The following is a 72,089-nucleotide window of genomic DNA, read 5'->3' on the forward strand; positions in this document are numbered from 1 at the left end:
TATAAGAGATTCTTATAGTTTAGTATTAAAATACATTATCATATATGCAATCTTGAAAAAAATAGAAAAAGTGATATTGAATGGCCTAGTAAAATTTTAAATTGTAAAAGCCTAAAACAAAAAAACAATGCTAAACTAATGGGTTGACTATGCTTGTCTGATAGAACACAAATCCTTTAGAATTTTCACGCATCAATTGCTTATGTAGATCGTGTATTAACATTTTTGTGCAAGAGAAATGTGGCATAGGCCTCAACCACATTCCAATGTATTATCCTACTTTTGCTCATTTTTCAAAAGTTAATCTTTTTCTATTGGATAACTCCGTTGTATCTTTCAAGTGCCATTGAAACTCATGTTTTCCTCTCGTGGCCTTCAATTTTTTTATATGGTGCTAAAAAAATAAGCTTTGAACTGTTGAGGAAGTCATTAGAATGTATTGAGAAAAAGCGATAAGTTGAGAAAGAGAGTTGTTGAACTTTTGTGAAAATGTGTTCTCATGATAGGGAAATTTTTTCCACATAACCTTGTTACTCCTACATCCTTACAAATAACCTTAATATACAGGTGTATACATAAAAGTTTCCCTTTCAAGGAACTTGCTCAACTTAAATGACTTCCATGTAACTTTGTTTTTCTCTCATTTTCTTAAATCCTTTATATTTTGTGGAAAAGCAAATATGTCAAGGAATAGTTCACTTTGAAATTTCCACTACTTTTCTCTTTGTACTTCTGGTAGGTTTACAAGATTATTGAGGTAGGAAGGAAATATTACATTATTGTCCTTCCTTTTTCTTTTTCACATTTCACAAGCTTAGAATTGCAAGATTGTGGAATGATTGAGTATTCACATCCATCTTCCCACTTCTCTTGTTCAGTATGATTTTTCACACGCCATATTTTCACAAAGGCTTCACACTTCATTTTGTGGAACTTCCAGATTTCTATGGAAGTGAGTTCATCATTCAACTTAGTTTCTTGCAAACCCCAAATAATGAAATGCTTGCATGTGTGAATATAGCTTTTATAAAGCTCATATATTTAAGCCATCTTCGCATTCACAAATGCATTTCAACTCTATAAAAACACCTTTGGATTTGGCAACTAGCTTTCAAAAATTGTAATAACCTTATCATCATTGATCAATATTTCTGGTGTTCGCCTTTCATTAAGTATCAAACTTTTGAGCCCATTTATTTGCAAGTCATTTAAAGTGCATAGTCCAAGTTATCCTGGTTATTCTTCAAATTTTAGGTATTCCACAATTATCCTATTTGATTATTTCAATTACCAAAGATATGTAATGATGTTAATTTTGCTTTCTCTATGAGATTTTTGTATCTATCATTTAAGGTTTCCAATGATCTCATTTGAGTTTATTGTTTATGCCCCAACACTAAACCATATAATCTACCATTAAAATACAAAAGCACTTGTCTTATGCCCTATAAAATATTTGCAAGTGCATATTGGTGAATTTCACCCAATCACAACCATACTTCTCCAACCTTAAGTTCCCATTTGTGCTTGTTTGTAAAATCTTGATTCTTGTCCAGCATAAATTCCCTTTTCCTTATGCCTTTCTTGTTCCTATATTTCCATAATAAATCTAGATTTGGGCATTTAAAAAACATTTGTTTGGCAATCAAAATATTTTAATTTTCTCCACCTATACATATTTTATGACTTCACACAAGTCAAAAGAGATGAAGTACAAGTTTGAAGGAGTGACTTCTCCCTCCAAAATTGCATCTATACTCAACAAAAAGTTTAACATTGATTTATGGTATGCAAACATAGATGGCTTCTTGGCAAGGATATACAAAGATGAAAAAATAACATAAGAAAGGTACATTACTAATAGTGGACTAGTACAAGGTGCGTGTTTCCCTATACTTTAGTCCCCTTTGCTTATTATGGCATGTGCTCAGATATATGATTCCTAAAGAAAAAATATCATAAGGATTGCAGATGAAGTGCTTCTTGATATCACCTTGAAAGTATTGTAGTGACATTATAGATTTCTAATCACAAAGAGATCATAACCTAAATCCTTAGAAAGGACCCCCTCTCAATCTATGCCCATTTCTCCAATAATACAAATTAAAGAACAACTTAAGAAAAAAAAGGTGAGGATGGTGCTTGACAATGAAGAAAAAAAAAGTTAGGATACGGGATAAATATTGTAAAACACATAAAAGAGTATAGAGCAAGAAGGTGGATAAATGAAATATGCCAAACAAACTTTAGAAAACATAGAACAAATGGTTTACGGGGGTTCAAGTCAGGGGAAAATTCTCAGTAGGATGATTCTACACTAGCCACATTTATCACTTGGGTGGATATTACAATTAAAGAGAGGAAAACGGTTGCTTCTATTTATTCAATGGTGAATAAACCTCCTCCTAGCACAAAAACTAGGTTTTTTGATTCCATTTTTATTGATTATCAAGGTTCAAAAATTGCTAAGATTGCCACCCCTATGGTTGATAAAGATGAAAGAGAACCACCATTATCAAAATATCAATTCTTAAGGATCAAACCAAGGATACAAAGATTGATGAAATGCAATCAATTGTTACTACTTTTGTTTCTAGAATAGAAAAATATCATAAGAATGAAAATATGTTGAAAGAATAAGTAAGGTGTTTGATTGTCTACATGAAACATATAATTAGTGTTGGAATGCACTGATACCGACAGTAATCTGAGAGGAGTGGGGGGGGGGGGGTGAATTAGTTTACTAACAAGTACAACAATTAGTTCAATTATAAATTTTATACCGGAACACAACAAAATGAAATATATAACATGAAAGCACAACACACATAACACCAATATTTTGACGTGGAAAACTTGGAAAGGGAAAAACCACAGTGGGAAACCCTACCCACAATCAGATGAATACTTTGCAGTAGTATTATGAATAATTACAATGGGGTCTGCACTTGTAGAAAGGCCAACAACCTAGAGCACTCTTCTCATCACAAAGGGAAGTCTCACTGACTTACATAAACATCAGACTACAATCTGGAAAGAAGTGATATGTGAAAGTAGCATCTTCTAATGCCTGATACAGTTTCGGTTAAGCACCAATGTCTGATCTGCAACACAAAACCTTCGCTGAATGATATAACCTTGTTCGCTCATAAACCACTCTCTGATAATGTAGACATAACTGTTAGGCCCAATATGGAAAGCTAATGTACTGAGAGGGGAGGGGTGAATCAGTACTCCAAAACTTTTCTTTAATAATAACCTTACTGTTATGCATAAACAGAATAGTGCAGTAACATAAAATAAAGTTAAAACAAACAGATAACATTCATACATGATTCACTCCATAACACATATATTTTGGTTACGCAGAAACTCTTGGTTAGAGAGAAAAACTGCGGTGGGGATGGCACCCACAACTTCACTACTGCAATAATAAAGATGCTCGGTTAGAGCTACATGTTTAGCTATTTTTGATAGCTTACCCTATTAGGAGTAACAAGATCTATTAGATCTACCTTGCTAAAGGATTTCACAACATTTATTCTGAATGCTGCACCTGGTTAGAGGCTTTACAATTTATAGACTTGGTTAGAGTCTTTTACCCTGTTAAAGGTTTCTCTTTCAACTTCACAATATTACAATAAAATCATTACAAACATCTGCAACTTTACATCTGAAATGTTATAACAGATTCTATGTGCTTAGAATAAGATTACCTTGCTTATAGCATACCTCGGTAACCCATATAGTAACTCGGTAAACCCTTCTGTTTACTCTGTTCTTCGACTGTTCTCTGAAAACCTTCTCGGTGACCTCTGTGTCTCTGTAACAGTCTTCCTTCATACATATATGCACACACCTTGCTCTTAATTCATGCTGTATAAATAGATCTCTTAAAATGGTGATCCAATTCATTGCTTCGTTCTTACAAACAAGATTCCTCGAATGAATAACTAAACAAAATACTTCATTGGTTAGATTGACCTTGTAATCATACACAATCTTCTAGTGCAATTTCCAATGTAATAACGGTTAGATGTGCCTCGATTCTTGTAACACGTTTTCATATGCTTGTCCAAGTTCAATGTATCTGGTAACATGTTTCACTCGGTGAATATCAACTCAGTGTGTTAACTTTACTGCTCGGTAGCCATAAAAAAATACTCGGTAGACAACTTCGGTGTATACTGTGTTCTGTGATTGCTTTCTTCTGTAACTGACTAGACTGTGCATACCGACTTCTCTGTTTATACCGACTGCATGATTCAGTAGTGCTAACTGACTAGAATATATAGTATGACTTTGAATATAAAAACTAATGGCAACTTGATAAGTAGTAACAATAACCATTGACACCAAAATTACATGAATAGGTCACCTATAAATACAAATCATCAACCTTATCGACAAGGTCGACTAAACCCTAAACCTATAAATCCATAATTACAAAAATTACATCACACGATACCGCCAGATCAATATTATGATTTACATTACATAGCATGGACCTAAATCAAATATCCAAACAATTATATTTGCCGAAAATTCTGCTAAGACCAAAATCCAACACGCTTCACCAACCGGTAGAAACCCTCAATGAAATAATAGAAAGTTTAACCAGATTCAAATAGGACCATCATAACAACACGCCATCCAATGCAAAGTCACCAAAAGCTCAAGATACGATCATGAAGTACCAACAACATGATAGAAACCGGTTCCATAAGCAGGACCCAAAATCCACTGACCAAGTCACCAAATATTGCATATCGGTAAAGCTAACCGGGAACACTAGGCAAGTCGGTAAAGCCAAAAGCTAGTCGGGTACCAGTAGATACCAAAAGCGATAACCAAATCATGAACCACCAGAATATAGAAAGCATATAACCATCCAGAATAAGCATCCAAAACTGATTCCAGAGATATGATCATACTGGATCAAAATCACAACCAAAACCAAGATGATCACCAAGACTAACCGGGATAGTCTCCAACCAGGATACAGTGTTGATATCAATGACAACACTTAACCAAATATAACATATTGCCAACAATCTCCCCCTTTGGCATTGATGGAAACACTGAATGTGAAAAACATCCAAGTGCCAAGGAATACCAACAATCTCCAAGAGCTGAACTGAAATATATCTCCCCCTTTGATTAAAAGTTTTTCACATTAATACCTCTACCCCTTTGACATCAATGACAAAGGATGGATACCAAACCAAGAATACTAAACCAAACAACTGACTACTTCCCCGAGTAGTAGCACCATCTTCATCAACCCAGATTAGAAAAATATGTCTGATAAGCTCACCAGATTGATGCATCCCTGCATCTCTAAGTCTCTTCCAGAGGTTTGGTAACCCCCAACTGATCTCTAAGATATTCAAAAGTTTCTTTAGGCAATGGTTTTGTTAGAATATCTGCAATCTGTTCCTTAGTAGGCACATAAACCAATCCGACTTCCTTTGCTTCAACCTTTTCTTTCAAGAAATTATACCTTATAGAAATGTGTTTAGATTTTGAATGAAATACCAAATTCTTTGACATATCAATAGAAACAATATTATCACAATGAATAACAATAGGCTCATCATAACTTACCCTTATATCCTTTAAAATTTGTTTCATCCAAAGAAATTGAGTAAGGTTGGTAGCAGCTGCAACATATTCTTCTTCAGCAGTAGACAATGAAGTGCATGATTGTTTCTTACTAAGCCACGAAACCAACCTCTTCCCAAGAAAGAATGCACTGCCAGTAGTTCTCTTTCGGTCATCCACATCTCCTGCCCAATCAAAATTTATATATGCACATAATGTGAAGTTATCATCCTTAGGATACCATAACCCAAAGTTTGTTGTACCTGCCAAATATCTGAATATCCTCTTGACAACAATATCATGAGTTTCTCTAGGATTTGCCTAAAATCTAGAAGCAATAAAAATAACATTCATTATATTAGGTCTTGTCTGAGTTAGGTACACCAAACCACCAATCATTGATTTGTATTTGCTCGGATTCACTTTAGGGGATTCATCATCCTTTAACAATTTGCAACCAGTCATCATAGGAGTACCAACAGGTTTAGAATTCTCAAGTCCAAATTTCTTAAGTTACTCCTTCACATACTTAGTTTGACAAATGAAAATACCCTTATCAGTCTAAGTAATCTGCAATCCTAAGAAAAATTTCATCTCACCAATCATAGACATTTCAAATTCATTCTTCATATCATCAACAAATTTCATGCATAGACATTCTTCTCCTCCAAAAATGATATCATCCACAAAGACTTCAATAATCAATATATCATCATGTTCAATTTTGTAATATAAGTTACTATCAACATTACCTTTACTGAAACCAAGCTTTGAAAGATACTTATCCAATCTAGCATACCATGCTTTAGGGGCCTATTTTAGTCCATATAAAGCTTTCTTCAATCTGCAAACCATGTCCTTGTCTTCTGATAAAGAAAATCCATCAGGTTGCTCAATGTAAACTTCCTCTTCAAGTTCTCAATTCAGAAATGCATATTTAACATCCATCTGCTATACTTTGTAGTTCTTGTGAGCAACATAAGCAAGAAAAAGTCTTACCACTTCAATTCTAGCAACTGGGGCATAAGTCTCTCCATAATCAATTCCTTCTTCATGTGAATAAACTCTGCAAACCAATCTAGCCTTGTTCCTTACAAATTGACCTTCCTCATTCAATTTATTCCTAAAAACCCATTTAGTTCCAATAATGTTCTTGTCTTTAGGTCTAGGTACTAGTTCCCATGTCTTACTCTTTTCAATATGATCTAATTCCTCTTCCATTGCTTTTATCCAATTTTCATCCTTACTTGCTTCAAAAAATGATTCCGGTTCAATTTGAGAAATTAAACATACCTCTTTAGCAACTAACCTTCTCCTAGTCATCACACCTTTCCTTTTATCTCCAATAATTTGATCTTCAGAGTGATTTAGTTTTACATACTTGTGAGTCTTTGAATTTTCTTGATTTGCTGACTCATTTTGCTGTTCTTCTGTCACTGTTGAATTTTATGATGCTACCGGTGTCACTAGTTCACTGTTCTGAACTGGTTCTTGCATTACCGGTTCCAGTCTGATAAATTCATCTTCCGGTCCATAATCAAATGATCTGATTTGATTACTGCCATGCTCATCCACCTTGACATTTATGCTTTCCATTATCCTATTCAATCTTTTGTTATAACATCTATATGCTTTGCTCTTCGTAGAATAACCCAAAAATATTCCTTCATCACTTCTAGGATCAAAATTTCCTAATGCATCATCTCTTCTAATGTAACATTTGCTTCCAAATTTTTTGAAATATTTGACAGTAGGAGTATGACCAAACCATAATTCATAAGGAGTCTTACTGGTATTGCCTTTGATGTGTACTCTGTTGAAAGTGTAAACAACTGTATTGACAACTTCCTTCCAATAGATATGAAGCAATCTAGCTTTTGTCATCATAGTCCTTGCTGCATCCAATATTGTTTTGTTATTCCTTTCCACCAATTCATTCTGCTGTAGAGTCCTAGGTGCAAAAAATTGCCTCCTAATACCATTCCTTTTACAGAAGTTGTTGAAGTCACCGGATGTAAACTCACCGCCATGATCTGATCTCAAGCACTTTATCTTCAGTCCCATCTCAGTCTCAACCATAGCTTTAAAGATTTTGAATTTCTCAAAAGCTTCATATTTTTCCTTAAAAAATGCTACCCACACCATTCTAGAATAGTCATCAATAAGTAACATAAAATATCTATCACCTTGAAAACTTTTAGTCCTTGTCGGTCCACACAAATTAGTATGAATAAGATCAAAAACTTCATTAGATTTATCATGTATACTTCTGAAAAAATTTCTAACTTGTTTACCCATTTGACATTCTCTACATACCGGATTACGAGGTTTAACAATTTTGGGAAAATCTCTGGCAACCGATATTGAACTGATCTTCATTATGCAGTCAATATTTACATGACACATCATCTTATGCCATAACCAACTTTCGTCAATCTGAGCAATCAAGCAATCCTTCTCACTAGAGTTCAAATGAAAGATATTACCTTTGGTTCGAGTTCCGGAAGCAATCTCTAATTTAGATCTATTGATGATCTTACATTTTCCATCTTTGAATTGCAAATGAAATCCTCTATCCATCATCTGACCTACACTTAAAAGATTATGCTTTAAGCCTTGAACATAATAAACATTATCAGTATTAGTCTTATCATCCAATGATATTGTTCCTTTGCCTTTGATCCTACATGCCTCGTTGTCTCCAAATCTGACCAATCCACCATCAAATTCTTGTAATGTTAAAAACTTTCTCTTGTCACCAGTTATGTGATGTGAGCAACCACTGTCTATAACCCATTCATCCTTCTCTACAATTTTTGTAGCTAAAGCCTTTTCTTCAGTATAAGTTGTTTCCATGACAGATTTTGAAAAATCATCCTTAATAGCAATAAAGACCCAATCTTTTCCGAATGAGGTTCCATTACCAGATCCACTCACAGGTTCATCATCATCATCATCAGTAATACCAAAATCATCATCACCAACATAATAACATGATTTATCCTTATTTTTTCCGAATCTAGGTTTGCTCTGATATTCAAGGTTAGGCTTATAATTCTTCACAAATTTTTAATGATTCCTAGCAACTCTTTTAGGACATCTAGATGCAAAATGACCAATCTTATTGCATAAAAAACATTTAAAAGGGATTTTTCCTTCATACTTACTTCCAGTTGGTCCTTTAGGAATTCTTCTAGCAATCAGGACTTCTAGCTCTTCAAGTTCTCTTTCTTCTCTCTCAATTTCCTCCATATCCTTAGCATACATCTCTTTCCAATCTCTCTTCTTCTTACTGGAGGTAGAAGCTTTAAATGCAGTCTCAGTTTTAGCAGCACTCTGATCTCCAAGTTCTTCAAGTTCAAAAGCAGTCAATTTCTTAAGTAATGTATCTATGGTCATAGGGGTACTTGACATTGTCCAGAGTTCATTGATAGCAGTAGCCTTCATCTTGTAAGGCAGAGGTAGAACTCTTAGAACTTTTGACACTATCTCATCCTCATTGACTGATCCGCCGCAACATTTGATACCCATGACAATCTCGTTGACTCTATCCATGAAATAACTTATCTTCTCATCTTCTTCCATCTTCAAAGTTTCATACCTTACTTGGAAACCTTCAAGTTTAGCAATCTTTACTTCCTGGTCACCTTCATAAAGAGTTTCAAGCTTCAACCAGATCTGCTTATCATTCTCCAATTCTATAACATTCAATAACTTTTCATCTAATAGAGCGCTTAACAATGCTTCTTGTTGTCTCACATAATTTTCAGTTCTCTTCTGTTCATCAACAGGTACCAGTATTCCAGAATTAGGATCATGAGGTATATACCCTTTCTCCACTATCTCCCAAACTTCAGTTTCAAGACATCTGAGATGAATCTCATTTGCTCCTTCCATATTTTGTAGTTAGTACCATCAAATTTGGGACTCTCCTTCTGGTAGGGATTGAATGTAGAACTAGATGCTAATGCCATCAGATCTCCTCAAGAGATTAAGCTTCTGCAGAGAGGACCTTTCTCTGATACCAATTGTTGGAATGCACTGATACCGATAGTAAACTGAGAGCGGGGGGGGGGGGGGGGTGAATCAGTTTACTAACCAGTACAACAATTACTTCAATTGTAAACCTTATACCAGAGCACAACACAATGAAATATATTACATGAAAGCACAACACACATAACACCAATATTTTGACGTGGAAAACCCGGAAAGGGAAAAACCACGATGGGAAACCCTACCCACAATTAGATGAATACTCTGCAGTAGTATTATGAATAATTACAATGGGGTCTGTACTTGCAAAAAGGCCAATAGCCTAGAGCACACTACTCATCACAAAGGGAAGTCTCACTGACTTACATAAACATCGGACTACAATCCAAAAAGAAGTGAACTGTGAAAGTGGCATCTACTAATGCATGATACAGTTCCGGTTAAGCACTGATGCCTGCTCCGCAACACAAAACCTTCCTCAAACCTTCGCTGAATGATATAACCTTGTTCGCTCATAAACCACTCTCTGATAATGCAGACATAACCATCAACACCAAAATTACATGAATAGGTCACCTATAAATACAGATCATCAACCTTATTGACAAGGTCGGTTAAACCCTAAACTCATAAACCCATAATTATAAAAAATACATCACACAATACCACCAAACCAATATTACGATTTACATTGCATAGCATGGACCTAAATCAAATATCCAAATAATTATATCCATTAGAAATTCCACTAAGACCAAGATCCAACATGCTTCACCAACCAGTAGAAACCCTCAGTGAAATAACAAAAAGTTTAACCGGATCCAAATAGGACCATCATAACATCACGCCATCCAATGCAAAGTCGCCAAAAGCTCAGGATATGATCTTGAAGCACCAACAACATGATAGAAACCGATTCCATAAGCCGGACCCAAAATTCACTGACCAAGTCACCAAATACTGTATACCGGTAAAGCTAACCGGGAACACTAGGCAAGCCAGTAAAGCCAAAAGCTAGCCGGGTACCGGTAGATACCAAAAGCGATAACCAAATCACGAACCACCAAAATATAGAAAGTATATAACCATCCAGAATGAGCATCCAAAACCAATTCCAGAGATCTGATCATACTAGATCAGAATCACAACCAAAACCAAGATGATCACCAAGACTAACCGAGATAGTCTCCAACCAGGATACAATGTTGACATCAATGACAACACTTAACCAAATCCAACATATTGCCAACAGTTAGACCTCTTCAATTCTCCATAGATCATTGCTCTAGCCATAGTTTCCCAAAATGATGCCTCGATAATAGAGAAAGTCAAATATATTTCAAGCTCCACTAGTCAATGGTTAAATGATTTACTTGCATATGGATGAAGAATTTGACAAGGCCATGGATTTACATACCATACAGAAAGAATATTTTGACCTCAACAAAGACTTATTTAACAAAATTAAAGGGGAATTGTCATTTTATTTAAATATTCTTCCACAATTTAATGCGACAATGAAACTCAATTTTGATATATGTTAATGAACGTGTCTTGGATAGGTTTGATACTTCATTACTTGAAGAATGGAAATAAATCATGAAGTTAAGGACAAACTTACTAGAAGAGGGTATTGATGAAATGTTGGTTGTTCATGGAGAAGTTGATATATAATGGATGCACACACGAACTTATTATCGTTTAAGGGCACTATTGCCATGCAAATCAAATTATTAATGATATTGATACACATGATCTTGTTATAGACTATAGGGCACTATTACCATGAAGAAAAAGTATTAACGATGTTGGTATTCTTAAGCAACATTAGGTGAAATGATTAATCAAGGATTTAATCAACCTTTTAGATTCAATTCATCTTCCTTAGATAGATTGGTTTGAATGAAGTTTTCTAGAGAATTTGGAAGACAAGTAACCAAAAGGTAGGTGGAAGCTCATCCAATTTCAAGCATCTATATTTGTTATTAAATTCATTTTAGGTATGTTGAGGGCTCAAATATGGATGTCATCAATGAAAAATTAAAAATTATTAAAGATTATCAACACATAGAAAAGGCCATTCATAATATTGTTATCATTGAAGACATCAACAATGATTAATGAGACACTAGCAAAGACATTCATTTTCATGAGAGATGGGTTCTTGTGAACTGCTACTCATGAAACATGGGTCAATGAGTTTGACTCGAAAAATTACATAATTGAATTATGATAGCAATATCATAATGTGAACTCTTGTAACACTTGCTAAGCTATTAAGTTTGAGCTTAGATGTAGTAATCAATTATTCCTATCTTTTATAATATTTAGACTTTAATATCTCCAAGGACTTCACTTTCACGGTTATTATTAAAATTATATTTATATTTCTTGTAACCACTCATCGGTTACACAATGAGGCTATAAATATGCAATTTTGGTAATGGTAAAGGGTTGGAACTTTGAGCAACTTTTTTATGGCAAATTATCACATCTTTTCTAATGTTAGATGCAATTATGAGAGAATCTTTCTCATATTGGATGCAAATTTTCTTGTACAATTTCCCTCCACCTTTTTTGAAACATTTATTATGAGTTATTCCAATTAAATTGATTGCTACATCATTGCATGGTTGCTTAAATTTATCAAACCTTGCCTTTCCACTTGGTAAATTTGCACATTTTACTGTCAATAGAGACTTATTTGTACACATTATTACCAAATGCTATACTCTATCTACATTATTCAATATTTTTACTTGGATTTAAAATCCCTAAAATCCTTAAAAATCAGCTTTGAAATATAGAATATTTTTCTTACTACATGCAATTTTTAATCTGGAATAAAGGCACCCTCACTATCCTCAGGAGGGCTTTTTGCCCATAACTATTGTGATTTTCTAGAGAAAATTCATTTACCAACATATTGCACGAGAGAGCTGAGGCTAAAAGTGATTCTTGATTATAGCCTTGATGCAATTAATAACAATTATATGACCAAAAATTTTCAAGAGGTTTTGAATACAATCTTTGCCATGTTTTGACTCCTTATCAGCTTTCTACAATTATTTCTAATGTATTGGAAACAATATATTATATTATTTAGAAGGTTGGAAAAACTTGAGATGCTTTATACATTAGAATCAATAACTTAAAAATAAATATGTGTACTTCAATAAAAACTAATATACTTTAATAATTATCTTAATATAATCTATTAAGATGATTATAACTACATCAATTTACCTGCATTTTATTTTATATTTCTAAAAACTATAATAAACAAATAACAATATTCTCACAAAATATATTATATACACTTTACAACATTACATCCAATAATTCCACCTACTTCGCTAAATTTTAAAAAAAAATTACCATAATTATTTTATGCAACCCAACCACCACTATTGTCCACTCCAAATCCATAGTAATATTGTGACTATAATAAAACATAATTGTCAATGTTCATACTTCTTTGCTCAACTCTATATTTTGGATTCTTTAAGGTCAAATTTTATATGGGTAGAATAGTTTATGTTTGTAGGGGTGCTGCAAATATAGCATTTTAATATATCGTTTTCTAATTTATTTATATTAGAATTGAAGTATGATTAAAAAATAATAATTAATTAATGATAAACTGATCATATTTTTTTAGTTAAATAATTTTGATGATAAGAATAAATGTTTTAAGATATTTTTTTGTGATGAAATGTATTATATTATTTTTTTGTAATATATATTATAAAAATATAATTTTATATTAAATATATGTAAAATTCTATATTCTATTAATTTTTTGGGATGGGGAATAAATATCTGTAAAATAGTTTTTTGAGAAGCTATTTTCAAAGGGACGACAATTCAAAAAATAGATATAATATAAGAAATTTCAAATATTCATCATAGACATTATAGAACCTTATTATATAATGTTAGAATTGAATCAAAATTTCATATGAAATTTGATGCACAAATTAACAAATCATTGCTTTTATTATGAATGCTTATATATATTATATAAAAGTTATAACAAATCGCCTAACCCTCTTGCTGCATCAAATTAACAAATCATTGCTTTTATTATGAATGCTTATATATATTATATAAAAGTTATAACAAATCGCTTAACCCTCTTGTTGAACCACTCAACGTGCGTCCGATTTGGGTTTAACTTGCAAATCTTCCCCTTCAATTTTGGGAGCATTCTTGCTATGAGGCCATTGGTAACTCTATTGGCCGCTTCTTTCTTGAAGGTTGACGATGCCATGTCTTCAATGGGCCACTCCACCTTTTCTTGCATCTTAGTCGATATTGACATCTCTTTACCTCTCCCGGGGGATGTGGTTCTTATGGTTGGGGATAGGCCTTGGAATCAACCATTGGATTTTGAGGGCCTCCCCTTCCACTGTCAGAAGTGCTTCTCTACAGGTCATTTGGCTTCAGATTGCACTATTCTACGTCACAAGGGTGATGCTACTTGGTGGAAGGATGCTATAGCTGATCATTTGACTATCTTTGCTTCTGATTCCGATTCTTATTCGGTTGGCTCCTCTCAAGAGGATGAGATCTCCCGCCGACATGAAGTGCCTCTTACTGCTGCTGTTGATGCCATTGTTGTGGCCTCTTCTGTCCCTATGGATTCAACTTTCATTGCTCCTGTTTTTCTGCCTCGTTCTTCTCCTATTGATGTTGTTGTTGTTTTTGCTCCTGATGTTGTCCCTCTACCACAACCTGTTGCGGTTTTGCAGCAACCTGTTGCTATTTTGTAGCGGCACTCTACTGGCACTACTGATTGTAACCCTATAGGGTCCTCCGCATTGCACCTTTCTCTTGATGGTCCTAATGATAGTATCGCCTGGACTATGGTTTGTTGCAGGTGGAAGGGGAAGTTATCCCCCCTCCCCCAAACCCCTCCTTGTCAAGGCTTGGGTGTCTCCCACTTCCTTGAGGTGGGTTTGGGTAGTTGCTGGTTTGACAAGTTTTTTGCTTTTTTGCTTGTTCAACCTCGTGTTTTCAGGGCTTGCTCCCTTATTTTGTTGTATATCTTACTCCCTGAGGGCTTTTGTATTAAGGGTCAACACCCTTGTTCATGCTACTTTCTTAATAAAAAAAAATCACTTAAAAAATGTTGCCATCAATGCCAAAGGGGGAGAGATTTTTGGCTTGATGATGATGATATAGTTGTAATAGGTTGTTTGATGACTTTATTTGTGTTGTCATTGATGGAAATCATGTTTTTTTAGTCATCTAGGTCATCTAGACCAACCGATATAGCCTAACCGGTAGTGGAATCAGTTAGATTGTAAAACTGCTAAGTTGCTGTAAACCGGTAAACAGGAACATAGCAATGATCAAGCGATTGGTACGAACGATTGGAGAAGAGTTAGACGTTGTGGCTTTACAAGAGTGTTGGAGACAGGAACAAGCACCTATGTTCCAAGCTGCATCAATAGATTCAATGTATTGAGCGAGTTATGATTGATTTGCCAGTCACAGTTAGGAAGAACAGAGAACCGGTATAACAAAGTTAGTTTGATCGGCAACCAATAGACTTATTGTTATTTTTTTAAGTTATGAATTGTTTTGACGACAAGAGAAAAGTGTAATGAGCGAGAAAATGTAAAAGGTGACTAGATTCAATGAACCTAGGGAATTGTTCCAAGGTTCTTAACTGACTTAACATAGTTCTTTATAAGGTGATGTAAATTGTCTGATTTCATGTATCAAGAGTGAGAATTTGATCATGCAGTTGAAAGAGAAGTTAGGTTTTGATGTCTAGTCTGTGATAGAAGTTGAGCATAAGCGAATCTAATCAGGCACAGAGGTGCTAACTTCATATCAGTTGAACTTGTTGTCTTCCTAACAGTTGCAACAAGAAAATCCTCTAGCAAGGTCACTCCTAACGGGGTGCAATAAGATCCTAGCAGGTCCGAAGGTGAAATCTTCTAACCAGGTGACACATTAGCTTGTGTTTGTAAATCCCAGTAATGTGGATAGCTCCTAATAGGGCTGGGTCCTAACAGGCCTTATTGTATAGCTCTTAACCGGGCTAAAATACTCTTAATCGGGTGTGCCCCTAACAGGGTGGTTGTATGACCTTAACCGGTCAGATCTCTATGCTACAGTTAGAAGATCCTTGTGGGTACTCATTCCCATGGTGGTTTTTCCCATTTGGATTTCCACGTGAAAAATCATTGTGTTATGGTTTTCATGCTTTGTTGGATGTTTGCTTATGTGGTTATATTTGTTGCACACTTATTGATTTTCAAGTTGGTGAAAGTAGTTATCAGTTTATTAAGTTTTTGCTTGCACTGATTCAACCCCCCCTCTCAGCTCCTTATAAGTTTATCAGCACCTAACTCATCCCCTTTTCACAACACATCATCCACTAAAGTAAATTTCATAGCACTTTCTTTACAAGCTATAAACCCCAAATTGATTTAATAAGCCCTTATATTAACAAATTGAATTGAAGCACTTAATTTATCATATCAAATATTTTTATGGGAAAAATCAAAACCAAGGAAACCACATGAATAAAAAAGGTTTGCATTAATCAAAGGGAGATATGAACAAAAATAGGCAATGCAATAGCAAACTTTGTAGAACTATTATTTTCTAATAATGAATTGGTTGCATGTCTCATTCAACCCTGACCATTGTATTTTTCTATGGTTATTAGGTGTAGGCAACAACCGAGTTACCATCATTGATAGTTTGGTCCACAACCAACCAATTCACCACCTTCTTTTCATAACCAAGGAATATGGCTAAGAAGTTAATGGAAGGAATACCATATCACTTAATTGACCAACATATGAGGGAACATGTTCAATTGATCAAAATAATTTGATTAAACATGCTCAATCAAAGTTAAGCCTTTCATCACTTATAAAAACCTAGCCTACTAACAAAATGAAGGGTCAAATGAGAGTAGAAAACCCAAATCCTTGAACAAACAAAGAAGAGAGGTAGTGCACAACTAACCTTCTCTCCTCTCCAATTGACTAAACAAGGCAAGATGATTTTTGAATTTTGTTTCCTTGTGTATAGCATCAAGTTGAATTATATAGGTGACACGTGATGGTTGTTGACTACAACTCTCAAATCACTTATTGCATATTAAATCATGTAATACATAAATAATAATAACTAATGGAATTGATGTTGAGCTTGAACCTATTCAATGTGTTTAATGTGCATCATGTTGGATTTATTACATCTTTTATGTAGTCTATATTATATAGGTCAAATAAATATTAAACACATGTTAATTAGTTGGTAAATAAATAAATAAGTTGTGGGAATTTTATATTCTCATAGGTAAGTTAATGTGATTTTATGAGAAAATGAAAGGGTTTATAAGCCATAGAAAATCAATGCAAAATCAATTTGAGTGAATGTAATCTTTAGTTGAATAATATATTATTTTTATCTGCAACAATGGCGTGGTATGTGTATTTCATTTGTCCACCATTTCAATATGATATCAAAGCAATCTTATCTTATGCTTTATGAAGCTATTCTTTATTTCAAACCATTGCTATCTCATTCCAAATCGGCAGAGGTGTTCATACTGTTGTGCTTGGTGCTCAAATCATTTTTGGGTATTCAAATTTTTATTTTATAATTGACATTTTTTTAATAGTTTAGTGTAGTCTCAATAAGACTAGTATCTTTCCCATTTCTCAACAAAATTTAGAAATTCAAATGTTCTAGAAGGACCATGAAAAATTAATAGCTTAATAATATTTTGTAGATATTGTTAATATTTGATGAGCAATTTGATTAGAAGATAATAGTGTGATATTTTATCTTTAAACACCATTACAAATGCATTTAAAGATTGTCCCTTTCTAGATTTTTTTATTGCTGTGCACATGTGCATGAGAGCACAACTTGCATCCATTTCTTTTTAATCCAAACATGTAGAAAATAATGGTGTTGCAATGCTATATGATGATGTTGCCACCATAAACATTGATTGTTGAATATATGCCATATATCAAAGTTGCATGAACATGGATACAGATTCAGATACAAATATAGATACAATATACAACATTCATAAAAAACACATACACACATTTACTGAAAGAGATGATTTTGATGTTGTTCCTATCAAAGGGTTAGCTACGGTGTTGTGCTCTTGTAACTCAATTGTATGACGATGCAAGTTATCTTTTTATTGAACATTTTAGCAATCATGTTGTTTATTTAAAGAGATGTTTTTGATCTTGTTCCTATCAAGGGGTTACCCACAGTGTAGTGCTCTTGTAACGCAATCGTACGACGACCTAAGGTATTTATCAATACTATTAAAATCTTTTCAAGTATTTCAATAAAACAACATTAGATTCACTCACAATAATTATCTTCTGCCATTCTTGATAATCAAGTACAATTACATCTAGCATTCTAGGTTGATTTATGTTGAAGTGTATACATTTTATTGGATTGGCATAGATTAAGCTTAGCAAAAGATTTATCTCCCTTACATTTGGTCAAAATGTGATCGAACATAACCAACTCAATTTCAAGGGTTTTAGAAAATTAATTTAAGGATCTCTTTCAAATATTATTTATTATCCACAGAGGGTTGTATTTTCAGACTTATGGTTTAAGGCTATTACCATATACCAGAGTTGCCTTATCATACATGAAACCAATATATCTGTTTAGATGATCCTTACTGCTTCTGCTCAGAGAATATTGTTTTATTTTTCTGCTTTTCTTGTCAAGGTTGTATAGTCATTGATAACTAATTTAGGGATTGAAACAAAATTGTCTTTGCCAGGTGCCTTACTTTTATTAGAACCAACTAGTGTATGTACTATTGTGCGCGAATACATTTTTTCTTTTTGTTTGAAGGTTTTGTGGATCTTAAGGCATTTGTCAAGAATCAAATACCTTGTTACTGTTTTACGAAAAAAAATCGAAGAGTATTGCAACATAACAAACAATATTGATTGCAGTCAACATTGATTGAACACCATCTATTACTGTAGTGCCCCTGCCTCTTTTGGCTTGTCAGACCTTGTGATTGTGTTTTGTGTGGTTCGACCCTTATTTTGGTGTTGGTCGATTTTGGTTTTGGAGTGTGAGGATTGTTTATGCTTCCTGGATTTCTATATGATTATGATGTTTCATGTTATGTGGATAGTTAGAATAATGGTGTATTTGATGTTTCTTCGCTCTGTGTGTATGCTAGATGATTATAGATAGGATATTCTTGTAATAATAGAGTATTATCTTGATGATCTTAGGTGTATAACTGCTTGATCTTACATTTCTTATTATCCCTGATGTGGTTATGAGGCTGCGATTAATAATTGTATGGCATTGCCTTCGATGGAAACATATGATGTAGTTTATGATGTGATTATTAGATGTTGTTCATATATGATATTTCATTATTGGATTAGTTTATTAACGAGTTTTTTTATATTTATCGATGTATATTGACTTGATTTACATTGCTTCCATGTTTGGTGTGCTTGGATGAGAGGGAAAAGTGCCACACTACTCTCTACGGGCAAGCTATGTCACTTCCATTCCCTACTCACGGTATGTATTTTGTGGATTATATATATATGTATGTTCGACAGTTTGTTTATGCAACTGCAGGTACCAAGCATCGACTCCACCTGAATCTTCAAGTCTGAGCGTGCTCTCTAACCCAATGGTAAAGTGGACAAGGATATATCAGTCAGACCCCTGTCAGGCACCCTGGTTCCTTGTTGGTCAGGTCTTGTTAGTCATCACCCTCTGTTAGTACTCTGTGTTTTGAGTTGTCGTAAAATTGCTGCTCTTACTTATAGTTAGTAATATTGTGAAATGATTATTGTTTTACCCCCTCTCAGTATTTCAGATGTAGTTAATTAATTATTTAATTAATTAATAAGTTGGAATTGGTGGAATTTTAAGATTTAAATTATTTAATTAATCCGATAATAATATTTGTGTTTTTAGAAATTAATTAATTATAGTTCTTCATTTGACTTATTTATTAAGTAATTTGAAGTTATTATTTAATTTAAAATATTTGCATGAGTGGGAGTTACAAATTAATAAATAAAATAATTAATGATTTTTAGGTGGAGGAATCTACATGTCCAGAGTTACATTTTGAAAAGGTATTTTATTTTGGCTTTTCAGACTTTTTTGGGGCGAGCAAGAAAAAACTTTGCCATGAATTTTCCCGTGCTCTCAAATTCGTGTTGCTTGGCTTTTGGGGGTTTTTAAAAATAATTTCCCCGCTTTTGGGCAAATGAAAATTGAAAGGGATTGTTCGAATCTCCCAAATTGGAGCTCTTGGATTGGTATCTCGTGCATACAGCTTCTGCCTATGTTCTCTTTTCCAAAAAGCGAGAAAACCAGATTGTCTCAAGTTTTGGGGTTTCAAAGAAAATGGGAATTAGATTAGATTTGTTCATAGTTTTTTTTACGGTTTGAAATTTCTCATTTCAAAAGAAGTAATTTGTGGCTCTGAATCTGAAAAGTTTTCTTTTATCTATCTGGATTTATGAGATTGGTAATTTCACCTCAGAAAATCTTATTGATTCTTGTCTCTGGTAAACTTTTTAACGTGATCGACGACGTTGGCAGACACGCCTTCCGGCTCCACGTGAAACACTTTTGACTCAGAGTTATCCACAACCAGGGGACTTCATCCCCACACTTCATTTGTTCAAACCCGCGAGCACAGTGACTCAACGAAGACACAAGGCCTGCGAGCACAATGGCCCAACAGGAGTTTGAAGTGGCCGCTTCACCAACGAAGTGTTTTAACCGCGACACTACATGTCCGAAGACAATATTGATACTGTTAATTTTATTTTGGAAATTTTCTCTAGAATTTGATATTGACACTGTTAATTTTATTCTTGAAATTTTCTCTTAATGTTTCAGTTATATATATATATATATATATATATATATATATATATATATACACCCCTGCATACTGTTCTTGATAGCGTGGGGCTTAATTATCCTTTTATCGACTATCGACGATGGGTTTTAATTAAAATTGTTTGCAATGTCGTGTGGAGAGCCACCCACGCAGTGTGTGGGTTCACCCCACAGTCATGGGGAGGCCCTCCCCACTGCCGTGAGGTGGGTGTTTAACCCACAGACCACGACACCCCCCCTGTTATGTGTCGTTAACTGTTCAATATCTGCGGTTTGTTTTCAGTGCATAGTCTGTTATGCCGAATTTGTAATTTGTTAATGTTTAGTGATATTGAGTGCGTGCGTGTGTTCAAAAGAGATTTGGTCGATCTCTGAGATTTTGGCAGAATTTGAGTTTTGATGTGATTGAATATATATATATATGTAAAAATTCTTTTCATTTATGTTTCTATTATGGGAAATTTGGATCCATCATTTTGTGTATTTATTTGTTTATTAATTTAAAATTTGTGTGCATTTTCTATTATGGTATAAACATACGAGTAATATGAATAAGTTTCAGTGTCGTTATTTTGTTGTGATTTTCAGATATGTATATATACGTGTATATTTCTTTCGTGAATTATGAATCTTATCCTTCCTTAAGTTTGTTATTGATTAAATCATTTTGTTGTTGGAATTAATGAATTTTATAATCGTAAATGATTGTTTCACGAAATGTTAGTTTTTGGTACTAATAGGACTAAAATGAAATATGAGGATTAAATTGAGCTATTGGATATTCTATGTTAAATATGAATTAATGAGATTTTTGATGTTAGTTTGAATTTCTCGATGAATGGTAGGCTAGAGCTCTTTGTTTGGCTTTAAGAGTTCGTGGTATTAGATTGCAAAATGGTAATAATATATATGTCATTTTCGTTATTGGATGAAAATGAAATGATTGCATTATCATACTAAGATAGAGTAAATGGTTAAGATTTGATTTTGGATTTATATGTATTAAAGTTAAATTATGGACGTAATCAGTGTATAAGAATAAATTTGGTCTCTTTGGTTTAATTGTAAGACTAGATTTTCTTGACTTATTGAGACTACAAGATTCTTGGAACATGTTTATGTTTGTGGGTTGTTTAGTCATGTTGTGTAATGTTTTAAACTCCAGAGTCGAGGATAATGTATGATCTCCATTTGTGCCTTTCTAAGACCCTTGAATGTTATGTGGTTGGCACCATGTATGACTCCTTTGATACTCGAGTCTCCCTTGTAGAGCATTGTTGTAGAACGTCTTCTGATGTTTTTGGATCAATGGACTTTAGTGTGCTAGATGTACCTTCCTAGCCTATTGTTGTACTTTGTTTGGAATCTTTTCTAGCATGCGAATTTAAGCCACACTATGGTTGGAGTCCTGTCATCTTGTGTTTTAGATATCATGGCCTTGAGTATATTTTGAATCCTAGGTGCAAGTAGGGGGAGTGGCTTCTATTGGGGGCTAGAACCAAAAGTGGTCGCCAGGGTAATCCAATGGAAGTTTTGTAATCAAGTGATAACCTAATTAATGAATTTGGGAGGGTAGTCGGTACACATTAATCAAGATAATTCTTTAATGCCTCCTTGTCCGCAAACGCTCATATAGGTTTGGGGTAAGTGGAGAAAGGTCTGGAATGGCTTCCATCAACCTTGTCTCCTCGAGAGGTTGGAGTGGTCCACTAGAGCATGTATGGGGGCCGAGGGTCGAGAGAGGTCACCAGGGTAACCCAGGATGGGGGGTCGGGACCTAATGAAGACCTACCAGGGTAACCCATGACATCCTAGTGATGACACTCTTCCCTTGCTACCTAGTGGTAACCCAGATTTCTTTATCCTTCCGTGTTGTGTTGGGTTTTTTGATGTGGTTGGTTTTCTCATGCTTGTTGCCTTTTTGTGCATATGTCCGAGCCTCTGATGCTTGGTTGTTATGTTGTGGTATGTGGTGTTCTCTTGTGAGCCTCTTACATGTCTAGTTTAATTGATTCATTAATAGTATTGTTATGTTGTTTCTCTGGTGAGTCATGTTGGTACCCTTGTATATCCTGCTTCCGCCTAGTGGGTCTAACTGGTACCTCCTAGCACGGGGGGTGGACCTATTTTGGTGCCACATGGTTGGGTGGAGTGCTTTTCGCACCCATTGGACTCTTTCAGCTTCATGTTCGTGTTGGGCTCAGAGAAGATTTGAAGACTATCATTGATGTACCAGATTCATGTATGCTTCCCTACATGTGACTTTTGGAGATTTGTATACTGAGGATCTATCATTTTGTATATGTAATTCTTATGTAAATTCTCGAGCATTGTAATGAAAATCTTGTATCCATGTATTATTCTGTAATGTAATTTATAACAGTTCCTTGTAATTATTTGAGATGATGTATAACCTTGTGTAGCATCGTTATGGGGCCTTGAGGAAATTTGTAAGTTGATTCTTTATGTATTTTGTTTATCTGTATTTTAGCATTTGTATTTGTTATATTAATTAATTTAAAAAAAAAAAAAAACTCACATTTTCATGGTCTTGGATGTTATGTCCTCTCGGCCTCATAGCGGGGCATGCCAATTGCAGTCATGTTAGACACGCCTACCTTACTAATCTCATATCCAGTTCTGTGCACAAAATATGGATTGCAAGTTATCCGTGCTCTACAATATTATGCTATTCACTAGTTGAAATTTGTCACACAGCTGACCTGATCAAGAGAAAGAAAGTGGTTTGACTGCCCTTAAAAACGAGCCAGATTGTCTCTTCTTTATATGTGTCTTAGTTATTACCTTCAATTATCATTGCCACTCCAAAATGAACCAGATTGTCTCCTTTATATGGGTTTTAGTTATTACCTTCAATTATCATTGCCAAAGGTTGGTTTTCATCAACATTCATGTCAAAAGCGTGGTTATATCACAACATGATTTCTATTCATCATTCCCACCCCTTATACAGGATAATTATAGGTGCGTGTCCAAGTAGGGTCTGCCTGTAACTGTTACCAATATTTATAAGAAAAATAGGTATTGATGTAATAACTGCTTATTGATGTCATCTTGAGATGACTAGAAATTTACAGTCCAAATCCCACAATAATAAAAAATCTAACATTTATCAAATTAAAACATAATGTAGGCATAATCAAAGCCGTATTGTCGCGACAGTTGTATTTTTTGAAGATTAATGTAAAATGATTTAAACAAAGTAGCTGGAGTATCTGAAACGGATATGGATACGATACGACCGGGATACACGTCAGACACTGTATCCAAGGGTGCCCAAAAAATTTCGATTTTCCAACCATGCCAGATACTGTGTGATTTGATTTTTTTAAATATTGACGTAAATCTTCTTAAACTTAATTTGAAAAACTTCAATCATGCTATTTTTTTTATTTTTTCGGTATAAAAAAACCTACAGCAAATAAGGAAGACAAATGAAATGTTTTTCTATTTCAGTGACCCATTTTTTTGGGTTATCTTCCCATGCAACTCTAACAATTTTTGCATATTGTAAATTGATAAATCAGCTTATAATTATTTATGTAGCAAATAAATGTCTATATTGCTTTTAAAGCAATGAATATCTGCTCTAATAACTTGGAAAATTGTGTTAAATATGTGTGTGTGTTTTTTATGAATGTCGTATCCAGTCATATCCGTATTGGGGGTCTTATAGAACGGCCGTATCCGTATCTGTATCTGTATTTGTGTCCATGCAACTTTGAATTTGAATTTATAAGAAAAATTCAAAATTTGCAAAAAAAAGTTAACTGATCATTCAATTCTTAGTTACCATAAATCCAGAATACAACATTTCACAAGGATCAATAATCAGGGAAGTGCAGAAATTACACAATGGAAAAGAAAAACCCAGGCAAATTTAGCATACTTATAACTCAGTATGCCTCGTTTCTGGACATTCATTTATGTGGTCGCTATGCTTGCCAAGATAACTTTCTGCAATAGCAGTATGCAAGGCTGCTCCTATAGGAAGTACATCTTCATCCAGAAAGAACATTGGGGAGTGTGGAGAATGGACTGATCCAATGCTTTCATTTCTAATTCCAATGAGAAACATTACACCTGGAATGCTTTGTAGATAGAATGAAAAATCTTCACCTCCCATTAGTGGAAATGCAATTTTTACATTATTTGAACCAAGCAGGGTTGCTCCAACGTCCATTATATGATTATGCAAGTTTTCATCATTTTCTATAGCTGGGAACATTTTGTAGCGATCTTCCAAAAAATCTACAGAAGCCACGCATCTGTGAACAACAGCTTGACTTTCGATTACCTACAAGCAATCCAATAAATGAATTTATTTCCTCAATAAGGTTTCTTGCTTTTCTAAAAAGGGTTTAATATAAACTAAATATTAAACCAAATTAATTTCAACTGTTTACATCCAAGCAGTAGGAACTAACCTCCTTTACTCTTTTCTTAAGATTGATGAGACCTTTTGTTGTAAAGCTTCTCAAAGTGCCTCCAAATTTGACAGTGGTAGGAATAACATTATGCCCCTCACCACCATTGATAAACCCAATGGATAGCACCTTATTTGTAAAGAAACCAATGCATCAGTCCATCTTTTCCCAGTGGCTGCAAAATATATAATTTTCATTCTACCCAGAAAAAGCTACTAATCTTTAACACATGCTAGGCTATGAATAAACCATCCTTGTACTTGTGAAAGCCATCTCACGAACATTTCACTTTGATGTTCAGGTATACATTAAAATCTTAGCTATTACGATAAGGGCTTGCTTATCATTTACATTTTTTATCTTTTAAATCTTCTTTCGGAATGTGCCATGCTCTGGATCTGAGAAGAATTAGTTGCTTGTAAAATTATTTTTTAAGAGAATATAAAAGATACCGTGGTTACAACATTACTGAATCCTGATTAAGGCATAAAAGAAATAGATGCACATGGTACATATAGATTTAAGAAAGAACACAGACTTCTTTGCAAGAGTAAGCTAATTCATGAGAAATTTCACCTTATTATTCCATATCCAATGCTGTGCACTCTTTCAACTAATGCTTAAGGCTATTAACTGTTTTGTTGTTTTTAGAGGGGTTTTCTTTTGTGAAAAAATCCATCTTTTATAGCAAGCATGCTGATTGTACAAAATCTTGGTTCGTAAAAGTAGTAGGCCTTGAAATGTGCTTGACTATGTTGAACGTAACTCTTGGACGCAGATGTGGAATCCAGTGTATTTTAGGCATAGGTTGTTGAGCATGCAAACCCCAAAATTGTGGCCGTTACAAACAACGTTGCCCTATATGAGTGAAACATGAAAATAATTTTAAACACAGACTATAAACTTTCAGGCATTCATTTGGATGGCACTTTTAAAGGGTGTCTATGACTCCTTCCCAACATTACATTCTGAAATATTAGATAGTACTGGAATGTTTCTTGGTACATCTGCAATAAATCCAATGTAATAACTTGTTTGAGCTTCCTATTTTATTCTATCAAAAATCTACCAGATCCATAACAGTCATAGTTACCTGAACTCTTCCATCTACATTGCCTGAGGAAATAAACCTCTCTCAAACTGTTCTACTTTCTGAATGATCACAAGGAACACAATCTTCTAAGAAACTTCCCTCAAGCCATCCTATGAGATTACCTTGAATGTTTATAGAGATAAAATTCTTTCAAACTTACGATTGTTTTTTAGGCATTGGAAGTAGAATCTTGAAACTGTACCTCCTCTATTATCCAGTTTGTGATGTTTAATACTTCTCTAGAAATAGGGAAATTAATAAGGCTACCCTTTTACATGATGAATATTGAACTGCAATTGCTTAGAAACTTATGAACATTCAAACCGATCATTGAAATGGTCCTATTTGTCTGCAAATAGCCAGCCAAATGAATGTACAATAACACAAAAGTGCAAAATGAAAACAATAGATAACTATTCAAAGACAAACATATTTTCAAAATTTGCACAGGATATGGTTATAACTTACAGCTTTTATAGATGGCCATGAATTTGACAAGCTGCACTACTATAAATCACATTATGATGATACAAACTCTTCGGATGCATAAAATTCCAATCTGCTAAGGTAGATTAACAACCTTAATCTACAATAGGAACATTCCCGTAACAAGAAACTTGAACCTTGCCTCGCCATTAATTTGACAAGCTGCACTACTATAAAACACATTATGATGATACAAACTCTTCAGATGCATAAAACTCCAATCTGCTAAGGTAGATTAACAACCTTAATCTACAATAGGAACATTCCCGTAACAAGAAACTTGAATCTTGCCTCACAAAATCTATTTAAGGATAAAAATAACAGTAGAAAATTAGTAAATGAAAAAATAAAGACCTCATTTATATCATGCCCTGACTCACCTTAAAAAATATCACACACACTGACCTATGGCCTGATGCTTAATTTCTCTACTAATCAGAAGGGGAAGAACCCTTTAAACCCCAAAAAAGGGTTCATACACATGAAATTACTAAACATGGAACAATAAAAATGATACATCTGAGACACTAAAAAAGTTACATTGCAATAAATTTAAAACTTGCCAGTGAATTAAACTCTTCTAAGAAATTCCTATAGAGATAAACCCTTTCAACCTTAGAAAATATTAAAAAATAAAAATTTGAGGAACAATAAGGTAAAATATTTTGTATCTTTTGATTTTGATATATCAACTTCCAATTTTGGCTCCCATAATAATGGAAGCAAAATTAGTAAAGCAGTGAACATCAAGCTATATAGAGCGGCACATGTTTTCAATCATTCTTCACCATTTGGGGCTTTACGCCTAAGGCTTTTTCTGATTCAAATTTTGGAGGTGGGTTAGGAGATGCATATATAGTGTTATTGTTAATGGTTTTTATAACGTGTTTAACACAATTATGAAGCATTTAAAAATAAGGCCACCAATTCTTTAAGCTTCTAGATTGAAGGATCCAAACCTTTATACTTTATGTAAATCGGGAGACTGTTAATTTCTTGGTTGTAAACTTGTAAGTACACTCACCAAATACTGAATGCTTGGAACGGAACTGTGTACAGTATTGTGGAGACTAATGTGTGGAAAGGAAATTCTTTTCTAACTGAGAAAATTGTATACCAAGGAGAAAAGACTTATGCTCAAAACATTTTTGAAGATTGAAATCTGGTCAGTGGAATTCAGAGAGACACTATAATGCCAGCGAGACTAAAATCTGGACAATAAAATTCAGTAACAAGGCTCTAATGCCAGCTAATTTGTGCCAATGATATAGCATTTTTTACAATATTAATAGATAATAAGTACCACACCAAAAAAATGATAGCTTTTTCATAGATCCTAAATTTGAGTTCCTTTTGATAGCTTTTTCACAAATCATAAATTTGCGTACCACACTTGAGAGAGTGTATACCTCTTCAAAGACCAGAAAGCATGAGCAGTTTTTCATAGGTGAAGGCCTTGACAAATACTACCTAATGTAAGAGATTACAAGTGTCGTGTGGATGTAGAATTTACAAATATGCTTAAATGACACAAATACATTACCTACAAATAGACTGGATGACAAATTCTTCTTAGAGGTAATCCACTATAATACAAACTACAGAAGACTTGATTAGAAATATAAATAGCACTCATTTACATTACCAGTTCTATTAGACATTTGCAAAAGTAAAGAACATACCTGGCTCTGCAGAGGATCTGTTTCTCGAGAAATGATCTCCTGCAGGCTCAAAACTATAAATGATGCAGCAACAACAGGGTCTACATTCATGTGTGGAAATGCTGCATGCCCACCTTTGCCATCTATAGTTGCTTCAAACATAGTTGCAGCAGCACATAGTGGCCCTGGTCTGGAGGAGATGGTTCCGGTTGGCAAGGACTGATCAATATGCATTGCGAAAATTGCCTCAGCACCTGCAAGTGCACCTTCTTTGGTCATAAGATCAGCACCTCCTCCCCCTTCTTCTGCAGGTTGGAATATAAGTCTCACAGTGCCCTTCAGTATCAGACAATGACCATGATTAACAGTCACATCAACGAATAGCTAATGGTGTAAGAAAATTCAACTGGTTAATCATAGCCCACAAATTAATGGACATCTGTGCACCATTATTAGAAATATCATATACTATGGTTGACTGTGGATGCACGACTTTTAATAACCATTCATTTTTACTGACATAAGTTTGCAACCAAATATGAAAATCTATTTGATGTATTAGCAAAAACCATACTTTTCTTCAGATCCTCTGTGTTATTGAGAATATGTACATGTAGATACATGAGGCTCTAGTACAATCTCCCAAAGCTATTACAGTTCAACTAACAAACAAGTATGAGAAATTTTTATGCCCAGTATTGGATGCTTCACACACCCATGGTAACATGATGAGATAAGTTGGGGACAGACATGGGAATATAGATTATAAGTTACCCACAATCAATCATTAAAGCCCTATTTTGACGAAGTATAGAAAATTCTATCAGAAGAACTAGTGCTATTTTGTGCCTCCATGTTTCATCAGTGGAAGCAAAATAAAAAAAGAAATTTAACTTTTAAGTAAAGATAAATGATATTGCATTGAGCTAAGTAACATAATGAAATGTCCCCCTTAGTTTTTTTCGATTTTTAAACACAATAATCTCACCCATTAGCGTAGCAAGATGAAATATTGAGAGCAATACATGTTGGCGGTTAGACCAGTCACTTCCACTTTTCAGCAGGATAATGAAATACTGGAAATTAAACAGCTACTTGGCAGTATAACCAGCCAATAACAAAGCCAAGAAGACTGAGATTAAGCAAATGACAATCACTCTACCACTTTTCACGGGAGGACTAGGAATTGTTAATGTAAATAGCTAATGTCGGACTCCTTAGGACCGACACAATTGTCCAAGACAATTTCATTTCGATTTAATAAAACAATTAAAGACAACAATTAAGAGTTGTATAAATATATTGTGCCGATATCATTTAATAACCAAAAACCTGCCACCCTTGGTACGTGTAATGAAGAGACACGATGCTTATGGTGGACGACTCTTGGAAGAGTCGTGATGATTAAAGAACATATCGGGTGTATATAAGACGTGGTCTCCATCCGCCAAAGGTATCAAATGATTATTACATAAAGCAGATCAGACATATATTATTCTACAGCAGTTCCACAAACAGCAGTTCGTGTTCTTCTATAACAAGACTGATTTCATTCTTCAGCAATGCGCTCTCATCATCAAAGGACATTAACTGATATAGAAGGAAGATCGATAAAGAAGAGATCACTATATAGCAGTCTTCAATTATGCTATAGTTCGAATTGTTCATTTCAGTCTAGGGTGAATGCATTTTGTCACATAGCTTCAAAGTGTGAAGCATCTCATTGTAAAAACTCTTGTCATATTATTGAAAGTAATTGAGACTCCTTGTTGCTGGGTTTTTTTACCTTCAAAAGGAAGGTTTTCCCAAGATAAACCTTGTGCAGTTGTATTTGATTTACCGTCTATCTAATCTGATCATAAAACTTAACATGGTATCAGAGCCATAGTGAAAGAAGATCGTGATCAGATTCTATACAACCTCTAAGTATTCTCTCCTCTCTCTCCATCGAGCAGTATCTCTAAGTCTCGAAAATGGTGAACAGTCTTAAAGTTGAAGATAGGCTTGAAGGCGCATCTAACTTCACCTCATGGAAGTTTAGAGTGCTCATTGCACTTGAAGAAAATGATCTTCTTCAATTCATAGAGGAGAAGGATTTATCCGAACTTGAAGATCATGAGGAGAAACTCCAATTCAAGAAGAATGCAATCAAGGCAAAGAAGATATTAATCGACTCCGTGAGGGATCACTTGGTGCCTCTCATCTCCAAGATGACAACTACAAGAGATATGTTCAAGACCTTGGAGGGTTTATATGAGATTAACAACATAAGTAGGGCTCTTGCCTTGAGACAACAACTCCACCAAGTGAAGATGGCAAAAGGAGATTTAGTCATCACCTACTTCATGAAAATTTCAGAATTGAGAGATTAACTATGCGCAATTGGGGATCAAGTGATAGATAAAGACCAAGCAATGTTCCTACAAACAGTGAGACGTGATTAATTGATAGTGGAGCCTCTCGACATATCACCGGTCATCGAGAGCACCTTTCTGATCTAGTGGAGAAAGAGTCTCATCTTCAAGTCATTATTGGGGATGATGCTCGCTATGCTGTAAGAGGAGTTGGTGCTACATCTCTAAAACTTGGATCTGGAGTTTCTCTACACCTAAGTGATGTATTGTTCGTACCAGGGATCAAGAGGAACCTTGTTTCTATTTCAGCCTTGAAGGATAAGGGATATCAAATTGCATTTTCTGAAGAAAGAGTCCTTGCTTGGCCTAAGAACTCCAGCATCAAGATTGCTTGTGTGATTGGAAATCGACATGAGAGTTTATACAAAGTTCAAACCCTCCACTCTCCCAGTTCAAGTTCTTATTCAAGATTCTTCCAGTTCCAGCGAACTCTGGCACAAACGACTTGGACATCTTCACTTCAGGGCTCTTCCATCTTTGGAGAAGATGGTAAAACGTATTCCTAAACTTATTCATGTAAATGATGGTACTTGTAAAGGTTGTGCTATGGGTAAAAATATTAAAAGTCCTTTTCATAGCAGTGAAAGTAGGTCTAAAGAAATACTAGATCTTGTACATTCAGATTTATGTGGTCCAATGTCAATTCCATCCCTAAGTGGATGTTTGTATTATATAACTTTTATAGATGACTACTCTAGGAAGACTTGGATTTATTTTTTAAGGTCTAAAGAGTTTGATGAAGTCCTAGGTAGGTTTAAAGAGTTTAAAGCTCTTGTAGAAAACATCTCTGGCAAGAAAATTTAAATTCTAAGGTCTGATAATGGAGGTGAATACACCTTGGGTAGCTTTCGTGATTTCTGTATTGAGGCGGGGATCAAGAGGGAGTTCTATGTTCCTTACAACCCCCAACAAAATGGGGTTGCTGAAAGGAAGAACATATCTATAGTTGAAGCTGCAAAAGCTATGATTCATGATCAAGACCTTTAGATTTTTCTATGGGCAGAAGCCTCTAGAACAACAGTGTATGTTCAGAAAAGATGTCCCCATTGGATATTACAAAATATGACTCCTGAAGAAGCCTTCTCAGGTATCAAGCCTGATATCAGCCACCTGAGAATATTTGGTTGTCCTGTGTATGTTCATATTCCCAAGGACAAGAGAACCAAGTTGGAGCCTTTTGGCAAGAGAGGAATATTTGTAGGCTACAGTGAAACCTCCAAAGCCTACCATATTTACATTCCTGGACATAAGCAAATACAGGTTAGCAGGGACGTCACATTTGAGGAAGATGTTGCATTCAGGAAATCAAAGGGATCGTGCATGGAGATAGATTATGAGACTCCTCAAGACATGGATGTTGATCATGCTCCTGAGATTCAGAGGGAGACTACAGAACTTGATGTGAGTAATGATCCAATTGAACCCTTGGATCCCACTGATGGGCCCAGAGATATTGTTGTGTCTCGAAAGAGACCTCTTTGGGTGCGAAACACTATGCAGGAAGCAAAATAGTTTGCCGCTCCTAGAGGAACATTCAGAGAAAGCAAAAGACCACAGATTTTCTGGTTATGTTGCATTAATGTGTAATCTTATTGAGTCTGAACCTTCGAGTGTAGAGGAAGCCACAAAACAACAAGTTTGGAAAGATGCAATGGATGAGGAGTATCAATCCATTCTCAAGAACAATGTGTGGGATATTGTGCCTAGACCAAAAGGGAAGTTTGTTGTATCTTCCAAGTGGTTGTATAAGATAAAACATGCAGTTGATGGCAGCATTGAAAAGTACAAGGCTACATTTGTGGCTCGTGGCTTCTCTCAACAAGAGGGAATAGACTACGAAGAAACATTTGCCCCTGTTGCTCGCTATACTTCCATTAGAACCATCATTGCCATTGCAGCAGTTAAGGGATGGAAGTTGCATCAGATGGATGTGAAGACTGCCTTTCTCAATGGTGTGATTGAAGAAGAAGTCTACACCGAGCAACCTGAGGGGTTCGTGATTCATGGGAAAGAGTCTCATGTGTGTAAATTGAAGAAAGCCCTATATGGTCTTAAATAGGCTCCTCGGGCTTGGTATGAAAGAATTGACTGATTCTTAGTGGGTTTGGGTTTCTGCAAAAATGATGTTGATCCAAACCTTTACTTCAAGGTATTTAATGGTGATATGTTGATCTTGGTACTTTATGTTGATGACCTATTTGTTACAGGAGAAGATCATCTCATTGATAGATGTAAGGAGGAGTTGACTTCAGAATTTGAGATGAAGGACTTAGGACTTATGCACTTCTTTCTAGGGTTGGAGGTGTGGCAGAGGCCCAATGGGATTATCTTAAGTCAAGGAAAATACACCATCGATATCTTGAAGAGATTTGCAATGACAAATTGTAAATCTATATCCACACCAATGGAAACTAACTTGAAGAAATTAAGGGAAGTTGCAGCTAGTTCAAATCTTGTGGACCCTACTATGTATAGGCAATTGATTGGGTCCCTGATGTATCTAGTTAACACTAGACCAAATATTTGCTAAGCAGTAAGTGCACTTAACCAGTTCACGAGTGAACCTAGACAGATACATCTAGTTGCAGTCAAGCATATCTTGAGATACTTGCGTGGCACAGTTGGATATGGCTTGAAATACTCTTCCAGTATGGACTTGATTCTTGAAGGATAATCTGATTCAGATTGGGCAGGGAGAGTTACTGATCGAAAGAGAACTTCTGGTTGTTGCTTCAGCTTGGGATCTGCTATGATTTCCTGGTGTAGCAGGAAGCAGTCTTCAGTAGCTCTGAGCACTGCAGAGGCATAATACATTGCAGCATGCGTAGCAACTTGCGAAGCAGTGTGGCTTCGTAAACTCCTTGCAAGATTGTTTGGTCACATTGGAGCCTACCATCATACATTGTGCTCACCAAAGTTGTGTAAAGCTTTCAGTCAATCCAGTATTTCATGACAGAACGAAGCATGTAGAGATTTAGTACTACTATATCAAAGATATGGTACAAAGGAATGTTGTTTAGTTGAGATACATTTGTACTGAGGAACAAACGGCTGACATTTTCACCAAGCCTCTTGCGAAAGTGAAATTTGTGCATTTTCGAGACAAGCTTGGAATTGTGGAAAATGAAGCTCTTGCTGAGAGGTAGTCTCAGCATCAGTGATTACTTGATATGTATTATAATGTATTCTTCTCTGTGAGAGAAGTTTGAGGTGCAAGCCCTTGTCATGCATTCTTCTCTGTGAGAGAAGTTTGAGGTATCAGCCCTTGTTGAGCATTCTTCTTTGTGAGGGAAGTTGGAGGTATTAGCCCTTGTTATGCATTCTTCTATGAGAGAAGTTTGAGGTATTAGCCCTTGTTGTACATTCTTCTCTGTGAAGAGAAGTTTGAGGTTTCAGCCCTTGTTCCACCCTCTGCGAGTAGCCATGGTGGATGTCACTACGTGACTTAGTTACCAAGAAGGACCCCTCCCTAGCTAAGAGGGAGTGTTGATGTAAATAGCTAATGTCAGACTCCTTTAGGACCGACGCAATTGTCCAAGACAATTTCACGTTGATTTAATAAAACAATTAAAGACAACAATTAAGAGTTGTATAGATATATTGTGCCGATATCATTTAATAACCAAAAACCGGCCACCCTTGGTACGTGTAATGAAGAGACACGATGCTTATGATGGACGACTCTTGGAAGAGTTGTGATGATTAAAAGAACATATCGGGTGTATATAAGATGTGGTCTCCATCCGCCAAAGGTATCGAATGATTATTACATAAAGCAGATCAGACATATATTCTTCTACAGCAGTTAGTGTTCTTATATAACAAGACTGATTTCATTCTTCAGCAACACGCTCTTATCATCAAAGGACATTAATTGATATAGAAGGAAGACCAATAAAGAAGAGATCACTATATAGCAGTCTTCAATTATACTATAGTTCGAATTGTTCATTGCAGTCTAGGGTGAATGCATTTTGTCACATAGCTTCAAAGTGTGAAGCATCTCATTGTAAAAACTCGTCATATTATTGAAAGTAATTGAGACTCCTTGTTGCTGGTTTTTTTTACCTTCAAGAGGAAGGTTTTCCCAAGATAAACCTTGTGCAGTTGTATTTGATTTACTGTCTATCTAATTTGATCATAGGACTTAACAGGAATAACGAAACTATCACTCAACCACTTTTCAACGGGAGGACTACAAATAACAAAACTATCACTCAACCACTTATTCAACAGGAGGACAAGAGTACGATATGAAATAGAGATAGACAGCGAAGCCAACCTCTTCCACTTATGCAGTGGACAATACAAGAAAGTATAATCCAGTATGAAATGAACTGTTTCAGTACTACTGAATACAGCCTTACAATGGACAACTTTGCAAGATATTGTCAGACTACAAAATATCAGCATTATCAAAAATTAGACCAACAGCACTGTGAAGTCCATATCTCCTTCAAAACACCTCCAAATGGCTCCAAATCAATGGTGAATGAGAGCTAGGAAGGGGATGCCCAAGTTCCAACCAACAAACTAAGCCAAATAGCCTTGAAACTTAAATGCACACTTCCCAATGTCACTTCAGCAAGGTACGGCCTGCCTAGAGAGGGGCGATCTGCCTTAAAAATTAGGTTCCTCACTATAAATGATGAAACTCAACAAGAAAGGATGCCTAGCATAGAGGAATCCAATGAGCCCTTACTCAGAACGATCAAACAATCAGGCAGAGAGATAAGAATGAATAACTGCTACAACCATGACACAATCCAACAACATGAGAAAACACTCCAACACTTAGAAAACTGAAAAATGCAACAATAAAATCCATCTCAACATAGCTCAATCTATCCCTCTGAATGAGAAATAGTCTCTCCAATCAGCTAGGTGCTATCTCTCAAGCATAAAACTAGCACAAGCTAGAAAGCTCTCAACTTCGAAGCACAAGTCTGACACAAATTCGGTAGCACTTCGTTACAAAATATTCATGGATGCCCAAATGAGTAGAGCCTTGTATTTAAAGAGAAAGATTTCTTGAAATTCAAATTCAACTCCCTACAAAATCACATGAAATGAAATGCCATTTTGGACGCCCAAGATAATATAATTTTTGACTTAATTAAAGTCACATATTCCTCCAAAGGGGACGCCAAAATCTATTAGAATATTTAATTATATTTTAGTCACCTATATTTAGTTCCTTGTTTAATGGTCATTTAACTTTTTAGTTAATTAGCTTTTAAACTTTATTTAGCATTTAGCTTTTTCTTTTTAATTAATTAGCTTTTAAGCTTTATTTAGCATTTAGCTTTTTCTTTTTAGTTAATTAGCTTTTAAGCTTAATTTAGCTTTTAGCTCTTTAATCTTTTACTTTAACGTTATGTTCTAATTATAGAACATCGTCTTGTAACCTCTATATATATGTGTGTATATCTTTCAATGTAATCATCCGATTATTGAATCATTCATTCAATTTATTTTTCATGGTATCAGAGCATGGAAATTAAAAATTTCGAAAATTTTTGTTATTAAAATTTTTCTAAGTTTTTATTGAAGAGATTTTTTTTTAAAACTGTTTTTTTTTTTAAAAAGCAGATTTTTTTCTCTTCCTGGGCAGTTTTTTTTTTGTAGGTTGAAATTTTTCCTAGGGTTTCTGCAATTTTTGACTAGGGTTTTGACCCTTCAGTTCAAGTCGAAATTTTATTTTGGTTGCAGATTCTTGGTGGGTTTTTTGAGACCTCAACTGGGTCATCGTCAGATTTTTTGGGTGCATCGTTTTCCGTGCCTTCATTTTTGAGCTGTCGGATCTGCATTCTATTTTCATATTCTTGGTGGGTTTTTCGAGAGCTTTTTTGGGTTGGTCTCAGATTTTTCTGGGTGCCTCGTTTTCCATGCCTCGATTTTTGTGCTAGCAAATTTGCCTTGGAATTTAAAAACAGTTAAGAATTTCTGCTATTTCTGTGGACATTGGGATTTTTGCTGTTTTTTTGGCACCATTTATGCTGTTTTAAGTGTGCAGAAAATTTTAATTGTTGGGTTTCTTCCAAACCTCGAAATTCGTGCCAGAATTCTCCTATAGGGTTTCAGTTTTTTCAGCAGCTGTTTCTATTCTGATTTGTTAAAAAATCAGATTCTTGTCTCTTGCTTTCACTTAGTTGACCTCGATCAACTTCGATTTCCATGATAGAATCATTAACCAACATCATGATGGAACACAGTCAGAAGTTCAATGGCCGTAACTACAACACCTGGAAACAGCGTATGCTTACCATCTTTGAGTATCGTTGCCTTGATCAACTTGTTTTGGGCAAGGAATCTCGTCCTACAACAACAGGTGATGATCAAGACAAACATGATGTGAAAAATCGAGAGGTTGTCATGCTTATCAAACTCTCCGTCACAGATGATCAACTCCCACAGGTGCCTTCAGGTAAAACAGCAAAAGACATCTGGGATCTTTTGAAGGATCTTCATGAAACGTCCGACAAGAGCCGAGCTTTCTTTCTAAAGAATATGTTGTTTTCTATCATGATGGATGAGAAGTCATCTATCCAGGCACATCTTACGAAGATCAAGGACATCGGTGATCAGTTAGAAGCTATAGGCCGAACCATAGTGGAAGAGGATATGGTAGTGATCATGCTGAAAAGCCTTCCCAGATCCTACGAGCATTTCATTGATACGCTCAATATCTCCTCTACTAATGTTGTTTTGAAGTTTCCTAATCTTTGCAACAAGCTGCTCCAACAAGATCGATGGAAGCAACAGTTTGGAAGCAGCGCTAGTTCATCCACTAAACAGGCTTTCACAGCCTCAGCTTCGCATAAGTACAAGGGTAAAGCTCCATCCTTCTAGCAGAAAGGACAAGGTCAAGGTCAAACTCAGCAGTCTTCCAAAAAGAAGAGCTTACAGTGTTCCTACTGTCATATATATGGCCATTTGGTGAAAGATTGCCGGAAATTGATAGCATCCCAGCAATCCAAACAGGGAGGGTCCAAGCAAAAAGCCAATTCTGCCACGCATCCTGATCAGAAGGAATCTGCCTTCTATGCGTTCATGGCCCAAACCTCCTCTGATGATGTTCAATCATCAACCTGGTACATTGACTCTGGAGCCTCTCGACATTTCACACATTGTCGGGATTGGTTTACAGAGTACATGCCTTTCACTGATTCAGTGATCTTTGGTGGAGGTGAAGAGTATACTGTTGTCGGCAAGGGCAACGTTTAGATTTCATCTGGTGGGAGGGATTTAATATTCCTCAATGTATACTTTGTACCTGGTATGAAGCTCAATCTACTGTCAGTCAGTCAGATTATGCAGCACTCACCACAACTGGATGTCGTCTTCGGGTTGCACAAGTGTAGCATTGTTGACAGGGAGACTCACACTACAGTTGCAGTTGGTGTTGAGGATCATGGTCTTTATAGACTTGTTGATTCTACTGGTTCTTAGGAGCTCGCCATGGCAGCTAGGAGTACTTCCATCAACACTCTTTGGCATCAGCGATATGGGCATCTCAATGTCCACTATCTCTCTCAGTTGGTTCGAGAGGATCTAGTCGTAGGATTACCTGAGATTCAAACTCAGAATCATGGAGTTTGCGGAGCGTGTCAAGCTGGAAAGCAGCATAGGACTCCGTTTTCAGATGGAGACGCTTGGAGAGCATCCAAGGTCTTGCAACTCGTTCATGCAGACATTTGTGGTCCCATGAACACTCCATTAGTCACTAGATGTAGGTATTTTCTATTATTTGTTGATGATTTCAGCAGACGCATGTGGGTTTATTTTCTTAAGCAGAAATCAGAGGTGTTCACCATGTTTCAAACGTTTAAGGCCTTAGTGGAAAAAGAGTCTAGCTGTCAGATAGTCACTCTTCGGTCCGACAATGGAGGGGAATTTTGTTCTATAGAGTTCACCAACTTTTGTGCATCACATGGCATTAAGCATCAGCTTACCACACCTTACACCCCACAGCAGAACGGTGTTGTTGAGCGCACAAACCGTACAGTCACTGAGATGGCTCGGTCTATGTTGGAGCATAGAAATGTTCCTAAACACTTTTGGGCGGAAGTGGTCTTCACTGCATTCTACCTTTTGAACCGGTCTCCCACAAAGGCCGTTAAGAAGATGACTCCAGAGGGAGCTTGGTCTGGCAGGAAGCCCAAAATCAGTCATTTGAAAGTTTTTGGCTCTACAACTTATGTTTGGATTCCAGATGCCACGCGCACCAAACTGGATCCAAAGAGTCAGAAATTGATGTTCATCGACTACAGTGACAACCACAAGGCATATCGGCTGATTGATATAGACACTAGTCACCTCATATTCAGTCGAGATGTAGTATTTGATGAAGAAAGAGGGCCTTTTCAGCCTTCCTCTACTGATTTGAGCACTGAGGATCACCCTCCAAAGGCTATAAGTATGGGTGTTCGTCTTCCCTTAGCTCCACTTGATGGGAGGAATTTAGTTGATTCTAAAGTTGTGGGGTCTCCCAGGCATGACATTGCACCCCCTGACTTTCCTCAAGATCTTCTCGATCCACATCCAGAGGAGCTTGCTCTAGATATTCCAGGCACACTTCATCCTGTAGCAGATGTTGGTACTTCTACTCTCCGGCCTAAATGGTGGGCCAAGACCATTGGTGATCTTCATGATGATGAGCTCATTGAGGGTAGATCCGTTAGAGGTAAGAGCCAACAACATAGTTAATTTTGCTCTTATGGCCAACATTCACAATATTTATGAGCCTCAAACATATACAGAGGCTAAAGGTGTACCTGAATGGGAAAAGGCTATGGCAGCGGAGCAACATAGTCTTCTAAAAAACAATACGGGTATTGCCTGATCTTCCTCCAGGAAAGAAGCCCATTGGCTGCAAATGGGTGTTTAAAGTCAAGTATAAAGCTAATGGAAGTCTTGATGAGTACAAGGCTCGGTTGGTGGCAAAAGGGTTTTCACAGAAGGAGGGCATCGACTATGAAGAGACATTTGCTCCCACAGCCAAGATGAGTACCATTAGGCTTGTCCTCGCTCTCTCAGCTCAATTTGGATGGAAAGTCCATCAAATGGACGTCAAGAGTGCCTTTCTCAATGGTGACTTGCAGGAAGAAGTCTACATGATGCAGCCTCCAGGTTTCAAGGTTGCCAGTAAGGAACACCAGGTATGTAGACTAGTCAAAGCACTCTATGGCCTCAAACAGGCTCCTCGTGCATGGTACATCAAAATTGATAAGTACTTGATTGATCAAGGCTTTCAGAGGAGTCCTTCAGATCCCAATTTGTATGTCAACCATACTAGTGATGATATTCTATTTCTAGTAGTCTATGTTGATGATCTCATCATTACTGGCAATGCAACACATCTGATCATGCAGGTCAAACAGAATTTGTGTCAGCATTTTGATATGAAAGATTTGGGACTTCTCCATTATTGTCTCGGTGTAGAGGTTTGGCAGACTGATAACCACATATTCATTTCTCAGTCAAAGTATGCCAAGAGCCTACTAGATAAGTTTCGAATGCAAGATTGTACACTTGCATCTACACCTATGGAGATAGGGCTCAAATTATTAGCCAAATCAGATTCACCTATAGTGGATGAGTCTTCATTCAGGCAACTAGTGGGCAGCCTCATCTATCTCACCGCCACTAGATCTGACATCAGTTATGTTGTGAGCTATATTTCTCGCTTCATGTCAGCCCCAAAAGTTGAACATTGGGTTGCAGCAAAGCATGTGCTTAGATATGTGAAGGGCACTCCTGATTTTGGCATTCTGTACAGCAGAAGCAAAGATCCTAGGCTGGTTGGTTTTACAGACTTAGATTGGGCAGGTTGTGTTGATGACAGAAAGTCAACTTCTGGGTATGTTTTCAGCTTGGGTACAGGTGCAGTCACATGGACCAGCAAGAAGCAACAGGCAATAGCTCTTTCCTCGACCGAAGCAGAGTATCGGGGAACTGTTAAGGCAGCATGTGAGGCAATTTGGCTACGTAGGATGCTTGCAGACATGCAAATGTCTCAACCAGGACCTACTCCCTTGTTTTGTGACAATCAAGGGGTTCTAAAATTAGCCAAAAATCCAGTCTTCCATGAGCGGACAAAGCATGTCGAGCTTCATTGTCATTTCATCCGCCAGAATGTTGAAGATGGATCAGTGATACTACAGTACATTCCTACAGAAGATCAAACTACAGATATCCTCACCAAGTCCTTGAGCCCGGCAAAGTTTCTCAAATTTAGAGGGCAGCTTGGTGTGATAGATAGCATGACCATTAGGGGAGGGTATTAGAATATTTAATTATATTTTAGTCACCTATATTTAGTTCCTTGTTTAATGGTCATTTAGCTTTTAAGCTTTATTTAGCATTTACCTTTTTCTTTTTAATTAATTAGCTTTTAAGCTTTATTTAGCATTTACCTTTTTCTTTTTAGTTAATTAGCTTTTAAGCTTAATTTAGCTTTTAGCTCTTTAATCTTTTACTTTAACGTTATGTTCTAATTATAGAACATCGTCTTGTAACCTCTATATATACGTGTGTATATCTTTCAATGTAATCATCTGATTATTGAATCATTCATTCAATTTACTTTTCAAAATCAACAATTTTTTACACATTTTAAAGATTAAAATCTTTAATGAAATATGTCAAAAATGGACGCCCAACCTTACAACTTAAAAATGATATTTCATCACCTCAAATCGCCCCCTTAAGTCATAACCAGAAATACATAAGTCACGTGCCTAGGCCAAGGGGGCATTAAAATATATTAAAAATAAATTTTCCCATGTACTGAACAACTGCCATAGTGAGCTGAAGGCCAAAAGTATTGAGAACTACACTGCCAGAAATAGCCTTTGAACTGGACCACTGAAACTTGCCATAAATAGCACTACCAAAAATAGTACTTACTATAAATAGCATACTGCTAAAAATAGTGTCTCCAAAGTGATTTTAACCACATTTTAAGCAGTCGTCGCAACTTACTAAAAATAGTGAGTCAAGAAAAGTCCTTAGATTCAGTTGCATGCCACACCATCGCGAAGCTCTCTGAAAACCCACAAGGAATCCATAATCAAAATTGTAAAAATCCAACGTGCAAGCCACCAAAATTGCCAAAACATCCTCCTAGAAAATAGGAAATCCTAATTATTGTTCACGACTAGCTTACGAGCCTCCAGAATAAGCTAACGACCAACTGAATTGATCACTGCTGAGAAGGGGACATTACACATAATTTGTGTTAAAGCATGTTGTGAACTGGTGCACTTGCATATCTGTAGTTTTAGTCAAAGGTACTTCACTTCTCAAAAAATACACATGATTTAGTGATTCATTTGTGAAATCACAATGCATCTATTTATTTAAATTATACAACAAGATTGTGAGAGATTTGACCAAGAAATCAATGTGTTTTCACCATCAACAAAAGATGGTCACAACAATGCATGTAAAGGAAAATAGATTAGGAGCTCTATGACTCCAAGATGCCATTCCAAACATTGACCCCTTCAACCTGTCCCCCTAAATTTACAAGGAGGTCTGTGGTAGAGTAACCTTCCCTGAATATGTGAAAAGCTCTAAACGCTTCAAATTTCATGATTTTTAGTTTGATTCATCAATGATGTTACTATTGGATCAGTGAGGGATAGCTTTAGAGTTTACCATGTCTATTATGGTTTCAGAGTCCCCTTCTATAATAATCCTGTTAAAGCCAAATTGAATGGCCAAGTTTATCCCTTTTAAAGCCTTTGAAGCTTCAACATAATTGTTAGTTTGATATCCCAAGTTCTCGGAAAAAGTTCCAACAAGCTGACCTTTGTTATCCCTTATCAGATCATCCCCTCTCACCTTCCCTGGGTTACCCTTTGCAGACTCTCAAGACTCTCAGTAACGTTAGTGGCAAAAAAGACGCTCAAGATTGATGAATAATGTAGCAAAGTTAGTTTAAGCATTAACAAGCACATGATTATTATTAATCCCTAAAAAAAGCCTCCTATTATGATCTGATTGTACAATGTATACTGGTTCTTGAAATAACAATTCTATTTTGGACAACTCCCTTGAGTTTTGCATTTCAGATCTGGTATTTTCCCCAAGAACTTGGGCATATGATTTGTTTTGGAAACTTCCCATGTTATTTGCAGCATCTTCAATTTAGTTAGTAATCTACTTGATATTGTTGGCCACGGTTGAGGAGGTTGGGACCAAGTTCAATTGTTTTTTCTAACAATATCATAGGGATCATACCACTTCTAGACATCTATACACAACATCATAATACAAAACTTGTACCAAATCATCAGTAACATTAGAGGCCAAAAAGAACTTATAGTTTAGTGATATTGATTGATACTCATTCTTGTGAAGGCATCACTTATGTAGGCTCCAACCAACTTGTCTCTCCCACCATCCAAAACAAGAAATCAACAAGCACTAGAAATTATTTTACAGCATGGATCCACCATAAAACTTGGCCCTAAAAAGATTTATGGTGCTTGCATGAACTACTGTCTTGAGATGGATGAATGATGCAAAGTGAAGACTCTATCATGTAACAATGTACAAGGGTTCTTGCAAGAATGAAAAATTTTGTGAGCATAAATGTTTTTGCACCTTTATTTGATTTCAAAATTGTCTGTCGCAAGTACAACAATTTTGGACATATTGCAAGACACTATAGGAGTACATTTTTTAATATTCCTAAGCTGGTTATAAAAGAAAATAGTTCAACAAATCAGAAGAGTGAAACAAAGAAGGTTTGGAAAAGAAAGCTACAAGGGCAAAGATAAAAAAGATCCATGGTTGCATAGATTGCACTTCATGCTTACAAGGAGAAGAATTTATGGATCATTAATAGCGGATGCTCAAGTCACATGACTGGAGACAAAAGCAGATTCATGAACTTCAAAAAGTTTGAGGAAGTAGTTGTGACACTTGGTAACATCTCAATTGCAAAAATTACCTGTAAGGGTACTTTGAGTCTTGATGGTGGAAAAACCAAAACCTATCGTGTATGTAGAAGGTTTGAAACATAATCTTCTAAGTGTGAGTCAAATGTGTGATAAAGGTTACAACCTTTCATTCAATGCAAATGGATGTGAGATCTGGAAAACTAGCACTGGTGAATTGATTGTAGAAGGAAGCATGGTAGATAGTGATTTGTATCATCTCTGTGAATTCAATGGACAAAACTATTTAGCTATACAAAGGGAAGAAAGTTGGCTTTGTCATAGAAGATTGTGACATATCAATTTTAATGATTTTGTAAGGATTAGTTAAAAAGGTGCAGTAAAAACATGCCTAAGATTAGGAAGCCTCCATCTACTAGCTGCAAACCATATCATGAAGGAAAGCAAACAAGAATCAAATTTCCAACCAAGGAGCATTCGACTACAAAACCATTAGATCTGATCATACAGATTTGTGTGGACCAATGAGAACAAAGAGTCTACAAGGTGACAGGTATTTTATAATGCTCACTGATGATTATTTGTCATGTCCCCGACTTGATGTACAACTGTCTTGCCCTGCGTCAAATGCATATTTCCTTTCACCATGAATACCGTTAATAGAAGACAGGAACATCATATGTATTTGGGAATAACAAATAATTAAGTTGCAGCGGTTAAGAAGATGAGGAGATGCCACTCCTCATCAAAGGACCCCACCCAAAAGCCATGTCTTCACCAAGTAAGGGGTATATGAAGAAGACATGAGGGTGGTAGAAGAGGAGGAAAAAGGATAGGGCATTACGTTTGGAATAATATCAATCAGCGAGAAGAATAATAATACAAGCAAGGTTACAATCAATCGCAGAACAGTCCGAATTCTATGACAATATATTAATTTATTGTGAAATGAGAATATGCATTGGCAGACCCAAGGGAGCATAAAACAAATATATATAGAGATCAGAATTGCTGTCTAAGACAAACACCTAACTGCAAATAATGTAATGATAATTTGATTAGTTTGTAATCTAACTGATACCTGGAATGCACAGTTTATTATCATGTGACAGCGAATCAATTAAGAGAATAATCAGTGGCTAATAGATGTGAAAGGGTACAAGGAAAGTGGCAGTTATGAACAGCCAAGAGTCATGTCTTTAGCAACATGACTTTCATTGCCATTAAATAGTATATAGGACAATTGTTCCAACTACAAGAAAGGGTAGCGATAAGTCTGGCTCTCAAACATTCAGTGAAATTGATTTATAGTTGCAAACAGCATACGGCTAGGTATGTGGCATTACTTAATAATTTAAGCAATTCATTATTGAAGATTTTTAAGCTATTAATGAGAAATAAAGTTAAGCTGTAATGTATTAATAAAGCAGAATTATGTTAGAATTAATCACAATTTATAATTCAAAATAGGAGCAGAATTTTATAAGGATTGATAATAGTTATTATATATATAATAAAGTATGAGAGCATAACAATAATGTTAGTATAGCAAACTACATTAATTAGAGGAATATACATATACATTTATAAGTTGTTATATTCCATAAGAGATGTATGGACTTGAAGAAGTGGTTCAATCTATTTGCTGCATCTTGTGGGAAGAGGCTTGAGGTGTAATCCAGTGGTGACGAGGGGCTCACAAGTGGTCATAAGGATCCTTGAAGTCAAGGAACCAGATTGCACTCTCCATGCTGAACTCGCAAGATGCTGTGTGTATGGATAATGGGCTTGAACAGCAAGGAACATGGGCCGCCAAGTCTAGCAAGGAGATTAGAAGCAACCATTCCCTGGACTTGGTAGACAACGGGCCCGTGCAACCCCTCTCGTGTCTCATATACCAATTTTTATCTGTTTTTGAATTAGAATGAATTAGGTCTAATTATAATTGAACATGTATGTAGTTATTTGCTTTTCTTTTTGGGTGCAGGTTGTTCTCACAACACTATACTAATTTAACATAAGGTATGTCTCAAACCTTAATCCTACTTATGTCATTCATGATTTCTTGATTAAGAAATAATTACATTGTAGCATTGAAATAACGATTTGATTCAGATAATAAGAATAGTAATTGTCTCCTAATTAATCAAATTAAATCATAAATGTATTGAAATAGATTAATTATTATTAAACTAGCCTATATCTAGTAGGGGATATAACATTATTCTAGAATGAATTGGATTGCATTTCTAAAAGAGAAATCAAAAGCTTTTGAAAAATTTAAAGCATTTAAAGCAATGGTAGAAAATGGGATAGGTAGGGCAATAAAATGTTTAAGATCAGATAGAGGCGGAAAATTTACCTCTAACAGATATTAAGAGTTTTTTCGAAGACAATATTCTACACTTTGGACTCCTCAACAAAATGGAGTAGTAGAAAGATAGAACATGACTATAATAGAGATGGCAAGAATAATGTTAAGCCAACCCAAGTTATCAGACTTGTATAGGAGAGAAGTTATTATTTAAATTAGGACAAGGACAACCAGTCTAAAACACCAGATGAACTTTGGAAAGGGAGATCGACATCTGTTAGGCATGTCAAGATATTTGGAAGTAAAAGCAATATCAAAAAGGATGAAGAAAATATGGGTAAATTGATTCTAGATCTAACGAAGGCATCTATCTTGGTTACTCTATGAGAATCAAGGCTTATAGATGTTATAATAAAAGATTAAGGAGGATTGTAGAAAGTGCTAATGTGAGCATTGATGAGAAAATACAGTCAAGTGAAGTTCTAGATGAAGATGACTGTAATGAATCATTCCATAGTGGAGATGAGTTAACCATAAGTGGATTGGAAAATACAACTGCAAAAATTCCGGCCAAATATATTTAGAAGAACCACTCTGAAAATCATATCATTGGAGACAAAGATAGTGGAGTTCATTCCCGAAGAAGGATTGAGAAAGCAAATGAGTAGGTACACTTTGCTTTATCATAAAAAATAGAACCCAGTACTTTTGTAGAAGCTAGCAAAGAAAAGGGATGGTTAGAAACAATGGAGAAAGAGATAAATTAGATTGGGAAAATGAAACTTGAGAGCTAGTTCCAAGACCTAAGGACAACAATCTCATAGGTACCAAATGGGTTTTTAGAAACAAATTGAATGAAGATGGAAAAGTGATCAAGAATAAGGTCAACCTTGTATGCAAAGGTTATGCTCAAGCGGAAGGAGTTGATTTTGAAGAGACATTTGGTTCGGTAACAAGATTATCAACATTCATAATGTTTTTTGCATTATCAACATTCAAGAATTTCAAAGTATATTAGATGGATGACAAATCAGCATTTCTAAATGAAGGGTTAGAGGAAGAAGAATACATTGAACAACCAGAAGGCTTTCAACTTTCAAAAAATCTGGATTTTTTATGCTGATCGAAGAAGGCCCTCTATGGACTCAAGCAAGCTCCCAAAGCATGGTATTCAAAATTGGATAAGTATTTGCAACAAGTCTTCAACAGAGGTAGTGTAGATAGTAACCTCCACATAAAAACTGAAAGTAATCAACTATTGATCGTTGTTGTTTACATGGATGATATTATTTTTGGAGGTAGTAGTGATGCAATGTGCAAGGAATTTCTCAATGGTATGCAAAAGGAATTTGAAATGTCAATGCTTGGTGAGTTATCTTTCTTTCTTGGTTTACAAATCTCTCAATTAGAAAAAGGCATATAATATCTCAAACCAAATAAATAAAGGAAATGTTCAACAAGTTTAAGATGAAAGATTGCATACCGGTCAGTACACCCATGCTAACTGGTTGTAAATTGAGCAAAGATGATGAGTCTACTTCAACAAATCAGACATTGTATAGGTTAGTTGTATGCAATTGCTTCTAGATTGATATAATGCAAGCAATGGTTATGGTTAGACAACACCTAAGGAAACTCATGTAAAGACAATTAAAAGGATATTTAGATATTTGAAAGCTACATTGGATTTTGGTCTATGGTATACCAAAAGTGAAAACTTTTGTTTGATAGCATACACAAACACAGATTAGGCCAAAAGCATTGATTACCAAAAGAGTACAAATGCCAAAGATTTCTTCCTTGGTGAGAGCCTTGTATCATGGCTAAGCAAAAAATGGGACTTAGTATCTTTGTCTATAACAAAAGAGGAATATGTTGCACCAAATTCTTGTTGCAAATAGGTTCTTTGGATGAAGCAAAATCTGAAGGAAATGGAAGTTGAGTTTGATGAGCCCATTCCTATTCTTTGTGACAATACAAGTGCTATATACATCTCAAAGAATCTGGTAATGCATCTACGAAAAAACATATTACAATCACGTATCACTTTTTGAAAGAGAAGGTTGTAGAGAAAGAAGTAATGTTAGAATATGTTGAGACCAAGGAGTAGATTATTGATATCTTTACAAAACACCTTCCTAAGGAGACATTTGAGTATCTTAGGCAAAAGTTGGGGTGGTAGCTCCCTCCTCTTGAAACAAGAGGAAACACAGGTTGAGGGGGAGTCCTAACTCCCTACCACAAGCAGACTTGGTAGTCTTGTGGAAATATAAATAGGGGTAATAGAAGACCCTTAGCCATTGATGTCAAAATGGGAGAAAGGAAGCCAAAATGCATGTCACTTCAAAGGAGAAAGTTCTGGCAAGAATGGAGTGAACAATTGTAACACTAAATGTGAGGATTTAAATGAGATCAAGGAAATAGAATGCCTATTGGGACAACATGATGAAAGCTGGCTATGGTACAAAAAGGAAGAGTATGATAATACATTTGAGTTCTTTAGGTAGAAGATGAAATAAAGAGCTCTCTCCATTTTGATGTTTTAAAGGAAGCACAAACTTAGAGGGAGTGTTAACTCCCTAACACAAGTAAGCTTGGTGGTCTTGCATTGAAATACATGGTGTATCAATGCATGTTTCTTTCCAGACAAGGGAAGAGGAGGTTTCAAATGAATGCTTCCAATGACTCTTTGCCATTGATCTCAAAGGGGAAGAAATAATGTCAAAATGCTTGTTGACGAAACTTGTTGAAAGAGTATGATTGAGAAGAGTATCTATCATAGGGGGAACGTTTTGTGGTTTGTCATCAATAACAAAGGGGGAGATTGTTGCCTATAATGTTATCATTGATGTCAAAGGTGCATGTCATAGTGCCATCATTAGAGTCATTGATGTCAAAATATTTGGAAGGTTGTTGTAATTACTTTTGCCATGACAATATCAATGCTTATATGTTTTGGATGAATAGGGTCAAGCTTTGATGGACATATCTTTTGCAACATGCCATTAGTATCATCTCAATTTTGTTTCAATTGTTATCTAAGATCTAGCAGTATTTGCAATTGGTTTCTAAGGTTTGTTGCTAAAAAATTGTATGTGTACTCAGTTGCACTATCATGGTGTTTGGCTCTACATTCTACTACAAGTGATAGTTATGGCTTGTAGTTTGGAAGTAAAGTAAAACTACATATGAAGTATCATGTTCTAGAGTTTCAGAGGATTTGGTCAAGAGGACAGAGAGTTAGAAATGACAGAGTGTTCAAGATGTTAGTTGTTGATTGTGCTATTGTTTTGGAAGAATGCACTAGAGGATGGAAACATGCACCAACTGGATGAAGTGTGTGGAGGTAGTTTGGGACTAGTGGAGTTTGTGTTAAGTAACACATAGTATGTCCTCACTCCTAGTGTAACGTGTGGGCTTTAGGAGCGAGACTATTACACAATTGTTTAAGGACTTTGTTGGTGGCCGACTTGCGAATGTTGTAAATATATTTCAGGTTGACATAATAATGTAGTTATCCTCGAAATGCATATATATTGTAAATCAGATTCATTCCAATTGTAGTCAGAGTTCTGTGAGTGGTGTAAGAATTGTGCAAGCTGCTTATTCATTTAGTATAGATGATTTAGGGTGTGTGAATCAAGTTGCAGATCCTATATACATTGAGAAAGTGTTCTGTAGCAGATCAAATCTAACTAATGGTGCAGTCTAAGTCTGAAAGGTCTATGTTATTCCCATCTTATCTGTATTAGGGATCGATGCCTCATTATTTGAGTTGATGCTCAATTATTGTTTTAGGGGATAGGTGTCTCTGGTGGGTTGGTGCCCATAAACATTTGTACGTTACATATTTCTTAGCGAGGCTAGATTTGGACAATAGTTCCAAGCAACTATCGTCACCATGGTTTTTCGGATTTCCCTCCTAGGTTTCCACGCATATCTGGTGTTCTCTTGCGTGGATGTGTATTTATGTTCATTATTTAATTAGTTGATTAATTGTTTAGGAAAAATAAGTAAATGCTACTTGAATGTTAAATCAAGATCCAAAATGATTCTAATGATGAATTGGATTTGATGTTGATATTTAGTATATAATGATTCATCCTCTCCCTTCTCCCCCCCCCTCCCTTCAATATATTTGTGTGTTTAACATATGTACCCTACCACTTTGTAATGTCCCCTTCCACTTAGGCCATTTTAGTTAAGTGTTAGCCTATCAACAGGTCCTTGTAGGCTGACAAGGGATAGAGGACATCAATTGGGAGAGTCAAGGCAATAGATGTTTGGTTGGTAGCCAAGTGGATTACATCTTAATAATATCTTATTATCCAAGTCTACACCAAACTCTAGTGAGAGAGTAAGTTAAAAAGAGGAAGAGGACGCCTATGAGGAAAAGACAAAATAGGCTAAGGACAGCTAAGAGTGGATTAAAGTCTAATTAATCCCAACTCAGAAATAGAAGTGGGTAGTACTTTTGGGAACCCTAATTAGGGCAACTTGAGGAAAGGTTTTAAAGATCATTGGAGACTCATTTGTTCTCTATGCTTGCTGATTTTACTTCTTCCTCATTGAGGAGCTTATACAACCTTAGGGTTTTTGCAAGCTTGTGAGGACGTAGCCCCTCATAAACTTCATATTTGCAACTGTGAGAGATCAGTTTAGGGTGTGTGAGAGAGATTCCATACAGGAGTCTCATTGTGCTTCAAAAGAGTTGGAAAGTTACAGAAAATCTGAGTGAGGTGCTTTTGCTACCAACCGCCCCCTTTCTTGACAAACTAAGAATCCAAAGAGTTCCAATCTGCACATGGTGGGTTAGGGCTGTAGAGAAGAGGGTTTGTAGTGTGCAACAGAAAAGACTCAAGTTTTGAAGGTGTTTGGAACGTATTTTCTGAGTGACCTGCATGCTTGCCTAGCCGACCCCTTCCTAGGCATTTTGAAGGTTTTTAAGAGGTCAAATTTGCTATGCTCAAGTTGGAAAAGAATTAGCTGCCCAAGAAGAAAGTTTTACCAGGTTTCAGCACTGGGATTTAGGAGTTTCAAGTGATTTATCATCAATTTTCTGAGTAACCAGCTTGCTTGACTGGCCATACAATTCAAGCGCAATTTTGAAATAGTAGGAGAAAAAATACATATTAAATTTGGTGTGAACTGGTGAACTACTTGTGGCAAAACAAGGGAACATCAAAAGAGTGGAAAGTCATCACTGAAGGAGCTTCTGCAAATCATTTTCTGAATGACTTGGTTGGCTGCTAACTCAGTTCCAAGTTGGTCATCAGCAAGCTCTTGGACACCTCAACCAACAACCAATAGTGATTCCAAAATCGGGTATGCTTAACTCAATTTTTTGTAAGGCTCAGACTACAAGCTGGCCACCCTTTACAAAATCAGAAAAATCAGTAGTTCAGTGACTTGTACACAAGTTGATTTTCAGTTGGTTATTCATTCTATTATCTATATATGTTGCAAAACCATAACTAAGCTAGACTCTTCAAAACAAAAAAGAAACACACCTTCTGCAACTTCTGTCTAGTTCTGAAAGATCACATTCAAAAAGACATATAGTATTATTAATCTAATTAAAGAACAAGCAGGTGTTCTTCTTCTACTGTTCAAATATCTAGTGTCCAAGAGAGGGTGGGACATTACACACTTCTAGACATCTATACACAACATCATAATATAAAACTTGTACCAAACCATCAGAAACATTAGAAGCGAAAAATAAATTATAATTTAGTGATATTAATTGATAGTCATTACTATGAAGGCATCACTTACGTAGGACTCTAGCCAACTTGTCTCTTCGACCATCTAAAAGAATGTCTACCCCACCATCCAAAACAAAAAGTCAACAAGCACTAAGAGATTATTTTATAGCATGGATCCACCATAAAACTTGGCCTTATAAAGATTTTCATCAAGTAATGCCTTCAAATGAATGAAGAATGAAGACTCTATCATGTAACAATCCTCTAAAGTCAACACCTCGCAAATAACAAAGCCCTAAGAGATGGGTCATTGTACCAATACCCTGTGAAGTTTGAGGAATTTACTATATCAATGCTTCATTAAATTCGTAAACACCACCATATCAATGCTTAAGGAACTCACAATTTCCATGGAGTTTTGGAACTCGATAAAGAGTTTTGAGAACCAAGGGGCCATCAGCGGTTGGCAGCACAAATCTAATGTGTTATTTGTAAATTCGTAAACACCACCATATCAATGCTTAAGGAACTCAAAATTTCCATGGAGTTTTGGAACTGGATGAAGAGTTTTGAGAACCAAGGGGCCATTAGCAGTTGGCAGCACAAATCTAATGTGTTATATATTGACACACTACACACGCGTGCGCACGCACACATGCTTTTTTGTTTGATAGCTTAGGGGTATCGGTAGCCTAGGGACACAAAGCTTGGTTTATTAGTCCCATTTTGGCTCTCACATAATGACAAGGCAAGCTACTAATGCCTTGGGTCCATACAAGTCACCCCCTCCCCCTGCACCATGAGTAAAGAAGGCTCAAAACTGTGACCTGATTGTAATGATATATCATTGAAGCTAAAGCCTAAGGGTCATGCATATAAAATTTGAATATTATTAACAAGTAGTTATTAATTAAACTAATTGATATCTAAGATACCGGTTCTTCCCCTTTTGGCCTGGGTCCAGGTCCTGGTTCTCCCCGGGTTCTCCCTGGGTTCCTCCCGGGTCCTTCCCAGGTGGCCGGGTTCCCTATGGGTCCTGTGTCGCAGGACCCACAGGGAACCCGGCCACCTGGGAAGGACCCGGGTGGAACCCAGGTCGAACCCAGGAGGACCTGCGTGAACGCAGGGCCACGGGTTCCCAAAAACGGGGCCCACGGGTCAAAAAAACAATAAAAAAAGACTTTTTAAAATAGTTTTTTTATAATAAAACTCTAATTCGCCCCTTTATGACTTTTTAAAAAAGACTTGAAATTTGAATATTATCTTTTTTTGCAAATTATGAATATGATATTAGACTTTAGTTATTAGTTTACTGATTACATTTGCAATATATGAATATTTATTGGCATTGGCAATTATGGATTTATGATTTATGATTTATGATTTTTGTATGGAAAGTCACATTGTATATTTTACTTTTGTATGGATTGTATATATTGAACATATATATAATATGTGTGTATATATATAATTAAATAATTATATATGTACGGACGAACCCGTACCCGTACCCAAGAATTATTATTTTTTGCCGAATCCACGAATCCGTACCCGAATCCGAACCCGAACCGGTAACTTAGATTAATATTTATTATTATACTAATTGGCAATTAATAATAAATATCTTATAATATTATAAATAGAAGTCCTCTCTGCAATTCCTATGCTTTTTCCAACACCAAATCATCATTGTCTCTGACTAAATCTTCATTCTGTGGAGAAATAGTGGTCAAGCTGGGGAATCTTACCAGTCTAAATGATGAGAGGCTAGAGCTGCGCAGTTGAAGACAGGAATATTGTCATTCTGATTTTTTTTAATTGATTTTCACATCTGTTTTTAGAAACACCATATGGCAGTCAGCATAAATGTAAACATCTATAAATACTTGATAACATCCACTACCGCCCAACCCAATCTGCTTCCTCCACTCTCTACTAAGCAAGATGTCAGTGATGTACAAAATAAGAAATATTTTATCACCAACTTCCTAAAGTTAGATAAGAGAATGCCCATCCAAATAAACAAATATGACAACTCCTGTTTTAATAGCGTATTTTGCCTTCAATATAGTGTAAACATGCCCTCTTTCTTCCAAGGTCAACCATTTGCACATGCCATCATGTTGTCTGTTTGTTCAAAGCTTTGACAGAAATCAAAATTGTTATCATGACATAGACAATCTTTGTTCAGCATGGGAACACCCTGGTGTCCCCAGTATGGTTGAGGGACACCCAAGTGTTCCACTGGCCATCAGGGTTCCCTGCAACATCCCCTGCAAGTGGGATGCCCTTGAGAGGTCCTTCCCTGCAAGCAGCAGCAGGGTATTGGCCGGGGACATTTCATCCTTGTCCCCAGTCCCAAAAATCTCCACATTCCCACAACAACCCACAACACCATATTAATGCAATGAGGGAGCAAAGATCTCCAATGTTTCAGGGACTTTGCTAATTGATCAAAGGGACTCAAAGACTTCACTAAATAGGGATATTATACCTAATTACAAAGCTGGCTATACCAGTGCTCCAATGAATTAATAAAATATTATTTATCTAACTCTGAAGGATTCATAATTAGCTAGACCAAAGCCTGATAAATTCACAAAATCAGGACGAGCAACCTCAAATTAAATTTTACACAAGATTCTTATAGAATCCTCATTCCTCACTGTTTCAAAACCTTGGTATGATATTGAAGCACAATTTATTAGGAGTAGACCTGATCAATGCTGTAAAAATGTTTGTCAAGTCCCCAGCCAAGTTAACAGTACATTATACTATGTAGATCAGTGTGAAACTGCTTTAAAGTTAGTGCGGACCAAAAACTTTAAGACACAATTCCTGAGAATTAAGATAAATCCCACATGCACTAATCTCAAAAAAATCAGCCAAATTGGCAGATCAATCGAACAAAATATGGTCCAAATGATGACACAGAATTCACTGGTCCATTATTATGTCTGGGCATTCTGTCAGAGTTCCTGAGAGTCCAATACAACAATTTGTTAAATAATATTCCATAGATCAGCTATAACTTGAATGTGACCTCGCATTACCAAGTGGGATACTTTTCCACTGAGCTACCCAACCCCTTTGCTATTGATGTTTTGTTCGTAGTCATCCTATTAACCCTCAAGCAAATCATGTCTGTTTGGCACTCGTAAGCTGCTCATCCATTTGATTTTCCATCGACCAATTAGGAGTCAAACATAGGACCTAATATTAATTGACATGCTAGGGTGCTCTGCAACTAAGCCACTAGCTCAAAAAATAAGAGCATTTTCCTTCCCAAAAATACAGAATTAGCTGTACAAATATTAATTCGCACATGTTGCCGAAAAACATTATTCATCTTTCTTTCTGTGTATGTGAAATCTGTAATTCTATGAGACAGTAAAACACAGCAGAAGCAGAGGCATAAACCAGACTACTCTGAAGCGAGATTTAATTTACTAGTTACCCAGCACAACTAGCCAACAGACAGTCCCCAGATCGTTTAGATGCGTTCATCAGATGCAGATACATTCACAACAGAGGTGCCAAAGCCAAGTATACCTGGTCTACTTCTTACACTTGTCATAGATGTTTCTACCCATCTGAAACAATACTTTCTGTAACTACTTTTCTAATAGCCAGATACTAATTTACAAAAACAAATTGAACTAACCTTAAGCTTATCCTTCCGTTGGTGGAGCAGTTTGGCAGCCCCAAGAAGCATAGTGACATGTGCATCATGCCCACAGGCATGCATTCTTCCGGCAATTTTGCTCTTGTGCTCCCACTCCACTTGCTCCTGGGTATACATAACAGAGCCCCCCACAAGCATTATAAATAAGCGAAATAACTAATTCCTTACATAAATTATCATGGTTGCCATTATTTTTAAGACATGCAAGCAAGGGTGTGTATGTATGCATATACTTGTATAGGCAAAGCATCCATGTCAGCCCTGAGAGCAACAACAGGAGGCAACCCAGAACCAATCTGAGCCACCAAACCAGTCTTTGCATACGGCCACTCATATGACACCCCAATTCTATCCAGCTCACTTCTGATAAGGGTACTTGTGTTATATTCCTCAAACATGAGTTCTGGGTACTCATGAATTCTTCTCCTCACAGATTTCAACCATTGAATATCGCTCTTAGCGGCATCCATGAGCCCCTCGCCATAAGTTTCCATAGATGTGTAACCGTCATCTTGCACACCCAATGCAAAAACCAACAGTAACAAAACAGAGACTATGGTTACAGTGACCGATGGGAGAGCCAAAGTGATTGTCATGGTTGCTAATTAGTCTTCTTCAAAATGGAATGAGGACAATTCATTATATTTGTCATCACCGCAATCTGGGCTGGGGTAGTAATGGAACTCGTGTCTCATAAACAAAACGTGGGTTGTTTTAAGTCGTGTAACAGGGTAATAAATGCTTTGCAATTTCGTGTAGGCAAGAAGTCAAATCAACTTCCCTGTTTTGCATCTCTTCCCATTGTTAGTACTCCCTCCCGTAATTTCATGAATTCAGTTTTTGGGACCCTTTTTCAGAGCAATGTGAATACGGGCTAGAGCATCAGTTATAATCTGGGAAATTGACTTACATGTCGGCTACACCATATGAATATTTTTGCCGGCAAAGTAGCCAAAGTTGAGGGGTCCAATTGCTTATTAAGTCAAATAAATTTGAAAAATAAACCCCTCCCTGTTAAGTGGGGACCTCCAGATGTATGGGTGCTCATCCTCTCTTCTCCTTCTGGTTTGGAATCATACTCCACACAGAGAAAAAGTTTTAAGTCGAGAAATAGTCATTGGCTACAACAAAGGTGGAGGCTGAACTGCTGACCTAATCAGTCTGGAACGAATCTACATCATTCCTTATTAGACACGGTTTAAGACAAAACACCGTAACATAATCCAAGGAGGTATGAAGGAACCACTCGACCAATAACATAAGAAATGTTCTACTGTGGGCCTCTCCATGAAAGCACACCCTTGGCAACTTTGAAGTGTTGTTAGAAGAGAGATTCTCTCGAACTACACAAGGTTTTAATGGGGTTGTGTCTGTAAGGGAACAATTTTAAATTTTTTTTTTAATTTGATTAAATAATGTCTATAATTCAATTTTTTTGAGTTTTATTTTTTAGTATAGGTTTTTCTTTCATGTTTATTTAGATTTATTTAGGTTAATAAAACTAGCATATCTATATTTTACAAAAATCTAAGATACGTTGAGAGATATCAAATTATGAAAATATTTAATATTTATATTTAATAATAAATATTTTTAAATAATAATAAATATTTTATTAGTAGTGAGTTTGAAGTGAAATGGTTGAATAAATCATTTAGAATATTTGAAAGAAATTGTAAAATGTAATGCACAACATAGATGAACAAAATCAATGTATCAATGGTTGTAGATTTTGATAATTATAGTAATATATAATTTTGTTGTTTTAAAGCAATTATAACTTTAAAAATTTGAAGCATGCCTAGATAAAGTATAAGGTGTTATGGAGAAAACTAATATTATACTTGTTATGTGTATGTATTAAACAATTTAGACATTATAAAAAATAGAAGATTTTCTAACAAAATTTGAATTATGTATTAATAAATAGATACATAAAACTATAAATAGTATCCAATTGCATTTTGTTTGGATAATTTTGAATAAATAGCAAAAAAAATATATTGACTTTGATCAATTATTTGTCACAATATAAATCGTTAATAAAAGTAAAAATTAGGGAAAATAGAAGATATTGGAATAAAATTTCGATTGTTTTTTATATTAATAAGCAACAAAACAAGGTTGTTGTTTCTATAAAGAACAACACAAAGGATGAAAAGTTAATAGCAAAAACAATAACAACAAAAGATATATTACATCAATTATCTTCTAAAAACTTTAATCTATTTTCTTCGGCCTTTCGCTTTGCAAGTTGTCTATTGATTTTCATTTTTTCGTAATGCTCATATGTGAATGCTGGCATTATTTTGAGGTCTTCTAGAGATTTTACTCAAGACACTACCACAAATGTCAATCCTATTCTTTTTGTTGGTCCTATATCAATTGTAGCTTTTGATAGAGTCAACCCCTGATATTTATGTATAGTCAATGCCCATTCCAATCTCAATGGTAACTGAAATGTCATGCTCCTTTGTATCGGTGTTATTGGACTTATATTTGGATGATGATCTTCAAATGGTATTCTTATATAATTGTCAAATTCAACCATGACATATAATGGTGGTTCAAGTGGAAAACTTCCTGATTTATAGATAATCTTTTGAACATATCCTAGAGCTCCATTTACAAGTTCTTCTTGTATCCAAAGATTTGAAGTCAACATCACCCTTGAATTCTTGTTGATCATTATCTCTAGATCAAGCTCATCATTTAAAAAATCTTCTACCTGATGTACATTTCCTACTTTTGTTGTGAGATTGCGTGCAATAGGATGTTTCAGTGTATATAGCATTTTTTTTGTTATAATTATGAGCATTTTCATTTGTGGAGAATAAATGGACAGTATTGTCAAACTCAACATTAGTTGTAGCATCTATGTTAATAGGGGTTTTTGTCATAAGTAATCTCTAGTCATCAATTTGTGGGTTTGCATCTCTTAGATTTGTCAAAAGCTGACAAAACCTTCATTGTTGATTGTTTTGTCCATCTTGTAGGAACTCATCATTTAAAAAATCTTCTACTTGATGTACATTTCCTACTTTTGTTGTGAGACTGCGTGCAATAGGATGTTTCGGTGTATATAGCATTTTTTTTGTTATGATTATGAGCATTTTCATTTGTGGAGAATAAATGGACAGTATTGTCAAACTCAACATTAGTTGTAGCATCTATGTTAATAGGGGTTTTTGTCATAAGTAATCTCTAGTCTTCAATTTGTGCGTTGACATCTCTTATATTTGTCAAAAGTTGACAAAACCTTCATTGTTGATTGTTTTGTCCATCTTGTATGAACTCATCATTTAAAAAATCTTCTACTTGATGTACATTTCCTACTTTTGTTGTGAGACTGCGTGCAATAGGATGTTTCAGTGTATATAGCATTTTTTTTGTTATGATTATGAGCATTTTCATTTGTGGAGAATAAATGGACAGTATTGTCAAACTCAACATTAGTTGTAGCATCTATGTTAATAGGGGTTTTTGTCATAAGTAATCTCTAGTCATCAATTTGTGGGTTTGCATCTCTTAGATTTGTCAAAAGTTGACAAAACCTTCATTGTTGATTGTTTTGTCCATCTTGTCTGAATATTTTATATAATGTAACCATAGTTTTGAATTCTTGCCACAATAACTTTATTCATTTGTTGCTATCATATGCAGGTCTATCATTGTCTGGAGGCAATTTACCCAAATCTCCAACCAAAATCATAGATATACCTGAAAGAAGACCAAAAAAAATATTTTTAAATTATGTAATAAAATTATAAAAAAATTCATAGATATGAATTATAATAAATATAATATAAAATAGTTGTCTAGATTAGTCATAATGAAAGATCTACCTACAAAGCTTATGTGTGCATTTTGTGGGAATGCTTACATCGGAGCCGAAAAATCTATATTTTCCAACATGTTTTGACCAATGAATCTCATTTCATCAATCAAAATGTATTTGATATGTGCTATATCTTCTTGAAAACTTGTAAGTCTTGTTCCTTCTAGTTGAGAAAAGTCTCATATTGGGAATCTCAATTTTGAATGAACTATAGAGGTGCCTATATTGAATGTTGCAACTCCTATTAGTGCAAGTAATAGAAGGGGCGAATACCTGACATTGCCACATTTTCAAGGGCTTGACTAATGACACCAATCAAATATGACTTTCCTATTCTCGATGTTCCCTGTGTTACCATGAATAATGGCTCTCCATTTTGATTTCTATGGTAGTGGGCCATAATTATGTTGATTGTCTTTCTTTGTTTACTGTTGAGGGTTGTGTAGTTGATGCATTGTAATATATCATCATGTATGAGATATCCATGATCTTTCTTGTAGCTTATGAAATTAATTGTTTGAGTTGTGTACTCTTCACCTTGATATTCATGAGACTAATTTGTATGTTTATCAATGCCTCTTTTTCCAAACATATCTATTTTAGAAACTTGTATATTTTGACCTTGATGCAACGTAGACAAAATTTCCCATTCATGCTCTATGGTATTTGTTTGAATATGTTCATTGTCTTCAATTTCAGAATCATTGGTATTTTCAATATTTTCTTCAACCATTGTTCATTCCACGTGCCAAGAATTAATGACTCCCACTTTGCTATTATGGAGTCATGATCATGACCAATATCAATTTCTCTGTCACGAAATGGTTTTTATGATAATAACTTTGAAAAAATGGCTTGTTAAGGGGCACTGCTATGTTAATTCAGCTCCTTTGGTGGATGGTTCTCTTGTCTAGGAAAAACCTTCAGATGGATGGTGGAAGATTAACTTTGATGGTGCTTCAAAGGGGAATCCTGGACCATCAAGTCCAGGCTTCATTGTTAGGGACTGGGATGGTAACATCCTAGTGTTGGGGATGAAAAGATTGGAGAATGGGTCAAATAACACTACAAAAGCATCAACAACCTAAGCTTGGAAAGATGATGGGAATACAACGAATTCATTTAGAAGGGGACTTTGATTATTATTCAAGCAATTATTAAGGGCATTATTGATGTATGACACCTACAGAACTTGATCACTACAATAGTAGAAGAAACGACAACTTTCAAAGATTTTTGAGTTAGCCATATCAGGAGAATGGGCAATGTTGAGGTGGACAAACTTTCTAAATGGCCATTAACATTCAAAAGAGTGGGTGAATTAAAGGTTGAAGATTTCAAATGTATACTGTTGGAAGAGAATGTTTAAATTTTGTGGCAGGTTCGAGTCATTAATGAGCCTGCATTTATTCATCCTCTTGGAAAGCATGTGAACTCTGCCAACTTGGCTTGGAAGGGCGATGATGAATGATAGTGCATTGCATTTATGGTGATTGAATGGGTGTTTTTATTTCGATGTTTTTTGGCTTATGTAACTTCCATTGTTGTGTTCTCGATCTTTTGATAGGTGTTGTGTGAAGTTAATTATAGGTGAAGGTTGGTGGGGTGGCAACACTGTTGAAACATGAAGTAATGGAGGTGAATTTCACATTGAAAACAAAGAAGCACTTTGCCCATTTCTTGGACCCGTCTTGGAGAGGCGGCTGAAGGGGATGTTTCTTTTCAAAGATGAAAGATTGGTGAAAAGTATGCAAAGGATTCTGGGGGAAGCCATTGGAGTGGTGAGACATCGATATAGAACCAACATGGACATGTACTCTCTCATCTTGGCCTGGGGCTTGGAGTTGGATAATTTTGTGGAGCCGATTGCAAAGGTGACAAATGATATTGTCTTGAAAGAATACTGCTTGGGAATGGAGTCGATTATCAAATGGGTGGTTCCTAGTGTTGGTTTTGACATATGTGAAGGAATTGAGAATTTTTACCATGTGGCTGAGGAGAATTACATACTGTTTGTGAGGTAGTGTGATGATGACACAAAGGCACGATTCAGAGAGAAGGCGTGTATTAGATGGGATTCTCTGAAGGTTTTCGTGGATTTAATGGAGGTCGAAGCTACATTGTAGCAAGCCTTAGAGGAAGTGAGAGCGATGGAGTGTGGAGGACGCCGGATGAGGAAGAGAAAGGCTAGAGGATAACAAACCCTCACAATTATTTTGGGTAGTTCTCAGTGATTTGCTCTTTGATTCATGGTTGTTTTTCTTGGTTTCTTTCTGCGGGGGTTAATCCTATCAGCTTTTTTAGGCCTTTTTGATGTAGACTATTCAAATTTTTTTACACAATGCTAAGTTGGGATGCTAAACCAAGCAATTTTTGAATGCTCAAAGATACTATATATCTTTTTGGGGAATGATGTTTGTATGGGTGGTTTGTGTGGGTGATTTCATGGTTTCTGTAGGGTGGTTTAGTTAGGTGGCCTTTTGGATGTTTTTTATTGGGTGGTTTTGATGCTTTCTTTCAGTTTAAAATGTAAACTTTCCTTATTAAATATTAATAAAAAAACTATTATTACTAACAAAAAAAAAACTCTGATAAACATAAGTCAATCCATTTATCTAAGTCACGTGGAGGAATGGATAAAAACCTAGGGATAACTCTAACAATAGATGCACTTTTCCTTGGCTCCTATTTGTTGTCTCTTTTTCGTTTAGGATTATAAATCTATAATCTAGTTGCATCAATCAATGAGACATGCTCCATAGAAGGAGGCTTGTTTTATATCCATCAATGAGAGATATTATTTGTTCTTCATCATTCTCTTCAATATGTACAGTTATAGGTTTAAACACCTAACGTGAAACATTTATATTAACAAATCTTCTACTGCTTTCTACTAATAGAAGTTCTAACAACACGTGACATGTTTCTTGAGCTCCAATGTCTCTTTCGTTGACTGTCATGGTTAGAAGCCTTCTATATGCTCATGCAGCTAAATCATCAGTGTTTTCCATGTTTGAAATATGTATCAACATCTGGTTATATGTTTTTGAGCTTTTTTGTTCTTTCACGACATACTTTGTAATATATTTGATTACAACATGCTTGGAAATAATAGGTTTCCAATCTATATTTTCTCTCCATAATTGCAATACATGACAATTATGTGAATTTGCGCTCTCATAATTTCTTGCTAGTTCAAATTTTGGTGTAGTCATCGGTTAGGAGGGACCTCAAAAGAGCAATACAAACCAGGAAGCAAGAGTAAACACAACAGAAACAAGAGGATATGATGGAGGCAATGTATAACTGATTGATTAGGTCATGAAAACTGATTTACAATGATTGGTAACCTCCGATTACAAGATTCGACTCACTGGCCGGCTACATACATGCTCAATTACAGAATTGCTCAACTCCAGACCTCTAAATCTTAGGATATATCTTATATGTTTTGTCTGATGATTTATGATGCCAAATTACATTGATTTATATGGTCTAGAGGGATCTGGTCTACCCAAGAGGGATCAAATGCCGAAGAACAAGATCAAACGTGTAAACCAACAGGTCGGCCTCCGCCAAAGAGAATCCTCCTGAAAATCCAAAGGAAGAAGTGCAGATCAAAGGGAAGGTCATCCATAGACCAAGGAACATTGGAATCAATGAACTAAAGCTCTGCAAGCTATAGAAAGGATCCACAAGATTCACCAATAGCAAATAGGTCCAAGTGGCTTCGGTTGTTCGAAGCCAGAAAACAGTCTTGGAATTTGAAATCGATAACTTGCTAGAAAATGATCTAAATGCTCCGTGGTTTAGGAATAATGAAGATAATCATGGCCTCAAGCAAAATCCAGCTCCACAAGATTCGGTGATAAAATGAAAGAAAATACAGAAAGAAATGTTGAAACTGCAAAACAAAAAATAAATTGAAAAATAAATGTTTTTGGTTCATGCAAGATTGCCAAGAACCGGGGATGCTCCTGCATCAGACATCTGGGTTGTTGAAAAAGTGAGTCCCTCACTTTGCTAGGGTTAGAGGAAAACCAAGGTGGTCCACCTCTGCTTGACAAATCTAAGATGAATCTTCAACTGGTTTGTCCTTCCATTTCACAAGATACTCCTTGTACTGTCTGCTCTGAGTACAACGCCCAATCTTGCTGTCCAAAATGTCTTCAATTTGATATGGTTTCTTTCAGGGCAACTGTTTCTCCCAGTCTGCAATACTATCTTTACTGAATTTTGATTCATGATATTGATGTAGATCTGCAACGTTGAATATGGGTGAGATACTCAAATTATCTGGTAGCTCCACTTCATATGCATTTTCGGAACTGAACTTCCTCAAGATCTTGCAAGGTCCAAACTTTCTCATCTGCAACTTGTTATAGGTTCCAATTGGAAATCTTTCTTTTCTCAGATACACAATCACTTCATCGCCAAATTCAAATTCCTTATGTCTTCTCTTCTCATCTGCCTTCTCCTTATACTTGTTGTTCATATCCTCCAATTGTTGCTTAACCTGAATATGTAAGTCCTTCATGTGATCTGCAAATTCTTTTGCTTCTGCACTCCGCTTGTCTTCATTACTGATATCCCTCAATTCTGATATACGTCTAGGGTGTGCTTTGGTAACAATCTTAAAAGGTGTTCTTTCGGTACTCCTATTCACTGAATTATTGTAGGAAAACTCTGCTTGTGCCATAATCAAATCCCAAATTCTGGTCTTCTCTCCAACTAAGAATCTCAATAAGTTTCCCAGACTCTAGTTTACTACTCCTATTTGTCCATCAATATGTGGGTGAAAAGTAGAATTGAATTTCAAATCTGTCTTCATCTTCTTCCAAAGTGTCCTCCAAAAATAACCAACAAACTTAGTGTCTCTGTTTGAAACTATGCTCTTAGGTAATCCATGTAATCTCACCACTTCCTTGAAAAATAGGTCTACAACATGCATTGCATCTGATGTCTTATTACAAGGTATGAAATGAGCCATCTTCGAGAATCTATCCACCGCCACAAATATGGAATCATTCCCTCTTTGTGTTTTAGGTAATCCAAGTATGAAATCCATGCTTATATCTTCCCAAGGTCTCTCTGGTACTGTCAAAGGCTTATACAATCCCACATTCTGACTACTATCTTTTGCAACTTGATAAATTCTGCAAATTTGCACAAATTTCCTAACATCCTTATGAATCTGAGGCCAACAGTAATGCTCACTCACCAATGCTACTGTTTTGTCAATACCAAAGTGTCCGACTAATCCTCCACTAGCTTCTCCTTTATCAGATTCTCCCTCATAGAACTCTTAGGTATACACAATTGAACTCCTTTGAATAACATCCCATCCTAAATGAAATAATCCAACCATTGACTTCTATCTACCATAACTGGTGATCTACATACTTTCCAGGGTTCTCCAAAATCTGGGTCATCATCATACAAGGTCTTCAACTCTTCAAATCCCAATATTGTCACTCCCATCTCTGTCAGTAAATTCCTCCTTCTACTCAATGCATGAAAAACTTTGTTTGACTTCCTACTCATATGCTTTAACACAAAGGTGTAACTCTACAAAAATTCTACCCATCTCATATGTCTTTGATTCAACTTACTCTGACTGTGCAAATACTGTAAGGCTTAATGATCGATATACAACACAAACTCCTTAGGCAACATGTAATGTCTCCACTTCTTCATAGCTTGAACTATGGCATAAAATTCCTGATCATACACTGAATATCTTCTCCTAGCATCATTCAACTTCTCACTGAAATAAGCTACTGCTCTCCCTTCTTGACTTAACATGGCTCCAATTGCATTCCCACTTGCATCACACTCCACTTGAAATACTTTGTTGAAATCTAGTAAAGCTAACACAGGCTGCTCACTAACCTTCTACTTCAATAATTCAAAACTCTTATTTGCTCTGATTGTCCATTTGAATTCTTTACTATACCCTCTCATTGTCTCAGTCATAGGGCTACAAACTAAGCTGGAATTTCTAATAAAGTTCCTGTAGAAACTAGCCAATCCATGAAATGATCTTACCTCTCTAATGCTTTCCAGTGTAGGCCATTCAAAAATTGCTCTTACCTTCTCAAGGTCCATTTTCAATCCATTCACAGATATCACAAATCCCAAATAGACTAACTCTTCCTTCATGAAACTGCACTTCTTTAGATTTATCAACAACTTTTCTTCTCTCAACTTTTGCATAACTTGTCTTAAATGCAACAGATGCTCCTCTTTTGTCTTACTGAAAATTAGAATGTCATCCAAATATACAATAACAAACTTACCCAAGAATTTCTTCAATACCTCATTCATCAATCTCATGAAAGTACTTGGTGCATTAGTCAACCCAAAAGACATCACCAACCATTTATGCAATCCTTCATTTGTCTTGAATGTTGTCATCCACTCATCTCCTTATCTGATTCTAATTTGATGATATCCACTCTTCAAGTCTATCTTTGTGTAGTATTTAACTCCACTCAAGCAATCCATTATGTCATCCATCCTAGGCAAGGAAAACCGATACTTCACTATGATCTTGTTTATTGCTCTGAAATCGGTACACATCCTCCATTCTCCTTTCTTCTTAGGTGCTAACACGACAGGTACTACACAAGGACTCAAAATTTCTTTTATCAAAACTTTCCTCAACAATTCCTGCACTTGTCTATTCAAATTTTCATTCTCTGTCGATGTCATCCGGTGTGCAGCTTTGTTAGGCAAACTAGCTCCGAGAATTAGGTCCATGCAATGACTTATACTCCTTATAGGTGGTAATCCATCAGCATATTATCTGAAATGGTGTCTTCATACTTTGTCAGTAACTCTTTTATCTCCCCTGTTTGTTCTTCATCATGTTCCAGGTTTTTAGTCTTCTTAGGAACTAAGGAAAAACACACATTCACATGTCTCATTCCATCTGGGAATTTCCTTCCATCCACCAAACAGATTCTATCGTTCGTATAAACTTCACTCTTCAGGGACTCCTCTAAGGGTAACAATGTTTGTTTCTTCCTATTTGCTACAACAGTGTATATGTTCTTTCTTCCATCATGTATTGCTTGTCTATCAAACTACCAAGGTCTACCCAACAAAAGGTGGCAAAAATCCATAGGCATAATATCACACAAAACTTCATCATGGTAACTCCCAATTTTTAATTTCACCGAGCATTGCTCACTTACTAACAACTTATGATAATATTGAATCCATGCTATCTGATAAGGCTTAGGGTGTTGCAATCTTTCCAACTTTAATTTATTCACCATCTCTTCTGAAACAAGATTATTCGAACTACCATTATCAATAACTACTTTGCAACACTTATTGGATACCTTACATTTGGTCTTGAACAAATTTCTCCTCTGCAAGGGTTCTTCATCCTCTCCGGTATGACACAAAGCTCTCCTCATCATGAATAGTTCTCCATCTTCTAGCTTATTAGTTGACCCAGTGGGGATTTCTTCCACCAATGTTGTTCTCCCAGTGTTCTCTGTCTTCTTACATTCGAAAGAATGATGTCCTTCTCCTCCACACTTATAATAAGTACCCCTAAACACTCTCTTATCTTGTCTTCTATCATCTTTTCCAAAATTTTCATTCCGATAACCATTAGGTTCTCTTCTCCGGTAGAAATTTATATCATCCTTCCGGTATGAACTCCCATCTTTTCTTACTTCCTTGTCCTTGTTCTGATTTGTACATGTTCCTCTTCCTCCAGAATATCCTCTTCCTCCTTGAAATCTTCCTCCAGAAAATTGTCCACCTCTACCTCTATGTCTCTGCTAATGTCTTTTGTTCAATTTCTCTTCTACTTTCAAGGCATATTGGTAAGCTTCTTCAACACTCTACAACTTGATCAAACTAAGTTCATATTGTATAATCATCCGCAATCCATTCAAATATCTAGCAACTTGTTCAATCTCATCATCGACATGTCTGAATCTGATATTTAACTTGTAGAATGCTTTGGTATACTCTTTCACACTAGACTCTTTCTGCTTCAAGTTATGCAACTTTCAGAATAGATTTACTTGGTAATCAACTTGCATAAACTTTGATTTTAACTTGGCAACCATCCGCTCCCATGATCTGATCTTCTCTTTACCTCTTCTCTATCTATCAACCTGCAAATGGTCCCACCAAAGAGATGTATGACCCTTCAATCGGGTACAATATATTTTACCTTTCATTCTTCCGCAGTGTTCTCAAAATCAAAATACTTCTCCATCTTCGAGATCCAATCCATTAATTCACCCGGATCCAATTTTCCATCATACTCCGGTGGTGTAAAATGTGGTTCAGTGTTCGCCCTACTCAAAACCCTCAAGAACCTCTCTTCATACGAATTGATTGCCGATGGATTTGCTACTTGTTCTGTCGGTGCTTCTTCTTCCTCATCTTCACTCACATATTCAATATGTCAACCTCTTCTTTGGGCTGTCTCAACAGCTTCCAACCGGGTTGTAATTCCTCTCAACATTTCCATCACAACAGAGTTTGCATTCCCACGCGCTCCACTATTCCAATTTCCTCTTCACACCATCTTTACCCAGGTCTCTGCAGCTGTAGGTCAGACCCACAATCCACCACCCTGCAACAAAAATCTTTAGGACAATGCAATCTCTAGAATGAAATCTCGCTTTGATACCACTTGGTGCAGTCACTGGTTAGGAGGGACCTCAAAAGAGATCAATGCAAACTAGGCAGCAAGAGTAAACACAATGGAAACAAGAGGATATGATGGAGGCAATGCAAAACTGATTGATTAGGTCATGAAAATGGATTTACAATGACCGGTAACCTCCGGTTACAAGATTCGGCTCACTGGCTTGCTACATACATGGTCAATTATAGAATTGGTCAACTCCGGACCTCTAAATCTTAGGATATATCTTCTATGTTCTGTCTGATGATTTATGATGTTAAATTACATTGATTTATATGGTCTAGAGGGATCCGGTCGGTCCAAGAGGGATCAAATGTCGAAGAACAAGCTCAAATGTGTAAACCAACAGGTTGGCTTCCACCAAAGAGAATCCTTTGAAAAATTCAAAGGAAGAAGTGCGGATCAAAGGGAAGGTCAGCCACACACCAAGAAACATTGGAATCAATGAATTGAAGCTCCGCAAGCTATGGAAAAGATCTACAAGATTCGCCAATAGCAAATAGGTCCAAGTGGCTCCAATTGTTCTAAGCCATAAAACTGTCTAGGAATTTGAAATCGATAACTTGTCGTAAAATAATCCAAATGCTCCGTGGTTTAGGAATAAGAAAGATAATCATGTCCTCAAGTAAAATCTAGCTCCACAAGATCCAGTGAGAAAATGAAAGAAAATACAAAAAGAAATGGTGAAACTACAAAACAGAAAACAAACTGAAAAAGAAATATTTTTGCTTGATGCAAGATTGCCAAGAACTGTGGATGCTCCTACATCAAAATTTGTCTTCTATCTCTATGTATTCATATAATTTTGATCTTTATAGATTCAAGGACCAAGAGGCTTTATACCCACAATGAATACGAACTCGTATATTTCATTTATTGGCAGAATTTTTATATATTTAAATATGTGATTGTTTTTCACTAATTAAATAGTTACCTGCAAACCATCCTACCTCCTTTGGTCCTTAAGCATGCACCCTCCCTACATACCATGTGTCATTCTACAAAGTTTAGTATCTCTTCACACTCATGCTCAATATCTATCTTTGCAAGTTGAGCTGTATTTTGTAAACATGGATGTTGATGATAATTTTTGAATGCCTACAATTAAAAATTTACAAATGAATGTATTAGTCATATCATCAAGTAAAAGTAGTTTATGTGATATATTAGATGTATATGAAAATATTTATGTACATGCTTGCATATTTTGCTGATGTGGATCTTGTCTAGGATTCCATGCATGAACAATGGAATAAAAATAACTCTCAACATTTTTCTTTTGCTCCTCATTTGACCAATCAATGTTGTCCATATTTGGTGCTCCATGCATCCAAAGGAACCCATGCACATGTGGTGACCCCCTATGTTGCCATTCATATCTAGTCCAACAATCTTTAACATTCATTCCTTTTTCTAAAATTTCTTTTCTAAATATTGAATGTCTTAAGTGCATGGAAGTGTGCAACAATACGAGGATAGTCTATAATATTTTATCTTTGCCAAATTTGAGCTTCTCGTGGAGTACTTGGCGTTGTTCTTGGCATTAATGCATGCAAATCAGGCCAATACATGTCTCCAACACTCAATGTAAAGAATATTGTAGGAGAGTTGATGCATAAGCATCGTATAACTTCTAGAATTTGAAAATTCTATAATCTATTGGGTTTAGATCGTAGTAACATCAAATAGTTATTTAGTAATGTTAAATAGTTATTTGGTTATCACTTATAATAAATTTTAGCAATTTGTTGTTGTGTTTTAGGGGAAACTGTTGTAGATGTAACAGTCTTTCCTTCTATATATATTGTGCATTTGCAAGAATGAGGAGAGAGGCAGAAAATATATGTAAGTTTAGTGTGTGTGCAAGGAAATAAGAAAACAAGCCTGTAATATTTGGTTTGGTCTACAAATAAAGTTTTAGTTGAGTTTTCTGGTCCACACTAGTTTTGGTATCAGAGCCAAACATATGCCTGCTCCCTATGCAGATTCGTCCAGTGCTTGTGATGGCGTATAAGCGATTTTTTTTTTGTGGTTGAAGGCTTGAATCTCTATCGTGATTGTGCGATAGTAGAATATCTATGATTTGCAATCTAGGTATATCTAGCCATGTATCCCTTTCGAGCTCATAAAAGTGTTGGTTGGAATGGATATCAAAGGCCAAGAGCTCCTCATGTATCCTGATCTCAAAATCATTATTTGATGTACTTGCTTGTTGTATTTTATGCAACATATTCCCTCATTGAAGTCGCCATTCCTGCCAAGTGAGGAGATTAGTGCAGGTCGTGTAGGTCTGTTGTGATGATAAAAGCAATTAGTTCATGACTTTGGCAGAAGACGTTGTCCATCCATGTTTAACGTATGTGCTCATCTTTGGCGTGAGCTACCTCCCTACTACATGGTCATTGAGGATGCTACATTCTTGGAGACATTGAAAGAAGAGGCCCAATCTCAGATGCGATTGAATTCTTTGCGTTATGCAGATTGCTCAAGATCCTGTCTCAAAACATTACATGCACAGTTTGACATTCCTGAGTGAGAGATGGTGTGAATAGTAAGTGACAAAGGGAGGCATCTAGGTATGAAAGCACAAAATAGAGGAGTGACATCAAGGTGATGTACTTAGATTTGGGCCCTTACAGAAATCTAAACCTACATCATTTCATAATTATGATGGTTGTGATTATAATCATGTTGTCTCAATTACCTCATTTCTTTCAGATATATCAACTCTGTATCCCCATTCCCAAGTTATGGGCCTATTGAGTTATTGTTATAAATGTTGATATTATCTAATTAGGTTATGGTATTTATCTTTAGTAGAATTTCTGTAGGATTTATTGTAATTTTGTAACTATGTGTAAATGATGTATTGAAGATTGCAATTTCAACTATTTGGACAACGGTCAAAATTTGTAGTAGAAGGAGAGTATTTCTCAGTACTATACCATTATTGGTATTTGAAAAATGAAGGAGTTTCAATTAGTGCGAGAGAGGACCTTCTTTTCCAAGAAATTGCATTCAAAGTTCGTGGAAGAGGATGAGGTCGAGGAAGACAAATGCAGAAATTTTAGAAGAGATGCGATGCATTTAGACACGATTGCAGGATATGGAACTTGCATAGAGAGGAAATATTGACATGGAAGATGTCAGTGACAGAAAGGAAGAACCTCAAGAAGAAGAGGAGGTAGATGGATTAAAAAATAGAATCGTTACTGGGAGCAAGTTCCAAACCGAAGTTGGAGGTGCCTATGTATGGAGGTAGCTTGGATGCTGAGGAGTTGATTGACCGGATCAGTGCAATGGACAAATATTTTGAGTATGAAAATATTTCTAATGACAAGAGAGTGAAGTTTTCAATAACCCGATTGAAGGGTCACGCATCCCTTTGGTGGGATGGAGTACAAGATGAAAGGAGACAAAAAGACAAGTCCAAGATCAAGAGTTGGGAGAGGATGGTGGCAAAACTGAAAGGTAAATTCTTGCCTAAAGATTGCCATCTGAATCTTTTTAAGAAATTGCAAAATCTTAGGAAAAAAGAAATGTCAGTTAAAGATTATACTGAAAATTTTAATAGGTTGTGTAGACACCTAAAATTGTCAGGTCTAATTAAATAAATATTTTATTTATTTAATTATTTTAGCCTAACTCTTCTATTAATTAAATAAATCTTTATTTATTTAATTAATTCATTTATCCTCTTCTAGCCTTATTTCTCATTTAAATAAATAAATTTATGTATTTAAATTATCCTTTCCCTAAATTAAATAAATATCTTATTTATTTAATTGATCCCACTTCTATTAATTAAATAAATCTTTATTTATTTAATTAATTCATTAACCTTTTCTACCTATGACACATGTCATTCATCTTTTAATTCATACACTACCTACCCTCTCATTATTTTATTATTTCCTTTACCTACCCTCTAATCGTAGCCGACCATTTATCTTTTACACCTCTCAATCTTATCCCTCCATTTCTTATGGTGTCTTCTATATAAGGAGACGCTTCCTTCATTATCAACCCCCGACGATTATTCGACTACACTATGCCTTTGAACTTTCATATGCGATCCTACTTGCAACCACATTTCCGGTCTTTGTTGAGTTCTTGTGCATATAAAATCTGAGAGCAAATATATCAAGCAAGATCAATGGAGATAGGAAGAATGGAGATCCAAACCCTATTGGACATGTGATGGTATAATCTTTGTGATTTCATTTGATTTGCATTGTCTTAGGTAATCTTCATATGTTATGGTGGATCTTTGTTGTTGTTAGGCTAGGGTTTTGTGCTTGAATTCATTTAGTCTTTCAATATTGTTG

General features: G+C 35.8%; 1 protein-coding gene across 1 annotated transcript; it reads right to left on the reverse strand.

The window, feature by feature from the left end:
* Positions 1-24,293: 24,293 nt before the first annotated feature.
* LOC131077333 (IAA-amino acid hydrolase ILR1-like 5) lies at positions 24,294-56,294 on the reverse strand. The gene is made up of 5 exons (XM_058014811.2): positions 55,474-56,294; positions 55,220-55,345; positions 28,230-28,544; positions 24,969-25,097; positions 24,294-24,838 (listed from the first exon to the last, which is right to left on the reverse strand). Exons 1-5 carry the CDS (start codon positions 55,834-55,836, stop codon positions 24,431-24,433), a joined length of 1,341 nt encoding a protein of 446 aa, XP_057870794.1. The 5' UTR covers positions 55,837-56,294; the 3' UTR covers positions 24,294-24,430.
* Positions 56,295-72,089: the final 15,795 nt, after the last annotated feature.

The sequence above is a fragment of the Cryptomeria japonica genome, chromosome 11, assembly GCF_030272615.1.
Source record: "Cryptomeria japonica chromosome 11, Sugi_1.0, whole genome shotgun sequence".
Classification (NCBI taxonomy): Eukaryota; Viridiplantae; Streptophyta; class Pinopsida; order Cupressales; family Cupressaceae; genus Cryptomeria; species Cryptomeria japonica.

Excerpts from the sequence above, each read along its gene's own strand:
- LOC131077333 (XM_058014811.2), bottom strand. The coding sequence starts at position 55,836 with ATGACAATCACTTTGGCTCTCCCATCGGTCACTGTAACCATAGTCTCT. Across the intron at positions 55,346-55,473 it reads TGGATGCTTTGCCTATACAA|GAGCAAGTGGAGTGGGAGCA; the intron begins GTATATGCATAC and ends ATGTATACCCAG. Across the intron at positions 25,098-28,229 it reads CAGATCCTCTGCAGAGCCAG|GTGCTATCCATTGGGTTTAT; the intron begins GTATGTTCTTTA and ends TTTACAAATAAG.